This window comes from Ahaetulla prasina, chromosome 1, assembly GCF_028640845.1.
Source record: "Ahaetulla prasina isolate Xishuangbanna chromosome 1, ASM2864084v1, whole genome shotgun sequence".
NCBI lineage: Eukaryota > Metazoa > Chordata > Lepidosauria > Squamata > Colubridae > Ahaetulla > Ahaetulla prasina.
This window is the reverse complement of record NC_080539.1, coordinates 253,104,439-253,176,527: the sequence shown is the minus strand read 5'-3', so window position 1 is coordinate 253,176,527 and position 72,089 is coordinate 253,104,439. Positions and strand designations below refer to the sequence as shown.

The window sequence follows — 72,089 nt, the reverse complement described above, 5'->3', positions numbered from 1 at the left end:
TATTCATTATTATGACATGGCTATCAAAAACACGATGTAGAGAGTGATAAGTTTTCATATTCAGCATGTCACTGCTGCTACCAAGTAAGATTCCTCTAAAAGGACTGTCCTCGATCTAGAGTTTTCACTCGAGACACAAATGACCAGGCTCATATTATCCTGCTTTGGACGTATTATGGGAAGACCCGTTTCTCTAGAAAAATCTCAGATGCTAAGAAAGATGGAAGGAAAAAGAAGAAGCAAGTGACAAGCAACAAGATGGATGGACTCAGTTGCAGTGCTGATGAAGTGCCTGAAGAACCAGGTTAGATGTAGATCATCATGGAAATGATCTATCATTGTGATCACTGGGAGTCAACAGCAACTTGATCATCAATCAAGCAAAAGGGCCGTCCAGTAGTCAAATTAGAGGTACAATGTATCTCAGTCCCTGAATAAGATTTAGAAACAGCCAGGGGTTTCTGAAAGGTGTTTATCTCTTAGACCCTCCTCCCTGTTTAACCACGGAGGTCTGCGCTTTGACTTTGCAGATTGAATGTTTAGCTCATTCATTCCAGGTTGATGACATTGTCAGCTATTTTATATACTTTTGTAAAAAGGACACAATGGCAATAAGGTGGATTGTGGTACATAAGGGACTCTTTTTCCTATTCCTTTTTTTCAAGCATATCCTTTCCAGTGCCAACTGTTGCATGGAGAACACAAATGTGAAGACATCCTCTACCATCTATTCTCTGTCAATGAAGCAAATTGACATTCCTACTGAACCACTAAACATTTGAAAAGTGGTGAAATCTTTTTACCATCAAAAAATTAGAAAAGTCATCATCAAGTTAACATCAACAGGCCAACTTGGCATGGGAGCCTAGGGCTCACATTTGGTCTCAGCTGAGGTCTCAGATAAGACAGTTTTTCAGGCTGAATGACCAGGCTCAAATTATCCTACTTTGGACATATTATGTGAAGACCTTTTTCTCTGGAAAAAGGCTGAAACTGGGAAGAACTATTAAAAAACTATGACTAGACAAAGAATGAAAAGTATTGTGCAGATAACAAGATCTATGGTGTGAATAATGAGTGCCTCAAAATGGACTTTCTTTCATTGTCATGAAAAAGAAAGCATTCCAGATGTGGCCTGTTTAATAAATAAATACATAGCAATGATAGAAGAAAAAAAAGTCATATTTGCCTAGGTGTTTGTAAAGGCTTTTCTTTATTTGTTAACTCAGTTTTATCCCACTTATTTTCCCCCCATTTAATTAATATAATACAACTAGCAGTCACTATAAGATAAATCATAATTTAATCCCTTTATCCTTAATATTTTAAAGAACTATTAAAATTCATTTTACATAAAAAATAAACTTTTCATTCAACTAAATTTGGCTCTTCTCCTTCCCAGATCTGAGTTAGTAATCTAGCAAGGCAGTCTTACTGAAATACACTATTGAGCTACTTGTGGTAAGCATCAAAAGAGAATACAAAAGTGCAGTAGTACTCTGATAATAAATTTCAAAAGAGAGTGAAAAAAAGTCATCGCAAAATCTTACACTGCATGATTACAAGTTATTTCAAAGCTTCAGCGGCCTGTCTTTTTTTACTTTATCATAGAATAATGGTCATACTTTTGGGTGAGAAGCAAGGTTATCCAATTTCATTGCTGATGATGGACAAAAGAATGTTGAGAGTTTCTTTCCATCTAACATATTCTCACTTTGGAAAAGGGGGAAAATAACTTCAAGGATTTGCCTTTGAAGAAAGGTACAGTTAAGATAATTAAAATGCCCTTTGTGTCTCCTGGGGTGGAGCTTAATGACATGTAGAAAAGTAATCCTGAAGAACTGGATGAAGTTTCTAATATTTTCTCAAACTTTTATTAGCCATTTCAAAATCCAAGTACTTTTTTTTACAAAATGCAAGGAAGATAATAGAATAGAATAGAATAGAATAGAATAGAATAGAATAGAATAGAATAGAATAGAATAGAATAGAATTTTTATTGGCCAAATGTAATTGGACACACAACAAATTTGTCTTGGTGCATAAGCTCTCAGTGTACATAAAAGAAAAGATACCTTCATCAAGGTACAACACTTATAACACTTAATGATAGTCATAGGGTACAAATTTAACACTTAATGATACAACACTTAATGACAGTCATAGGCTACAAATAAACAATCAGGAAACAATCAATATCAGTATAATTCGTAAGGAGTCAAGCAACAAAGTTACAGTCATAAGTGGAAGGAGATGGGTTACATACCAGCAATAAGGAACAGTAATGTATCCCTATTTGTAATTTAATCTAAACTCCTTAATTTTGTTGCTAGCAAGGTGCTTAGCATGGGTAGGAAGTAAATTTGGTGAAAGAGTAAATTTGGGTTGAGTTATCATCTTCTAGATGGAAATTTGTAACAATCACAAATTCATTGTTTTAATTGTTCTTTACGGAAGGCAATTTCCTATACAGAATAGGCCATGTCCATCTCTCTTGGGATATTCCACACAGGAGAAAATATTTTCCTGTATACCCAACAGCTGAGTTGCTGATAGCAGAGTAGCCAAGTTACTCACCCAGATTCACAATAACTAAGGTAAACCCACAAATAACCAGTCTTAAACTTTTGAGCCTTTACAACTCAAAATCAGTACACTAAATTGTGTCTGGTAGGCAATTCATAACCAGTACATTACTTTCAGTTCAGGAAGCATATGTCCTCATATATTGCCCTTATCAGTTGCTTAGCTACTACATTTTGTAGCAAGTGCAGTTTCTGGACAGTTTTCAAGCATAGTCTCATGTACAACACAGTGCAATAATTAAGATAGATTAGTTAGAGCATCAATAACTGTTTGTGTAGCCATCGGGTTTAGGGAGGGCCAGAGATGCTGCTTGGAGTCAGAGCTGGAAGTTTGTTATCTCACAATCTGCAAGGATAAATAGAAAAAGCTAGCTTATCTAACTAGCCTTTCTTCCAGCTGCTAATTGAAAGAAATGGGTCGATCACAGGACAAATATCAACTGCCATTGCTTAGTATGGCTTGGTCAATTGAGAATTTCATATTATACTTTCTAGTGGATGGTATTTATTTATTTATTTATTTTGTCACACAGTATATATAAGCATAAGCATGTAATAACTATACAATATATAAGCATATATATACATATGAGTATATAATAACTATATTAATTTTTTTTTTTTACAAAATGCAAGGAAGATAATAGAATAGAATAGAATAGAATAGAATAGAATAGAATAGAATAGAATAGAATAGAATAGAATAGAATTTTTATTGGCCAAATGTAATTGGACACACAACAAATTTGTCTTGGTGCATAAGCTCTCAGTGTACATAAAAGAAAAGATACCTTCATCAAGGTACAACACTTATAACACTTAATGATAGTCATAGGGTACAAATTTAACACTTAATGATACAACACTTAATGACAGTCATAGGCTACAAATAAACAATCAGGAAACAATCAATATCAGTATAATTCGTAGGAGTCAAGCAACAAAGTTACAGTCATAAGTGGAAGGAGATGGGTTACATACCAGCAATAAGGAACAGTAATGTATCCCTATTTGTAATTTAATCTAAACTCCTTAATTTTGTTGCTAGCAAGGTGCTTAGCATGGGTAGGAAGTAAATTTGGTGAAAGAGTAAATTTGGGTTGAGTTATCATCTTCTAGATGGAAATTTGTAACAATCACAAATTCATTGTTTTAATTGTTCTTTACGGAAGGCAATTTCCTATACAGAATAGGCCATGTCCATCTCTCTTGGGATATTCCACACAGGAGAAAATATTTTCCTGTATACCCAACAGCTGAGTTGTTGATAGCAGAGTAGCCAAGTTACTCACCCAGATTCACAATAACTAAGGTAAACCCACAAATAACTAGTCTTAAACTTTTGAGCCTTTACAACTCAAAATCAGTACACTAAATTGTGTCTGGTAGGCAATTCATAACCAGTACATTACTTTCAGTTCAGGAAGCATATGTCCTCATATATTGCCCTTATCAGTTGCTTAGCTACTACATTTTGTAGCAAGTGCAGTTTCTGGACAGTTTTCAAGCATAGTCTCATGTACAACACAGTGCAATAATTAAGATAGATTAGTTAGAGCATCAATAACTGTTTGTGTAGCCATCGGGTTTAGGGAGGGCCAGAGATGCTGCTTGGAGTCAGAGCTGGAAGTTTGTTATCTCACAATCTGCAAGGATAAATAGAAAAAGCTAGCTTATCTAACTAGCCTTTCTTCCAGCTGCTAATTGAAAGAAATGGGTCGATCACAGGACAAATATCAACTGCCATTGCTTAGTATGGCTTGGTCAATTGAGAATTTCATATTATACTTTCTAGTGGATGGTATTTATTTATTTATTTATTTTGTCACACAGTATATATAAGCATAAGCATGTAATAACTATACAATATATAAGCATATATATACATATGAGTATATAATAACTATATTAATTTTTTTTTGTTTACATTTATATCCCGCCCTTCTCCGAAGACTCAGGGCGGCTTACAGTGTATAAGGCAATAGTCTCATTCTATTTGTATATTTTTACAAAGTCAACTTATTGCCCCCCCAACAATCTGGGTCCTCATTTTACCTACCTTATAAAGGATGGAAGGCTGAGTCAACCTTGGGCCGGGCTTGAACCTGCAGTAATTGCAGGCTACTGTGTTCTAATAACAGGCTGTAACAGCCTGAGCTATTCTGAGCTATATTGGATATAACGAAAGGAAACAATAGGACAGGAAGGGTAGGCACGCTTGTGCTCTTATACATGCCCCTTACAGACCTCTTAGAAATGGGGTGAGGTCAATAGTAGACAGTTTTTGCTTGAAGCTTTGGGGATTTGGGGAAGAGACCACAGAGTCAGTAGTTTATTCAAAGCATTAACAACTCTGTTACTGAAGTCATATTTTCTGCAATCAAGATTGGAGTGGTTAACATTAAGCTTAAATCTATTGTGTGCTCGTGTATTGTTGCAATTGAAGCTGAAGTAGTCTTCGACAGGAAGGACATTGTAATAGATGATTCTATGAGTTAAACTCAGGTCATGTCGAAGACGGTAGAGTTCTAAATTTTCTAAGCCCAGGATTTCAAGTCTGGTGGTATAAGGTATTTTGTTGTATTCAGAGGAGTGGAGAATTCTTCTTGTAAAATATTTCTGGACACGGTCAATTGTATTGATGAACCCATGTGGTATGGGTTCCAGACAGTTGAGCTGTATTCAAGAATTGGTCTAGCAAATGTTTTATATGTTCTGGTTAGTAGTGTAGTGTTTTTGGAGAAGAAGCTACGCAAGATTAGGTTTACAACTCTTAAACTAGTTACTTTTAAACTCTTAAACTACAACTCTTAATCTAGTGTAAACTAGATTAGCTGCCTCAGTCATACTATGCCACATGTAGCATCCCTAGCTTTTGGTAAACATTGTAAGATAAATATCATAGTAATCAAGGGCAGCCTAAATTCCAGCTATAGCTGGTAATATTTATTTGTTTGTTTGTTTGTTTGTCAAACGTGTACAAGGTAGCAAGTATAAGTATGAACATAAGCATGAAAAAAAGGAAGTAAATACAGATAAATGGGGACAGTAAGACAAGGATGGTAGGCACGTTGGTGTGCTTATGCACACCCTCTTTACGGACCTCTTAGGAATGGGGTGAGGTCCACAGTAGACAGTTTAAGGTTGAAGCTGTGAAGGTTTGAGGATGTAACAACAGAGTTGGGTAGAGCATTTCAGGCGACAAGTACTCTGTTGCTGAAGTCATATTTTTTGCAATTGAATTAGGAGCAGTTTACCTTGAATTTATATCATGTATTATTGAGGTTGAAACTGAAGAAGACATTGTAGAAGAAAATTTTGGTGGCTCAGTTCCAGACTGTCCAAGCCCAAAATTTCAAGCCTGGTAGCATAAGGGATTCTATTGTGAGTAGAGGAATACTCTTCTCATGAAAGATCTCTGAACCCGGGAGACGACTTCCGGTGTCCAGCGGCAACGGACGTCTGGAAGGCTTCTCCTGCCTCCAGCGCCCGAATCCGGCCGCCGCCGAGGCCCTCAGGGGCCAGGTGTTCGAAAGGACACCTGCCGCACGGACGGCTCGCCAGGGTCTCCCAGCCGACATACAGGACTGTGGGGACCGATGCTGGCGCGTCTAGGCTTGGCGGGGTTTGGAGGCCACAGGCCGCGGCCATTATTTTGGTCGTCGCCTGGGCGCTGTGCCCAGTGACACCGGGCATTGGATTTATAACTGCAGCAGCCTGGTGGTGAACAGGAACGGAGAAGAATTGAGGAGGAGAAGGGAAGGGAATATCGGTGGCGTGGTGGAGTGCTCCGGAGTGCGGGGGTTTTCTCCCCTGCGGTTGGAAGGAGCACGAGTTATTCTGGAGAGAGGAGAACTTAAAATAAGAAGATTACGGTTTTGTGGAGCTCTGGAGAAGAGGTGATGGAGAAATTTAGGAGGGAAGGTTTGAGGCCCCCCCTCCTTCTGGGGAACAGTGGTGGCGTCCAGCTTCCGCCTTCACTATGAGAATTTTGGTGGCATCACTTCCCTTCCGCTTCCTTGTTGACTAACTGTACTCTGGACTCCTTGCTCCTGTGGGGGCCCCCTTGTGGATCCGGAGGAAATTACAAGGATACTGTGCCTGCCTGAGGATTTTGTATTTTTTTTTTCCTTAATGGCAAAGGTCAGAGACCAACTGCTGGAGAGATGGAGAGAATTTTGGAAAAGTTATCTAATATGGACAAGAAATTGGATGAAATAAGAGCAGAAATTGTGACTATCCAAAAGGATTTAAAGGATACTCAGCAAGTTTCAGCAGAAAATAAGCAGAAAGTGGAAGGTTTGGAGGGTGAGATCACGGGCAGTGCAGAAAAGAGGAGACGACAGGCAATGCTGTGCTTGGACTACAGATGGATAAAATGTCTTATTTCCTTAGGTTTCAAAATTTGGAAGAAGTGGACCAAGAAGATTTGAGAGATGTTGTGACTAAATTGTTGGGAGAATTTCTTGGGAGAGGTGTTGATTTCATGAATTGGGATGTGGATCGAGTTTATAGAGTTAATTCAATATGCACGCATGCAGTTCCCAGAGAGGTTCATGTCAAATTTGTGAGAAGAGGCGAGAGATGAAATTCTTAGAAAACATAGGAGTGGGGCACTGATTTACAGGGGCAGGAGATAGCCATTCTGAGGCAGATTCCCAGACAGGTACGTGAAAAAGAAAGAAATATTACTTTTGTCAAGCAAATTGTACCAGAAGGAGTGGGCTTCAGATGGCTGATGCCAGAGGATTGATGATTTTCCGGGAGGGCATTACGAAAAAATCAGTACAATTGCGGAGGCTACGGCCTATGTGGAGGAACACAAAGCCCTCCTGGAATCAGATGACCCAGGAATTGAAGAAGGAGGTTATAGATCATGGGGCGGAGCGGCTGCCGCTGTTGCGGCCCTGGAGTTGGGTCAGGCTGAACCCAGAGTTCTGAGATCCAAAACTAGGAAGTGATAAAGATATTTGGGATTGTGTTGGTTTTCCTTATTCTCTTTTGTACGATATTCTGTTTATTCTTGACTCTTCTTTATTACGTTTTTAAAATTTGTAAACTTAGCTACTTCGTGTCACCTGCTTGCCATATGGCTGTTGTATGTGTTAAAAAATTTGAGTAAAATTCTTATTTTAGATAAGAAAACTGAAAATTTACCATACCTGATATGTATTTGTATAAACCTTTTTTGACTAATAAAAACTTTTTGAATAAAAAAAAAAAGAAAAAAAAAGAAAGATCTCTGAACCCGCTCAATCGTATTAATGTCTGATATACAGTGTGGACTCCAGGCTGATGAGGTGTATTCGAGAATTGGTCTGGCAAAGGTTTTGTATGCCCTAGTTAACAATTCAATGTTACCAGAGAAGAAGTTTTGCAAAATAAGGTTAACAACTCTTAAGGCCTTTTTGAAAATGCTGTTACAATGCATCTCTTCAAACTAGTATATTTTATTAAAAATCTAACTTGCATGAAATATCACTTGCTTTATTAGATGCATGGAATGACTAAGTTGATTTTATTATTTAATATCTATCTGAGATCATCCTTCAGGTGAACTGGGTGGGTTATGGACCCCCCTGTTATGGAGGTACCTTCATTATGAGTAAGTAGCATGCGTACACAGATAGACACACACATCCCTTATTTAGGACTAATGCACAATTTGGGGGACTTCCTGGACTCTCACCTCCTGCTTGAGGAACAAGTGACTGTTCTGACCAGAAATGCTTTTGCACAAATCCAGTTTGTATGCCAATTATGCCTGTTTGTAGATTGGGAGTACCTCTTGTTCACCTTGCAATGCACTATACATGGGGCTGCCCTGAAGATCACTACAAAATTACAACTGGTCCAGAATGCAGTGGTGTGAGTTGAGATAGACAAGCCTTGCTATAACCATGTCACAACTCTTCCATGTGAGCTATACTAGGGAACTAGTAAGCTTCCAAGTCCAATTAATGGACCTGGCTTTTACCTCTAAAGCTCTATGTGGCATATGACCTAGCTATTTGAAGGACCATCGGTCTCCTGTTTCATCTGTGTGCCCTGTCTAACCAGACAAAGTTGGCTTACCTGGTGTCCTGTCAATTAAACAATGCCATCAAATATGTAGAAGTAGCTCTTCCCTGATATAGTGCCAGCCCTTAGAAGCAGCATCTATCCAGACTTGTTCACCTAATGCAGGGGTCTGCAAACTTGGCTCTTTTAAGACTTGTGGACTTCAACTCCCAGAGTTGAAGTCCACAAGTCTTAAAAGAGCCAAGTCTGCAGACCCCTGATCTAATGCACCTTCAAGCGAGCTCTAAAATGTGGTGATTCACTCAGGCCTCAGATTAGAGTGTTTTGGCAGGATCTCTTTAGATTGGTGATGATATGAGAGAATTTTTTCCCCTCACAGATTGTTTTTTGCTGTTTTTAATTTTCTGAAGACACCAAGTGTCATTCTGGGAGTTGGCCTAGAAATTTGGGTAATTAAAAATAATAAAATTCTGCAAGACTTTTTTTGAATTCTGCTTATGATAAAAACATTATCACCAGCATGGTATATTTGGGCCAGCATGACACATGCACAGCCAAAGCCTAGTGTTTGTTTTGTTTTGCTTTTTCCCAATTGTGCTCATGCTATTTTGTGTAATGGAGGATCTCTGACCTAGAAACTTGCAAACCAGTATGCTTTTACTCTATATTCCCCTAACTAGGAGGTTATGCAGTATATTGCTCTACACAGGATAAATTACTGTATGTTGTAGCATAATTCCAGAGTACAGAACTGCAAAGCATTCTGTGAAGAACTGGTTTTGAAGATAATTCAGATGCTTTGAACATTTGTAGTACAATTGTCTATTGTAGAAGACAGAGAGAGTCCATTGGAGCATATAAAACCACTGATTCCCCATGTTTAGCAGTATTTTCAGACTGGTATCAGTATTTTTGTCATGTGAATTCACTACGACAGCTCTTTCCTGTTCACACCAGAAAATCAGATCTCTGTTTTATCACCAAAATATTCAATTCTATCTCATTTTATTTTTTATTTTATTTATTTTATTTTATTTATTTATTTGTCACAACAGTATATATAAGCATAAGCATGAAATAACTATACGATATATAAGCATAAATATAATCATAAGTATGTAATAACTATATGAAATTGGATACCATCAAAGGGAACATTAGGATAGGAATGATAGGCACGTTGGTGCTTTTATGCACGCCCCTTACAGACCTCTTAGGAATGGGGTGAGGTTAATAGTAGATAGTTTTTTGTTAAAGCTTTGGTGATTTTGGGAAGAGACTACAGAGTCTGGTAGTGTGTTCCAAGCATTAACAACTCTGTTACTGAAGTCATATTTTCTGCAATCAAGATTGGAGCGGTTCACATTAAGCTTAAATCTATGGTGTGCTCGATGTGCTCGTGTATTGTTGTGATTGAAGCTGAAGTAGTCTTCAACAGGAAGGAGGTTGTAACAGATGATTCTATGAGTTAAACTCATGTCATGTCGAATCCTCTGAATAAATATCCTCTGAATCCTCTGAATAAAAATCCTCTGAGGTTTTTATCTATATGAATTCAGTAGTTTGAAAAGCCTATAAATCCTGAATAGGAGCTATTAAAATGATAAGCATCTCTATATAATTTTCTTTCTGTGTTAATTTCCTTGCCACTTTCTCTCATTCACTAAGAATAAAATTGACTGTTCTTGGGTTTGTAGATACTCTATACAGGTGATTCCCCCTTTGTCTTCTCAACTTTGGAGACCACAATTTAAAGACAAACATGCTGAAGGGTGCCAATTAGAACAAAACTGGTCACATACTGCTTCCTAGTGGTCAACATAGGATATACATTGTATAAAAACAGAATCCCCACCTCAGAAAGGAAGATGGGGTAGAAATCTTGTGAAAATTTGTACTTTACTTTAGAATAACAGAGTTGGAAGGGACCTTGGAGGTCTTCTAGTCCAACCCCCTGTTTAGGCAGGATACCTTACACCACTTCAGACAAATAGTTATCCAATCTTTTCTTTAAAACTTCCAGTGTTGGAGCATTTACAACTTCTAGAGGCAAGTTGTTCCACTGATCAATTGTTCTATAGTAATGTAACATTTGTACTTTTCTGCTCTGATAACTTAAAGGAAAATGGACTATGATATCATAACAACTATACTGCCTGTACTTCAGAGGTGTCAAACCCGCGTTGTCACAGCATCGTCACATGATGTATCGGGACTTTTCCCCCCTTCGCTAAAATGGACGGGGGCGGAGCCAGCACATGACACATTGGCCCACTGGCCATGAGTTTGACACTCCTGCTGTCGTTCCTTTCCAGATGCCATCAGTTAATTTCCAGGCACCTGTTGTTATTTTTCAATCCCCGCCTCCCAAAAATACTTACAGACTTGATTATTTCACAGATAGTCTCATTTCATGTAAACCTGCCTGAATTTTTACAGATATGATCATCTGATATTGACAATTTTCACAGGAACATGTAGGAAGAAATTTGTTCCTCATTAAAAAGAGAAAGAAAAAAGGAAAAAAAAATTAAAGAATATAATACAACAATCAGGATCATTTTGAGATCAATTACAATCCTCTAAATTTGTACATCTGGGAGGAGCTTTAATTACCATGCTTTAGGGAAGTTATTGAGCATTTGATATAAATATTTCAGAAAACCCAGCCTTCAGTTTGGTGCTTGAGTTTTAAAATGCTAGTTCCTGTTTAAAGGTAAGCAATGCAGCTTTTATTAGTTTGATTCAGTTTGGCTATTTCTCACAAGCAAATCATTAGAATAAAATGACTATTCAGGTTCAAAGTTCATTAGTCATATGTGAGGACCTGCTAAATAACTTTTCTGCTACAATGTCTGAACTATTAAACCTATAGCGTGCCATATATGACTTGTTATTTAAGAAGCTTGCACAGATTATACTGACAAAGTCCTCTTCTGATTTAGTTGGGCATCATTTTTTCATGCTACAGAGCACTGCACACCAGAACAACTAGACACAAGAATAGTTTTTTCCCAAACACCATCACTCTGCTAAACAAATAATTCCCTCAACACTGTCAAACTATTTACTAAGTCTGCACTACTATTAATCTTCTCATCATTCCCATCACCCATCTCCTTCCACTTATGACCGTATGACTGTAACTTTGTTGCTTGTATCCTTACAATTCATATTGATATTGTTTCCTGATTGCTTATTTGTACCCTATGACTATCATTAAGTGTTGTAACTTAGAATTCTTGATGGACGTATCTTTTCTTTTATGTACACTGAGAGCATTTGCACCAAGACAAATTCCATGTGTGTCCAATCACACTTTGCCAATTAAAAAAAAATCTATTCTATTCTATTCTATTCTATTCTATTCTATTCTATTCTATTCTAGCTACAAACTGAATTGTTACATTTGATTCTGTTATTTTCAAATGAAGGACATCCTTGGCTTGATTTCTTTTCCACTTAAGGTAGGGAAGAGAACCCCCCAATGAATACTTCTAAACTCATACTTCCATGCTCATAAAAGGAAAGAAATAGCTTGGAAGAGAGCCCAGCTGCCATGTAAGGCTTCATTTTAGATTAAGAACTCTTTTTTTCTATTGATAATGATTGTAAATATGACGTCAGATCATTGTTGATTTTTGGCAACTGCATAGGTAGATTTTGTTAATTATGATACTGTATATCCCTAATTTCTTCCTTTAGGTCTTCCAAAGGTCCATCCACCTTACTGCTGATTGTCCTCTTTTTCTCTTTCCTTCCACTTTTCCTGGCATTACAGCCTTGTCTGGAGAGCTGGATCTTCACATCATGTGCCCAAAGTAGGATCATTTGAGCCTGAACAATTGTGCCTCGAGGTTTTTACCCTGGGATTCTGAGGCACTCCAGCCCTATTAGCCTTTCAGCAGGGTGAAAAGACCTGTCTCACCAACCAGGCACTGGACTACGTAGCCCAGGAAATGTAAGGGCAGAAGGAATCTATATGATGTGATGTTGTGCTTGTAATATGTGGTATCATGGGGTTGATTTTGTTTGATTTATTCTTTTTTATTTAATATTAACGTGAGCTGTTTAGGGTTATTTTATATAACATGTGCACCGTACGTTTCTAAATGAATAAATATTGGACTGCAAAAGTAACGGGGGATATTACATAATCAAAAATAAATAGTTGGAGATGAGCAAGCTGATTCTGTTTAGAACTCACAAATGGTGTAAATGTCTCAGATACGACGTCTTTCAGGAACTAGTTTAAATTTGATTGCTTTTGGAGATTACAAGAAAATGTATATGGTTTTTCAAGTGCCTCTCTCTTTTCTTAATTATGTTTATATTTTCTCAAATAAATGTAATTTTATTATGTTTCTTGGCTAACACATAGCATGTTAATCAAATTTTTATATTTAATTATTCCCCCATCACACATATACCAAAACACTCACTCACACAAGATATTATAAACATTATACCTGCAAGTGTTTCCATACATTAGTGAGTATGGAGCTTTCTTTGCCTTACTAACTTGATGTTAATACTTGCAGCAATAATAATAATATTTCCAGAGAAGCTTAGATTTTTTTCTCAAACAGGTTGAGTATGGATAGGAACAAAGCCAGAAACATAGACACCACTAACAAGTTAATACAGAGCTGTTTATTACTATATAATTTTAGATATTACAATAATGCTAATCATATGTGTCTGTGTGTGTTTGTATGTATGACAGAGAGAGAAGGAGAGAGGGGGGAAAGAGGGGGAAGTAGAGCGAGAGAATCAAATATATACCTAAGCATGTACACTAATAAAGAGTAACTCTAGAGGATTTATTTTATTTTATTTATTTATTTGTCAAACAGGTAAAAGTATAAACATAATTTGGATACATGAAAAAAGTAAAAAGGAATATTAGGACAGGGACGGTAGGCACGCAGGTGCACTTATGCACACTTAAAAGAATTTTAAAATTAAAAGAATTTGAACTAAACGTCAACGGAGTACAATCAACGGAGTACAATCAGACCTCTACTCCACTCCTTTCCTTAGTAATACAAAAATTTTAGCACCTAGTTTCTTCTTTACCCCTTCATGGATTTACCAAAACCTTAAGAATGCTAGAAACATCTCCTGTCTGCCTAACCACGACTATATCAAGGTTTATCCTTCTTTACTTGCTTGGTCCAGTTCCAATACCTGAACCTCCTGCTTTACCTCGTCTACAATCTCTGGCTGTATTCTCCTTTGTCTCTCTCTTTGCGGATTCCTCCTCTTCTGGTTCTTGGTGCCACAAGTTGCTTCCCAGTCTTTGCATCTTTTGACTGTTCATGACTCTCTCAGTCGCTGCTTCCTCTCTTCCATCTTCTGTACTGTTACCTCACATTTCAACAGCTTCTCCTAGAATCACACACACACACATATTTGTCTATCTGCTTTGGCTTATTTGATATATCTTTCTTTCGAAACGACATTCCAGTTTGCAAGCGATTCTGAGAAGTTTAAACTTTCCCCCCATTTCCTCTGTAACTGCCTGTGTGCCTAAACTTACCTCTGACAGTCAGACCACCAAAGAGAAACTCTGATCTTGAAAAGGTCACTCATAACATTTTTCTGTTTCAGGGCAGTTCATCTTTCTATGCCATAATGTAATTTGAGCATTTCTATCTATGGTTTTAGTGAAATGATCACCCCACAGGTTTGAGGAAACTGTTGTTGTTCTTCTGCAGAGTTAGGTGTGAAGGCAATTGATGAAGTCCACATGGTGCATAGTAAGCTTCATCGCATGTATTAAAGGAACTTTGTGGACATTGTTTTTGCAATCCAGATAATTTTTAATTATCTCCAATAACAAAAACACTGTATAATATATCACACATTCAGTTCTGTTAGTAAAGCCAGCTGTATGAACACTTATACTGGTATTTATAATGTCTGCAGGAATCACTGTGTGATCACCTTAACTTCTGAAACAAAAAGCATGTAGTTCAAACATAATCTCATTGTCAGTAAAAATATACTTCGACAAATCTATTTACTGGCAAATCAAAAATAAATTTAAAAAAAATATTTAGGGTTTATGTTACAGGCAAAAAAATCCTAAAATTAAAATAATTGTATTGTCCTCTTGACTGTTGTTGCCAGAGTCAAAATGAAAATGTTCTCTCAAAGATGTCCTCTTCAAAAAAATAAGATTCCTCTTTTTGCAAGCAGAATAAAGGCATAGCAAAGAGGTAAAAAGAGGAAAACTACAATCTTCTTTCCCCACCCTAATTCATCAATTAAACACTCTCTCATCGTAAATCCTATGTTCAGGAGCAAGAGGAAATTGAAGCTACTTGCTCAGAGTTCTGTAACTTGTACTTTTTTTAAGAAACATTTTTCTTGTTTTTGACCCACAGGCAAAAGGGAATGAAGCCAATGCCTGGAACAAATTACACTTTGGTGACCAACTTCATTCTTTTTGGACTCACAGAACACCTGGAAACGCGGCAATTGCTCTTTGCAACATTTTTAATCATCTATATTGCCACTCTGCTGGGGAATCTTGGGATGATTTTGTTAATTTGGATTGTTCCCCAGTTACATGTCCCCATGTACTTCTTTATTAGCAGCCTATCCTTTTTAGATGCCTGTTACTCCACCACCATCACACCTATAATGCTGGTAACCTTTTTAATGGAAAAGAAAATCATATCTTATGCTTCTTGTATCACACAGTATTGTTTCTTTGCAATATTTGCCACAACTGAGTTCTTCCTATTGGCTGCAATGGCGTATGATCGCTATGTGGCTATCTGCAACCCTTTGCTCTACACTTCGCTGATGACTAAGAGGCTTTGTATTGGATTGATAGCCGGCTCATATCTATGGGGAGTTGTGAACTCTATGATTCACACTTGTGGTTTGTTAAGGTTGTCCTTTTGTGGCTCCAGGAGCATCAATCACTTTTTTTGTGATATCACCCCGCTTTTGAAACTGGCTTGCAATGACGTCTCTATGAATGAGATGCTAATATTCATTTTTGGCAGTTTGTTTGAAATGAGCACCTTGCTGATCATTATTGCCTCTTATATATTCATTATTACTGCAGTTCTAAGGATTCGCTCCACAGAAGGGAGGCATAAAGCATTTTCTACCTGTGCATCCCATCTCACAGCAGTGGCCATATATCATGGAACTATCCTCTTCATGTACTTCCGGCCTACTTCTAGCTATTCCCTTGACACTGACAAAACAGCATCTGTGTTTTACACAGTAATAATACCTCTGTTGAATCCATTGATCTATAGTCTGAGGAATAAGGATGTAAAATATGCCGTGAAAAAAGTGTTTGGAAGAGAACTGGGCTCCCAGTAAATATCTCTTTTACTTTATCTTCAAAGTAAACAAACAAAAATGACTACATTTCAGGGGGGAAAAGAAGTCTTAACAAAGAATTTCTTAATGTAGATTATTAATAGAATCCTGGCAATTCTTCCATCTGCTAAATATACCTTAAAATAAAAATCACAACAAGTGATGTAAATTTGATAAAGTATCTTTTCTGGACCTAATTTGCAAGGCAAACAGCAGGATTGGCAAACCCTCTTCCCTCGTCCTTGATTTTGCTGAAGGTAACTTAAAGGAGAAAGGAAACCTCTTTATAGCCACTCAATAATTTTAAATCTCACTTAGTTTTCCTTCTGCCCTCCTTCCAATCATACACACACTCACATGAACAATGCACAATTTTATTCTCGCTTTTCAAAGTTTCCAATATTCCACCTGAATTCCTCCCACCCAGACAGAAACTTCTGTTAGCAGAGATCTCTGGTCCTTGGAAATGCATTTGGAAGATGTGGATCTAATGACAGTATGAAAAGGTTGTTTTCCTCTCTACATGCTTTTCCAAGGAAGAAAAGGTTCTCTCTGAAAAAAAGTGTTTGCACTGTAATGAAGAATATCCAATGCAATAGCCTTTTCATAATAGACAGCTTGTAACTCATTGAATAAAGTCATATATAAATAAACTGAGAAATTATTAAAACAAAATGTTCCTCAGTATTGCTGACCATCTTCTTCTCTTCACCATTGTACTTATCATGGTCTCTCATGTGCTGCAGTCTTCACACCATCTAGACCATGGGTGTCAAACTCAAGACCCACTGGCTGGATCCAAAATGGGCTGAGAGGAGGCTGCGTATGGCCCCCTAGTGCCCATTTTTGGCCTCCATGGCCTTCTGCAGCACTCTGCTGGCCAAAAATGGCCACACGGAGGCCTTGCGTGGCCCCTGCGTGCTCCATTTTGGCCAGCAGGGTGCTGCAGGAGATATCCGTCCCGTCTTTCCCCCTGTTCCTCCCCGCCAGCCCATGGAGGAGAACTACAGTGCTGATCCAGCCCTCAAAGAAATCCAGTTTGACACCCCTGATCTAGACTGTCTACTAAATTGGATTGGAGGATTTTTATTAAATTTGCAGTTTTGAGATTAGAGAAACTTGGTGGCCTATTTACCTTATTGTATTGAGTTACTTCTGATACCAAGTTTGGAAAAATTTTCTGGTTTATACTGAAAAGCAAAAATTTTAAGGAGAGACTCCACATTTCAATACAATCTGAGTTCTTGTGTTTTTTTTCTTTTAAACATCTGCAAATCTGTTTCGAAGAAGTAAAAAATTGGAGTGACTTAAAGCAGATAGAAATATTACCAAGAGCATTTGTATTGGATTGGCACCACTGTTCTCCACATCAGGGGTCCCCAACCTCTGGGCTATGGCTGAGTGTCAGACCACAGCCTGTTCGGATCAGGCTATGGAAGTGATGTGTGAGCATACATGAAACCGGATAGATCCAAGCCAAGCTTAATGCATTCTTACAAGGCTTTTAGAGGATTCCTTAGAATGTTATTGGATATTAGGATTTAGTAATCCAAATTCTGAGGAGAAAATGTGTAGACTCATATCACATTTGTTTGGCAACACCATAAATAAAATGTCTTTTCCTGTGCTCGCAGAGCAAAACAATGAATTTTATCTAAGTGGTGATATGTGATCCAAGCAGTGGTGAAATCTAAACTGGTTTACTGCCGGTTTACTGGCTGTGCATGTGTGATGTGCACATGCATGCCTAGTACGCACCACGCACCAAATGCAAGGTGCGCAGACGCGCAGTGCACACCAAAAGGAGGCATGGGGTAAGTAGAACAGCGTGCAGGGGAGTGATCAGCTGTGGTGAACAATCTTTTTTTTTACCTTTTAAAAGCATTTTTTAAAAGAAGCGGCAAGCAGGGAAGCGGGTGACCAGGCATTGGGTGGGCATGGGCGGGGGGGCAGGGAGTTTTGCTACCGGTTCTCCAAACTACCCACCACCATCGCTACGGGATCAACCGATTTGGTCCAAACTGGGAGCATTTCTCTCCTGGATCCAAGGGTTCTGGATCAAATTTCTGACTCTGAATCCATTTTGGTTCTTTAGGGTGAGTGATGATTGTGGATCACTCTATGAAGATGAATGTGTCTTGATGGTAGCATTAGCTAAATTTCATGTAAAAATACTGAGGGCATATGAGAATCCATAGCTTAGATTTGTGTTTTTGCACATTTGGTGATGTCAAACAATATTAGTTTTGTCATTGCAATATCAGATGGGTGTGACTGTCAATTTGATGATGGCTTCAGATGGAACCCACATGGGGATCTCTGAGGATCTGCATAAATCCAACTTTTATCTAGATTGCAAAAAATCCAAGTGAACTACAGTCTTATTTCACACACAAATTTCATACAAATTTATTCCTTTACATTACCCATCGTCTTTCACACACAAAAACACTAGCAATCCATATTATAGAAACCATATTATTGTACAGTATCAGGTTTTGGAACAGTGATGTTACTTTTCTTCATTGATCTGGCACAGAGAATCCCTCAGAATGGGGCAAAAATGAAAGTAATTAGATATTAGGAAATTATGTTGGTTTCTTTTTCTATTCAACAAAAAATAAGGATCAATTATGAATAATTTAAAAGTAGTATAACGTTAAAGCTCCCAGGATAGCCTGAAATTGTTTCCCTTAAGACTTTGAAGATGAAGTTACTTCAGGGATGCTATTGGTTCAGCTTATTTAAAGATATAGATGTCTTTCTATCCTAAATCATCAAGTCTGGGACCAACTCTTCTCTCCTATATAAACCTATACTAAAAAGTGATGCAGTCCCTCCAAGGTCAAGGTCAATTGGCTTCTTACATTCATTCAGGATAGTGTTAGTGATAAAAATTATTTCTGGATTGCCTTTACATTGCTTATAGTGCTGTAAAATACAAGAACATAGAGAAAAAGTAATTGAATATTTTCAGCATAATAGTCTTTGAAGATGAATCCGATGCCTAATAGCAGAAACTGAAAAATCCAGCAAAGCTACTGGGATTTTTCAATTAAAAATATTGTTTGTGTGGCAGCAAATAGCATCTAAAAGCTGAAATGAACATCATTTTGGCTGTTGCAAATGCCCAAGGCGACCTTTGCAAAGGTTGGTATTTATTTTCTTATTTTTAAGAGTTTAGGGGGTTTTTTTATGCAAAAGGAATAATTTTCAGAACCAAATTAGAAACGATTTTTAACTGTTCTGCATCTGGTATATCCTGCAAATGCTTTTTAAGCATTCCTCTTTCTGTCGTGAATCAAACTTAGAGACCAATTTGAAAAAGAGAGAGAGAGAGAGAGAGAGAAAGAGACTAGAATAAGTAGAAATAAAATATATTTATTCTGGAAATGGGGAAGAGGAACACTTAGAAAGAAAAGAGAATACTGTTCTTGACCCTACTACTTTGGAATACAAATGCTACACAGTCTAGATCAGGGGTCTCCAACCTTGGCAACTTTAAGCCTGGTGGACCTCAACTCCCAGAATTCCCCAGCCAGCTTTGGGAGTTGAAGTCCACCAGGCTTAAAGTTGCCAAGGTTGGAGACCCCTGATCTAGATCACTTTGTGCAATGGGTTATAATTACATTTAACAAATTCAGGTACAAGATTGTGATAGCTATAAGGCATCCATTAAATCTATCTTCTTCTGCAATCTCTGTTCTCCAAATTTGCATCCTCAGTCTATGGTTGGTTGTTTAGTCACCTTCAGTAATGAGCCTTTTCTAAAAGTTATTCTGCTCAATGTGATCCTTCTGAAAGTACTTAAAAATTAGTTTATTTTACTTTAGTTAACATTCAAGTACTTGACAGTCTATCTGAGAGGTGTAGGCCCTACATAAATGAGTCCATCTGCTCCATGAATAGTTTATGCAATTCTATTTCTGTACAGGAACTTCAGGAAAACTTAATGAGGACCAAAATCTCCGAGCATTTTTACTTGCTTCCTTAGTATTTTCATTTGAGTCCCAAAATCCTCTTTGACTCACACAGTAACAGAGTAGTGATTTAGGATTTACAATCTCATTGTACATACGTTGTGCACTGACAATAAAGATTTGAAATTAAATTGATTTCCAGGTGTAATTTATTTGGGGTTAGAGGGGAGATGTAATTCAGTTGGAACGACTGGAATGATTTATATCATTTAATTAATCTTCTTAATGTGTAACAATACGTTAATGTTAATCAGAAAAAAACACTTCAAACAATGCATCTGATAAACCTACACTGAAGGGCAAATCTTCAAAAGAACCTGAGGAAGCTGAAGCTGCCCAATACTCAAAGGATCCAGGTAATCATTAATCATTTGTACTATGTCTTAACTTATGTAGCTACAATGCTAAAAGCAACTGCAGTTAAAATCTTCAGATGATTTTCATTTCCCCCCCCCACAAAAACCATGCAGGGATGGGAACAATCCTTTAGAAAAATTGCCAATTCCATTAGGGAAACTGTCTAAACTGTTCTGCATCTGGTATATCCTGCAAATGCTTTTTAAGCATTCCTCTTTCTGTCGTGAATCAAACTTAGAGACCAATTTGAAAAAGAGAGAGAGAGAGAGAGAGAGAAAGAGACTAGAATAAGTAGAAATAAAATATATTTATTCTGGAAATGGGGAAGAGGAACACTTAGAAAGAAAAGAGAATACTGTTCTTGACCCTACTACTTTGGAATACAAATGCTACACAGTCTAGATCAGGGGTCTCCAACCTTGGCAACTTTAAGCCTGGTGGACCTCAACTCCCAGAATTCCCCAGCCAGCTTTGGGAGTTGAAGTCCACCAGGCTTAAAGTTGCCAAGGTTGGAGACCCCTGATCTAGATCACTTTGTGCAATGGGTTATAATTACATTTAACAAATTCAGGTACAAGATTGTGATAGCTATAAGGCATCCATTAAATCTATCTTCTTCTGCAATCTCTGTTCTCCAAATTTGCATCCTCAGTCTATGGTTGGTTGTTTAGTCACCTTCAGTAATGAGCCTTTTCTAAAAGTTATTCTGCTCAATGTGATCCTTCTGAAAGTACTTAAAAATTAGTTTATTTTACTTTAGTTAACATTCAAGTACTTGACAGTCTATCTGAGAGGTGTAGGCCCTACATAAATGAGTCCATCTGCTCCATGAATAGTTTATGCAATTCTATTTCTGTACAGGAACTTCAGGAAAACTTAATGAGGACCAAAATCTCCGAGCATTTTTACTTGCTTCCTTAGTATTTTCATTTGAGTCCCAAAATCCTCTTTGACTCACACAGTAACAGAGTAGTGATTTAGGATTTACAATCTCATTGTACATACGTTGTGCACTGACAATAAAGATTTGAAATTAAATTGATTTCCAGGTGTAATTTATTTGGGGTTAGAGGGGAGATGTAATTCAGTTGGAACGACTGGAATGATTTATATCATTTAATTAATCTTCTTAATGTGTAACAATACGTTAATGTTAATCAGAAAAAAACACTTCAAACAATGCATCTGATAAACCTACACTGAAGGGCAAATCTTCAAAAGAACCTGAGGAAGCTGAAGCTGCCCAATACTCAAAGGATCCAGGTAATCATTAATCATTTGTACTATGTCTTAACTTATGTAGCTACAATGCTAAAAGCAACTGCAGTTAAAATCTTCAGATGATTTTCATTTCCCCCCCCCACAAAAACCATGCAGGGATGGGAACAATCCTTTAGAAAAATTGCCAATTCCATTAGGGAAACTGTCTAAACTGTATCCTATGTTATTTGAACAAAGGCATAAGTTCGTCTCCTCTCCTTGCAGCTGTCCATGTTTCTTGAAAAACCTCTTCAAATGATTCAGAAGGGCCATCTCAAGATTCTGAGTTGTGTAGTTTTTCAAGGGAGCAGAGGGACAAGCATACAGCCAGTATAAGAAATAATGCAAAATTGTTCTACATAGTTGTTGGTTAATTTCTGTTTCCTACTAGAAATCGTGTAAGACACCATCAACAATATGTGGTTCATCTGAATATCTAGAAAGGCTATTTGAGGAGTGGGAGTTCCAGGAGGAGAAAGGGAAAAATACAACCTTTTGCATAAGCAATCTTCTCCAGCCACCAAGCATTTTTCACTCATATTCAACCTGTTTGTGTGAGAGATGTTTTTGTTTGAAAAATACCTCTCACACAAACAGGATCTTCCAAAAATTCTGTATCTCACTTAAAAAAAATAAAATTTTCTGCCAGGATGCCAATTCCAAGCTGGTTGCTTAAAGTTGAGTTAAGTGATGCCACCATGATCACTCAAGATTACGTTTTTGAGTACCAAGGGCTTTCTGCTTGCAGTAATGGCATATGATCAATATAATTGTTCTACAGCCTTTCTTTTTGCAGGTGCAGTTCCAGGTGGTCAAATCTAACTGATCATGAGCAATTACACCATGGTAACGGAATTCATTCTTCTTGGGCTAACAGACAAGCTGGCATTTGAAGTGCCCCTCTTCATGATATTTTTCCTGATCTATTTTCTGACCCTGGCTGGGAACATCGGGATGGTGGTATTGATCAGAATCAGTCCCCGGCTTCATACCCCAATGTACTTCTTCCTCAGCAATCTGTCTATCATTGATGTCTGCTACTCTTCCATCTTTGCACCAAGGCTCTTGATGAATCTAGCACAATTTAAGACTATTTCATATGCCGGATGCATCACCCAACATTGCTTTTTTGTAGTCTTTGTGAGTACCGAGGGCTTTCTGCTTGCAGTAATGGCATATGACCGCTATGTAGCCATTTGTATGCCATTGCTCTATACCACTATGATGACCAAAAGGGTCTATGTCCTGCTAGTAGTAGGTTCATACCTAGGGGGAATAGTGAATTCCCTCACCCACACTTCTGGCTTGCTTATGATATCGTTCTGTGCCCCAGGTGTAATTAACCACTTCTTTTGTGATACACCAGCTATGTTGAAAGTTTCATGCAGTGATACTCATATTAATGAACTTATATTGGTCACCTTCTCTGGAATAATTGCTCTTTCTACTCTCCTGATAATTATAATCTCTTACCTATGTATCTTGATTAGTATCATAAAGATGCATTCTTCTGGGAATAGATACAAAGCTTTTTCCACCTGTGCTTCCCACCTAACAGCAGTCACCATGTTCTACGGGCCAGTTAGTTTAAGCCATTTGCAACTCAGCTCTTTGTACATTCAGCAACAAGAGAAGATCTCGGCTGTGTTCTACACTCTGATCGTTCCAATGCTGAATCCAGTGATCTACAGTTTGAGGAACAAAGAGGTAAAAGATGCCTTGAAGAAAATGATTAATTGTCAAAAAGAATAAAGATTTTTGCTGCCCTGGGATGGTTTAGAATCATTTTGTAATCCTATGAGGGACTCTCATTGCAAAATCAGAAGGAAGCTGTTAGTTTATTCAATCTACAGATATGATTCTCCTAATTAAAAAAAAACCAAATTGAAAATCAATTGGGGTGGAAAATTCCAATCACAAATTTTTTGATTATGCTAGCAGATACACACTGTATAATTTCTGTACCACTTCCTGTAGTTTCCAGGAAGCCCATTACCACTACGGGAGGACACATTCCCAGAACTCAGGATGTTTCCACACAGCCCATTAACCAGGTTGTTACAACACAAAAGACTAGGACCACACCCACACAGGATTCTATGAAACAGCCGACCAATCTGCAAACACCCACTCCATCTATCAATCAAGATGCAACCACACAGCCAACCAACCTGCTCAGAGCAACACTCCCCACCTCCCCACAGTATTTATAGAGAGACGGCAGCTCTCACTCATCATCTTCAGGCTGGAGTTTTTGGCTTTGTTCTTATGTGAGCAAAGTAAAGTAAAAATAAAATAAGAGAGTGTATGTATATATATATATATATATATATATATATATATATATATATATATATATATATATATATATATATATATATATATATATATATATATATTTGTTTTCTGAGGTTTTCACGGTGTTTGTATATAGGTCTTTGGTTGTTCGGGTTTTCTCCGTGTAAGATTGGAAGTGTCTTGGCGACGTTTCGAAGTCTCATTCGTCATCTTCAGGCTTCAGCTTCATGCTTCTGGGAGCAATGTGTGATCGCAGCTGTTTCTTCCTTTTAACTGCTAGTGGGGTTTGAACTGATTGGGTGGGAGCTTGGCTGTGCTCTGATTGGATGGGGTTTTCTGTGCTCTGATTGGCTGGGGTGTGTCCTGTGTTGGTGGGGGCTTGGTGTGCTCAGTCTAGTCTGTGCTGCAGGGGGATTTGAGCTGGTGAGCTGCATAGCTGTTGTTTGGCTTTGTGGTCGTGCTACATCTTCATAGTGGGTGTCAGTCTGCTGCATGAATGGATTGGAGGGTTTGAAATGGCTAATGTTGCAGCTGCGGTCTGGCTTCTGGTCCTTGGTCGTGCTTCATGATCAGTGTGGGTTTGGGTCTGCTTTCTGGGTGGATGTGCGGTGGTGACATCCTGTGTGGACCTTGTGAGTGTGGGTCTGGTGTCATTCCTCGTGTTAGGGACTCGTTTGTCAATAAGGGCGGGTTTCCAAATGGCTGGTAGGCGGGAGGTGTCATCTCGTTTGTTCATGCTGTGTGGGCGTTTCTCTATCTCAATGGCTTCTCTGATTATTCTGTTGTTAAAGTGTTCAGTTTTGGCGATAGTTCTGGTCTTTTTAAAGTCAATATCATGTCCTGTGACTTTAAAGTGTTGGACCAGGGAAGAAGTTGGTTCCTCTTTTTTGAATGAGTTCTTGTGTTCTTCAATGCGTGCACTTATTCTTCTGTTGGTTTGTCCAATGTATGTGGTGGGGCAGGCGGTGCATGGGATTTCATATACTCCTTGATTTTCTAACTCAATTTTGTCTTTGGGGTTTCTTAAAAATAATATCCACCATCCTAAGAAACCCCAAAGACAAAATTGAGTTAGAAAATCAAGGAGTATATGAAATCCCATGCACCGCCTGCCCCACCACATACATTGGACAAACCAACAGAAGAAAAAGTGCACGCATTGAAGAACACAAGAACTCATTCAAAAAAGAGGAACCAACTTCTTCCCTGGTCCAACACTTTAAAGTCACAGGACATGATATTGACTTTAAAAAGACCAGAACTATCGCCAAAACTGAACACTTTAACAACAGAATAATCAGAGAAGCCATTGAGATAGAAAAACGCCCACACAGCATGAACAAACGAGATGACACCTCCCGCCTACCAGCCATTTGAAACCCGCCCTTATTGACAAACGAGTCCCTAACACGAGGAATGACACCAGACCCACACTCACAAGGTCCACACAGGATGTCACCACTGCACATCCACCCAGAAAGCAGACCCAAACCCACACTGATCATGAAGCACGACCAAGGACCAGAAGCCAGACCGCAGCTGCAACATTAACCATTTCAAACCCCTCCAATCCATTCATGCAGCAGACTGACACCCACTATGAAGATGTAGCACGACCACAAAGCCAAACAACAGCTATGCAGCTCACCAGCTCAAATCCCCCTGCAGCACAGACTAGACTGAGCACAACCAAGCCCCCACCAACACAGGACACACCCCCAGCCAATCAGAGCACAGAAAAACCCCCATCCAATCAGAGCACAGAAAAACCCCCATCCAATCAGAGCACAGCCAAGCTCCCACCCAATCAGTTCAAACCCCCACTAGCAGTTAAAAGGAAGAAACAGCTGCGATCACACATTGCTACCAGAAGCACGAAGCTGAAGCCTGAAGATGACGAATGAGACTTCGTCGCCAAGACACTTCCAATCTTACACGGAGAAAACCCAAACAACCAAAGACCTATATATATATATATATATATATATATATATATATATATATATATATATATACACACATACATACACACACACATATACATATACATATACATATACATATACATACATATGTCTTTGGTTATTCGGGTTTTCTCCCGTGTAAAATTAGAAGTGTCTTGGCGACGTTTCGACGAAGTCTCATTCATCATCTTCAGGCTTCAGCTTCGTGCTTCTGGGAGCAATGTGAGCAAGACAGCATTCTGCACAAACAGAAAAATATCCACCATCCTAAGAAACCCCAAAGACAAAATTGAGTTAGAAAATCAAGGAGTATATGAAATCCCATGCACCGTCTGCCCCACCACATACATTGGACAAACCAACAGAAGAATAAGTGCACGCATTGAAGAACACAAGAACTCATTCAAAAAAGAGGAACCAACTTCTTCCCTGGTCCAACACCTTAAAGTCACAGGACATGATATTGACTTTAAAAAGACCAGAACTATCGCCAAAACTGAACACTTTAACAACAGAATAATCAGAGAAGCCATTGAGATAGAAAAACGCCCACACAGCATGAACAAACGAGATGACACCTCCCGCCTACCAGCCATTTGGAAACCCGCCCTTATTGACAAACGAGTCCCTAACACGAGGAATGACACCAGACCCACACTCACAAGGTCCACACAGGATGTCACCACTGCACATCCACCCAGAAAGCAGACCCAAACCCACACTGATCATGAAGCACGACCAAGGACCAGAAGCCAGACCGCAGCTGCAACATTAGCCATTTCAAACCCCTCCAATCCATTCATGCAGCAGACTGACACCCACTATGAAGATGTAGCACGACCACAAAGCCAAACAACAGCTATGCAGCTCACCAGCTCAAATCCCCCTGCAGCACAGACTAGACTGAGCACAACCAAGCCCCCACCAACACAGGACACACCCCCAGCCAATCAGAGCACAGAAAAACCCCCATCCAATCAGAGCACAGCCAAGCTCCCACCCAATCAGTTCAAACCCCCACAAGCAGTTAAAAGGAAGAAACAGCTGCGATCACACATTGCTCCCAGAAGCACGAAGCTGAAGCCTGAAGATGACGAATGAGACTTATATATATATATATATATATATATATATATATATATATATATATATATATATATATATATATATATATATATATATATATATATATATATATATATATATATATTTGTTCTGGTTATATATGCTTTGTATTTTATATATATAACAAAACAAATATAATACAAAGCATATATAATCAGAACAACTAGACACAAGAACAGTTTTTTCCCCGAACATCATCACTCTGCTAAACAAATAATTCCCTCAACACTGTAAAACTATTTACAGTCTGCACTACTATTAATCTTCTCATCGTTCTTCCACTTATGACTGTATCACTGTAACTTTGTTGTTTGTATCCTTACAATTTATGTTGACATTGATTGTTTCCTGATTGCTTATTTGTACCCTATGACTATCATTAAGTGTTGTACCTTATGATTCTTGATGAACGCATCTTTTCTTTTACGTACACTGAGACAAATTCCTTGTGTGTCCAATCACACTTGGTCAATAAAAAATTCTATTCTATTTACATATAACAAAGAAGGAAGGAAGGTTGCCTCCTCCTGTGATTTCCACCCCCTTTTCTTTATCCACCACTTATAATTTATAATGATGTCTCCTATCTGTCAAAATAGGAAAAAATAAATGATTTTAAAATAATTAAAACTACACATTTGTTCCTATAAGTTATCTCCAGCCACTGATTCTTTCATTCCACATCCGTCCTCTGAAACAATGGAGATAAGAGAGCAGTCAAAATGAAACACCTGAATCTCATTTTTCACACAAGCAAAGTGAACACACAAATCTGTTTATGGTTATTTGTTTAATCAGTTTATACAACTCACCCATCTCACAGTTTGTGATATCACGCATGGGGATAAAAACAAACAAAAAACTTACAATAAGAAAAAGAAAAGAAGTCATAGCAGTCAAAGACAAACCAAAATCCAGTCACACTTGTAGTAGGAAGTAGCTGGTCCTTCTAAATGAATATAGAACTGCTACCTAACAGATCACGTATGTCTATGTTAGTGGTTTAAAATACTTGGGGAAATTACATAATTTCCTAAGCAGAAATACAAGTTTTGAATCACTGGAGATTCAAAGGAAATTAACATCAAATAATGTTGCTCGTCAGGTCTCACAAGTCATTACTTGCAGCACAGTCTTGAAGTCATTTTTATTCCATTGCAGCTTATGCCTACATAAATGTATATAATATTGTAGCATTTTGAGAATATTGAGAATTTTGAGAATCATGCAGGGTGATATATGTAAAGCCTTTGATTCAATGGTACACGACAAACTACTTATAAAACTAAAATCCTTTGGCATCTCCGGATTCCTCCATAATTGATAACAGTGTTCCTGTCAAAAAGGCAACAAGTGGTCAAAATAGGCAGCGCCCTATCAAATCCTGACCTGTTAATTGTGGTGTCCCCCAAGGCAGTGTTCTAGGACCAACACTCTTCATATTATACACAAATATGATCATATTATAAGTAACTCTGTTCTCTTCGCCGATGATGTTAAACTATTTAACACTACCAACAATGCTGCTACCCTTCAAAAAGACCTTGACTTTGTGTCGGAATGGTCAAAAATTTGGCAACTCCAAATCTCAACCAACAAATGCTCTGTCTTACACATTGGCAGAAAGAATCAGAACACAAAATACAAGCTAGGTGGACATGACCTTGTAGATGACCCTCTCTCTGTCAAAGATCTTGGAGTTCTCATATCAAATGATCTAAATGCCAAAGCCCATTGCAACTACATCGCCAAAAAGGTATTAAGAGTTGTAAACTTAATCTTGCATAGCTTCTTCTCTTGTAATATTACACTACTAACCAGAGCATACAAAACATTTGCTAGACCAATTCTTGATTACAGCTTATCTGTCTGGAACCCACACTGCATATTGGACATTAATACAATTGAGCATGTCCAGAAATATTTCACAAGAAGTGTCCTCCACCCCTTATGCCACCAGATTTGAAATTCTGGGTTTAGAAAATTTAGAATTACGCCACCTTCAGTATGACCTGAGCTTAGCTCATAAAATCATCTGTTACGATGTCCTTCCTGTCAATAACTACTTCAGCTTCAACTACAACAATACACGAGCACACAATAGATTCAAACTTAAAGTGAACCGCTCCAATCTCGATTGTAGAAAATATGACTTCAGTAACAGAGTTGTTAATACCTGGAATGCACTACCAGACTCTGTGGTCTCATCCCCAAATCCCCAAACTTTAACTTAAAACTGTCTACTGTTGACCTCACCCCATTCCTAAGAGGTCTGTAAGGAACATGCATAAGAGCATCAGTGTGCCTTCCGTTTCTGTCCTAATGTTCCCTTTAGTTGTATTCATTTTATGTTTTCAATTTATGCTTATATATATTATTTAATATGTATTTGACAAAATAAATAAATAAATAAATAAATATACATGCATTTTCCTGAAGGTCTGGACAGCAGGAATTCTATATCACCTGAGACTCAATAGTTTTGATGATTTATTGGTCCACGCAGTGCAGATCTTTAGCTGGTCATGAACCCTCTCCCAAAATGATAATGCTATGATTTCAGAAAGCCTAATTTATTAACTCCACTTTTGATGACTAACAAAACTAATGGAGTAACCCGAACCCCAATTTTGTCACTATTGATTATAGATAACCCTGGCTCATTCATAGTCCAACTTTCTGGGGCTTGTTTTGTTTTGCTGTTTTTTGAGAATTTTAAATAGAATGAACATAGCAAGCAAGCATCTATTTTGAGCAGTGTTGAAGCAAGTAAAATGGAAAGTTATTAAACTGTCTTTTAAAAACATTTTTGGTTGCTACTTTAAATACAGGTATTTAAATGAGTGTAGTAGCCATACAGAATTACAATCCTATACACTTGATATGTATATGCTGTATGTGCTTCATGTGACTTACAAGGATCTGCAGCTGATTTTTGTTCCCGATCAGACACTCAACCAGTTGTTTAGCTTGGATTTGATATTTTATCCACCTATCAAGTCTTTTCCAACAACCTGGGATAGGCAAATGTTGCTGTTTGATGGTATTAAAGGTATCATCACAGAATTATTATTATTTATTAAATTTGTATGCCATCAGACTCTCAAAAAGGGCCTCTGGTGGCTCAGCAGACTAAGTCTGTCTGTTATTAACACAGCTGCTTGCAATTACTGCAAGTTCAAGTCCCACCAGGCCCAAGGTTGACTCAGCCTTCCATCCTTTATAAGGTAGGTAAAATGAGGACCTAGATTGTTGGGGGCAATAAAGTTGACTTTGTATATAATATACAAATGGATGAAGACTATTGATTAACACAGTGTAAGCCGCCCTGAGTCTTCGGAGAAGGGTGGGATATAAATTCAAATAAAAAAAAAGATTCTAGGTATTGCACAAGAAAGAAATAAGAATAAAAAACATTGAAGTGAAAAGATGGCAAGTGCAATGAAGCAAGAAGTCTCACCCTCCCTTGCCAAAGGCTTACTTGTTCAGAATTTTTAGTGCTTGCTTTAATCCTCACATCCAGGAGCTGTGCAATACTTCGGAGACATTCTGCAAAAATGGCTTAGAGCACACACAGGCATAAAATGCAGCACTTTTCTGCAAGCTCTTAGAAGTTGTTGCTAGAGGGTTTTCCTACATTGCATGGCTGCTCTCTGCACCTGCCGTGTGGTCGCAGGAAAAGATGCAGCAGCTTTGAGGATTGCAGAAAAGGGGTTCTGCAATGCTCCAAAGCACTCATTTTCCACTCACAATGAAGCTAAACTGGAGCCTATTTTTGAGAAAGAGCTGTCTTGGCTTGATATAGATTGTTTATTTTAATTTTTCGTTGTATCACTGATATTTTATTTTATTTGTTATTTGCTTGTCCTATGTTTACTGTCAAAACCTTGGGATTGAATGCATCTTTTCAATAAACAAAACACTGGTTCTGGTTCCTTTAGTTTATAGCATCTATAATTCTGCTTCCTAAGAAGGCTTATTTGCTATTCTGGGAGGAGGTTAGACTCTTTTATTCATTTAACAAGGAGAAACCAAGGGAATACACCATAGTAGTTTGCCCCACAAAGAAAAAGTCTTCACGCTTCTAAAGATAAATTACTTTTTCCTAATGTGAATCACAAATGTTATCAGGGGAACATATTCCCAAAGAGTAAATCAGTACCTCTGTGAATCTTAATAAAACTGAATACAGATTTGTGGTAAATGAAGCCTTGAGGATAGCTTGGATGTATCTGCATCAGCCACTAATATGCTCCAGTAGCTGGATCCGCCACCTTTATCCTTGTTTCTGTGATCAAGTCAAAAATGTCATTAACAAATTGAGAAGAGTTCTTTAATAAAACCTGATAGAGAAACAGTGGAGAACCAGGGATCTTTTCAGGATGGAGGTTTGTGGCACTGATGGCAATCAGTACGAAGCATCATTCTGTCACCAGATTTATATTTTAAAAGCCTGAAAAGAAAGGACTTAGTATAAGTTGGGCTGAGCCTCATCAGGTTGTTTTTTTTTAGAATTCCACTAAACTTCAGAAAACAGATGGGGGAAAGATTGTGTCTATGGTAGTATTATTATTTTTTGCATATTTAACTGAAGCAAGAATGTTATACATGGATACTTGGGACTAGCAGCTACATGAAGAGGAAATATTAAGAATGTGGGTGAGATGGCATTAGCTATCATCTGAATGTTGCTCAGAGTGTTATATTATTTTACCTTACATTATTATTTGTCCATATTATAGGCAAGGAAAGCTATTTTACCTGATGTTCTTGCTGACATATAGTGGATTGCCTATTTCATGCATGCTTGCCTTTTGTATGAAGACTCTAAACTGAAGCAAAGATCAAATTTAGTTTCATTTGAGATGACTGGAGGATCATCTTATGACTTATAAATATTTTCCCCACCTTTTTCTTGACAATCTGGACAATTTTACATCTGGTATGAAAAATAGTAACGACAGCTCCATGAATGATTTTCTCTTGCTGGGCTTTTCCATCCTTGGAAAGAAACCAACTTTACTTTTTGTGATTTTCTCCCTCACCTATGGCACCATCCTGACCTTCAACATCACTATCATGTCAGTCATATTGCTCGACCGGACTCTACACTGTCCAATGTACTTTTTACTTTTTGCATTATCTGTCTCAGAAACCTGTACCACCTTTGTCACTGTCCCCAAACTTCTTTTCATTCTGTTGACTGGCAGACAGTCCATTTCCTTTGTTGGATGTGCCATGCAGATGTTTTGCTTTTTTAGTTTGGGAGGCAACAACTGCTTCCTGTTAGTCGCTATGTCTTATGATCGGTATGCAGCAATTTGCTACCCACTTCAGTACCAGGTACTGATGGAGAAAAAGGTTTGTGTCAAACTAGTAGCTGCATCCTGTCTAGCAGGATGCTATATATCTCTACTTATTTGCGTCCTTATATTCAGGTTGCCTTTTTGTGGGCCAAAAGAAATCCAACATTTTTTCTGTGACATTTCACCTGTGCTGAGCTTGACTTGTACTGATACTTACCTGACTCATCTGGTGGTGGTCCTTTTATGTGCTGTTGTTTTGCTGGGCACAGTCCTATTGATCTCTGTTTCATATGCCTATATTATTTCTGCTATCCTAAGGATCACCTCCAGTTTGGGAAGAAAAAAAATGTTCTCTACCTGTGCTTCCCATCTCACTGTGGTGATCACCCACTTCAGTTGTGCTTGTTTTGTGTATTTGAGGCCTAAGGCAGCTTCCTCACTGGGTCAAGACACATGGATCTCAACCGTTTTTGTCTTCATAACCCCTCTGCTGAACCCTTTGATTTACACCTTGAGAAATAAGGACGTTAAATTATCCATTCAAAAACTGCTAAGGAGTTCATTTTGTCCACAGAGACTCTAAACAGAAAAAGTGATTTTGATTTGATTTAATGGGGAGGGGATGCATCTTAAAGTCTGAGGAGGCTCAGAGGCAAGGCAATGGCATATATTGGAAAAGGTTTAATAGACAATAGCAAGAAAAGAGACAGGTGTTATCTATGTTTCAATGCAGTCTTTAGAGCAAAAGTTAGTGTTGAGCATCTGATTTATGTTTAACATTTTCTTTCTCTGCTGAGAGCCTAACAATTAACCCCATTCTTTTTCCCTCAAACAACTTCACAGAAGTATACATGCACTAGAACTGCTACTTAGCCTGGAAATTAGTCTTATAAAATTGCATATTGGAGGAAAGAAAAAAGATGATGAGGAAACTGAAGGCTAAAACATATGAAGAACGGTTGCAGGATTGCAGGTATGTCAACTTTAATGAAAAGAGATGATACGATAGCAGTGTTCCAATAGCTCAGAGGCTGCCACAAAGAAGTGAGGTCAAGTTATTCATCAAAGCACCTGAAGGCAGGACAAGAAGCAATGGACGGAAAGTAATCAAGGAGAGAACCAACCTAGAACTAAGGAGAAATTTCTTGGCAGTTAGAACAATTAATCAGTGGAATGACTTGCATCCAGAATTTGTAGGTACTCCGACACTGGATTTTAAAGAAGAGATTGAACAGCCATTTGTCTGAAATGGTATAAGGTCTCCTGCTTGAACAGGGGATTGTTCCTCCAAGATCCCTCCAAGATCCCTTCCAACTCTGTTATTCAATATCCTAATAAAAATTTTCTATTGGCCTTTATTTTCATTAGATGTTCATTGGATGTACGGTAATTTTGAATAATAAAATACTTTTGCTTGCCAGCTGAACTTTTCATACTTCGGTACTTTAGCAATAAACACTATTTCTGTCCACCATCAGATTTATGCTGAAAGATTCTCTTCATGTATGTATTTTTTAAAAAAATCAACAGGATGCTGCAAGGGAATGGCTGGACTATGAGCAAGGAGTTGTCACCTCCAACACCCAGAGGTAATCCATGGAGTAGGCAAAATGGTGCCCACCAGGACCATAAAAATAGCAAAGAGCACAGCAAGGTGAAACATCCTTGTCATCAGAAGCAGCATGAAAGGTTTAATGCAATAGTTAGAGAAAGAATCAGCAATGCTCCTGGCTCTCTTGAACTTCTGTGCAAGAACCTCTCAACACAGTGCTAATCCTCTTCTGTAAACATAAAGGAGAACGAAGTCCATGGTTTTTTTAAAAAAAAAATCTAGCAAAATGTATGTAGAAGAAGCAGAAACTTTACTTTTAAACTACAGCATCTAAAATGACAATTCTAAGCAGTCATTAAAGCTTCAGAAAATGCTGAGTTCATCATCATGTGACATGTCATATAAAAAGAGTTACCAACACATGTTTTTTCCATGGTTAGGGATACGTGTCACTGAAATTTCAGGATCCAATTTTAATTCCAATCAGTAAACATGAGAGGTAATGTTTAAAATGTTTGACTATGTACCTATTGTTCATCACATTACACTATTTTTTCTTCTTTATTTATTCATCTTCCCACTACGTCTCTGATTCAAAGTCTCTTTTTTAAAAAAACTGCCCTAATATGATGGAACGCAGTCTGAATTCCCAGGAAGGAAGGGCTGCATTCCAGAGAACCAAAAGGCAACGAAGTTTTAGATACTTTGGTTGGGACAAAGAGAGTTAAGACAGCTCCTCCCTAGAGATTCTCAGAGTATGTCCCTAATGAAGCCTTTAGCAGCCACAGCTTGACATGATTTCTGACTATGGGCAAGGAACAATAAAGGAATCTACTATAACTGTACTTACCTTTTTTTGTTATTAAGACCAGTCCAGTGGTGGGTTGCTACCGGTTCTCCCTGGATCGGGCGAACCAGTAGCGGCGGTAGGAGGCTCTGCCCACCCGCCCAGACGTCACTGTGCATGTGCAGGAGTGGTGCACACGCGCTAGAGCACACATGTGCCCACGAGCAAACTGGTAGCGGCCAAAACTGAAACCCACTACTGGGCCAGACATCTAACTATCTATCATGATCTATATGTTGTTTAGTAAACAACATAGTATACTGTTTAGTATATGCTGCAAATGTTTTTTGTTTGTGGTCATAAACAATTTAAATTCTCATTTGCTGATATGTTCCCTGTATATAACATGATCACTTCTGGACTGACAATGGCGTTTCCCAGAATTAATGGTGCCGGGGGACTTCAATCTTCCTTCTCTAGGAGTGGAATATGAGGTGGTTCACGAAGTCATGGCCCCCCTAAGGACCATGGGCCTATCCCAGGTCACCCAGAACCAGATACAGGGTAGCGGTCACACTGCAGAGCCTAAAATGTCAAAACCTAAATTATGTGATTTGAAAATGGGAGAGCACTTGGTATCTCCTTTTGTCATGCCCTGACCTACATGGGATTCTCTAGTATTCACCAAATGGTCCAGTGTAGGGAAGCTGGAACCATTAGATTGGTCTTCCTCTAACAATTGAAGAACTTGGTTGGGTTTCAGAAGGTGCTGGGGATTGTTGCTGTTAGTCTGTTGCAGGATTCATCTGAAGCCTTGGTTGCTGCTTGGAATAAGGGGGTGGCTGAGGCATTGGAAGTGACTGCATCCATGTCTCCTCTGGGGGATTCTTGTCCCCAGTGGTGGAATGCACTTACCTTCGCTACTGGTTCAGAAATGTGACTGCACGTGTCTCTTCTGTGCATTCGCAGAGCCTTCTCCACATGCGCAGAGGGTCAAAAACAGGATGTAATGACATCCTGGCGGGTGGGTGGAGCCTCCCACTGCTGGCCCTACCGGTTCGCGCGAGCCGGATAGATCCGGCCAGATTTCACCACTGCTTGTCCCTGTTGGAAACCCTGCCAAATGAGAGCAGAAGGTGTCTAGACATCACTGGCACTCAACCAAGGACAAACTCAATAGAAAATAGGCCAGAGTCTGTATCAAGGTCTATCTTGTGATGATAGGGCAGTGAAACAGCAGTACTTCTCCACCCTTATTGCATCCATAAATTGCCACCCCTCAGCCCTGTTTTTGGTGATACAAGCTCTCATGAGTAAAGGGGACCTGGGGAACCTTTTTCAGGGAGATGGGGAGGAATTTCTCAGCATCGATTAAACAAAATCATTCAGATCACTCTTAGCTGGACACCAGCCTCCTTGCAGGTCCAGAGGAAATGCCTGGGACTGATTATTGTCCAGTTACATAGGATTGTTTCTCATATTTTTGAATTGTTGATTATCGTATACCATCCAGAGTTGCTTCTTTTGAGATGGATGGCCATATAAATCTTATTAACAAATAAATTAAATCTATTACTGGTCCTTTTTTTTACAAGATTAAAATTTGTCTGATTCCTCTACCTCCACTTCATGCTGCTGGGTTATTGCAAACGGCCCCCTCGGGCAAAGGGGTGGCCCACCTGGCTCAAAAGAGATGGCCATATGAACTCATTTATCCATCACCACTATGATTCAGTGAACATAATGTAGGACATTATTTTCAAAGTAGAAAGCATTTCAGAAAGTATGCAAAGGCTACGGAAGCCAGAGATATTTCAAGATTAATTTCAAGATTAATTTTGAAAAGAGTGAAGATTGTTAAGATAGTAACAAGGTTGTAAAGTGAATCTGGCTTCCCTATTGGCTTTGCTTGTCACCAGGTTGCAAAAGGTGATCACATGACCCTGGGACACTAAAACTATCATAAATATGAGCCAGTTGCCAAGCATCCAAATTTTGATCATGTGATCATGGGGATGCTGCAACGGTTGTAAGTGTGAAAAACAATCATAAGTCACTTTTTAAATAACACTTTTAACCGCTAAATGAATGGTTATTAAACAAGGACTACCTGTACATCTAACATGCAACATTGGATTGTCAATTCTGCATGATTTAAAACCAGGTATTTTTACTACTTTGCCATTATTGTTTTAACTTCGTTGTTTCTGCCTTCAATCTGCAAGTTAATATTTCAAGATAAAAGTGATTGAGGGACCCCAATCATAGTCTGATTGGGGTTCTTTAATCTAAAATCCTTCAATGTGCAAGTTAATATTTCAAGATGAAAGAGATCAAACTACATAATAAGGTTTCTTAGTGAACTGCAGTGGAGGTTTGAACTAATTATGAATGTGAAATATGAATTCCCAGTACATTCTCAAGTTTATTTTGCCTAGAGGTCATACTGAACATATTAATGATATGTTGATTATTTCAACTGCGAGTTTCATGGACTTGGTTTTTAATTAATGGCAAACAAAATATAAAATGAGCAATTCTATCCAAAATATTTCATTTTTCATCTTTGGAAATGGAATTTTGATTTCTGATCTGGTAAGTTTAATTAAGCTTTTCTACTTAGATTAATATACTTTTAAATGCTTATATCTTCAGTAAAAGCCTATCTTTATCCTCATTTTCATCATCATCATCATCCTTTTGCAAACACAGGTAAACTCAACTGTTCTGATGTAAAAATATTTATCTGTAGTTTTACTTAGAATTCTCTTGTCATCCAAACTCCAAAAGCTTCTTCATGATGCTTTATGAGAATTAAATCTCCTGTAGTACATGAGATGCAAAAAGAATAATAAGCTAACAGAGTTGGAAGGGAACCTGGTGGTCTTCTAGTCCAACCACCAGCTCAAGCAGGAGACCCTATGCCATTTCAGACAAATGGTTGCTCAATCTCTTCTTAAAAAGTTCCAGTGTTGGAGCACCCACAATTTCTGGAAGGAAGTCATCCACTGCCAGGGAATTTCTAGATTAGTTCCCTCCTTGATTAGTTTCCATCCATTGCTTCTTGTCCAGCCTTCAGATGCTTTGGAGAATAGGTTGATCTCAACTTCTTTGTGGAAGCCCCTTAGATACTGGAACACTGCATCATATCACTTATTTTCATTAAACTAGACATATCTACAACCCTGCAATCATTCTTCATATGTTTTACCCATCAGTTCCTTCATCATCTTTGTTGCTCTTCTCTACAATTTTTCTAGATTCAAAGCAACTTTTTATATCGTGGTGAGCAAAGCTGGATGCAATATTCTAAGTGTGGTCTTACCAAGGCATTATAAAGCGGTACTAACACTTCACATGACCTTGATTAAATCCCTTTGTTAATGCAGCCTAGGAGGGCATTGGGGGTTTTTGGCAGCTGCAGCAACATACTGATGGTTTTTATTTAAGTGCTTGTCCACTTGGAGTCCTAGAACCTTCTCACAATTATTGCTATTGAGCGAGGTATCACCTATTCTATACCTGTACATTTATGAAGAGGCTGAAGAGTACTGGGCCTAAGACAGAGCCTTGGGATACCCCACTGCTTACTTCCCTCCATGTAAATGCAGTTCAATTTCAGAATTACACATTGAGAGTGGTTTGTCAACCAGTTACAAATCTTATTTTCTATCTTAGCAAAAGGTAGGTTGTGGTCTGCTTTGTCAAATGCCTTACTGAAGTCCAATTATACTATGTCCACAGCATTTTGTTTCACTATTTTAGTCACTTTGTCAAAGAATGCAGTAAGATTTATTTGGCATGATCTGTCTTTGAAAACCCATAAACCCATGTTGATTTCTGGTTATAACTTTGCTTGCTTCTAGATGTTCACAGATCTGTTGTTTGATTATCTTTTCAAGGTTCTTCTCAGGTATTGATGTCAAGCTGATTGGTTTATAGTATCCTAGATTCATTTTTTTTCTTCTTTTTGAAGATGGGAACCATGCCAGCTCTCTTCCAGTCCTCCGGTAAATCCATGGTGCTCCAGGACCTTTGAAAGGTATGTTTCAGTTATTCCAGAATCATGTCTGCCAGTTCCTTTGAAGCTCTGGGATATATTCCATTTGATCCTGGTGATTTGAACTCATCTGTGGTGGACAGCTGTTATCTAACTATTTTCTTGCCTATTTTAATTTGTATTCCTAGTCTGTCTTTTACAGTTCTGTTTTTGGAAGGTTGTGTTATTGTTTTTTTCTTTTGTGTGAAGTCAGAATGAATTAACCAGTCTGTTTTCTCCCTCTTACCTATCATTTCCTTGCCATTTTCTCCCATTAGTGGACTGATTTTTTTCCTTCTTGTTTTTTACGTTTTTAATATTTTTTAAATATTTTGATATTTGTTGCAAGTCTTAACTCATTCTGAGCCTTATTTTACCTGACTTCATCTTTGCAAAATTGGTATATATGTATACTGGTATTCTGTCTTAGTTCTGTGTCCCTCTTTCCATTTTTTATACTTGGCCTTTTTATCTTTCTGTTTACTAGGTAGTTCTTTGTGCAACCATGCTGGTTTCTTCTTGGATCTCTTGTTTTTCTTTTCAGTGATATTGTGCTGGACTTTTATAATTACATTTTTTTAGAGTTTCCCAAGATTCTTGAGATTTTTATTCATGGAACACTACCCAAGTTCTCTCTGAGTTTGCTGAATTCATTTCTTTTAAAGCCTAAGACACTCGTTTGATTTTGTTCTATTGCTTGTGTGTGCATTATATTGAATTCCAATATGATATGGTTGCCCTCACCCAACAATCCTGCTACTTCAACCCCCTCTATCATTTCATCTCTCTTGGTAAGAATTAAGCCCAGAATATCTGATCCTCTTTCCCCCCTTCTCTACCTTTTGGATGACAAAGTTGTGAGCCAGGCTCATCAGAAACTTGTTTGATCTCCCACTTGATGTCAGGGTAATTAAAGTCCCCCCCGTTATGACATTCCCATCATGAGTTTAATCCCACCAAGTTTCAGTAATGGCAACTATATAATACCTGCCCTCATGTACTAGTACTTCAAGTTCACCCTGTGTGTTCCTCAAACTTTGAACATTAGGCATCTGTGTCCTTTATGGCTGACCCCAGGTTTATTTCCTATGACTCCTTTTCTATGTCTGAATTTTCCTTCTTTTCTACCATTCTCTATCTCCTTGTTTGATTGATTGTCTTGGGGTTTATGCTTGGGATTAGGTCCTAAAGATCCTAAAAAATGGTTACCCTTCCCCCTCAATTTTAGTTTAAAACCCTTCAGATAAGCTAAGCCAGTCATTTTCCAAATACATTCTTTCCAGTTCTTGTCAGATGCGGCTCGTCCTATGTCAGAAGCCCTTCAGGTAGGTAACATAGACTGTGGTCAAAGAATCTGAAGTTCTCTTGATGCCACCATCCCTTAAACCAGTAGTTTAATTCCAAAATCTGTTGTTCTCTCATTGGAAGTTGACCTTTTGCTGGGAGTACAATTGAAACACTACCTGTGCTTCTAACTCTTTGACTTTCTTGCTGAGCATCTCATAATCTCTTGATATTGTTTTCAGGTTCGTTGTCATGTCACTCATCCCCATATGAAAGAGAAGAAAAAGACAGTAATCTGTGGGCTTGATTATTTTACTAAGATTCAGTCACATCTTTGATTTTTGCTCCTGGGTGGCAACATATGAAATTCATGAGTCAACAGATGATTCTTCTTTCTTCTACTTACTAGTACAGGCTGCAGTGCTTAATCCTATTATTTGTGGATTGAGGGAAAGTGTTACCTACAGTATCTCCTCAATCAATTAGTATTATTTATAATGTAGTAAACATATTAATGTTCAAAAATAAATACATATACCTGCTCAACTGTAATCATTACAATCATTACAATGTGGCTAGGAAGATATCATGCTGCCATTGGAATAATATATTGCAGGATATAGCCAGTGTCCTGCCAGTTTCAAAATCCAATTAATCTAAACAGCAGAGTTAGATATAAGTTTGGCATTCCACTTAAGAGTACTTCTTCTTGAAAGAAGAAATATTAGATAGAATTCCGCTGCAGGACAAAGCTATTGTGTATGCTAATCAGTCAGTTTGAAATCCTCTAAAACTACTTGTGAATGTACCGTAAAGGTTATGGGTCACAAACTGAAATTAATTTCAGATGTTATTTAGATAAATGTTAATGCCTAGTAACCAATAGACATCAATGATTGTTTCACATAACACTGCCAAAGTAGATTACATCTCATTCCACACAATTCAAATAATTGATCAGTTTGAACTCCTTTGGAGAGTAGTAGAATGTAATAGACTTCTAGCTTCTTGGAGCAAGAAGTCTACATTCTTTAACACAGTAAAATGCTTCCTGGAAAATACAAGGAGGGGGTAAACTTATTTTCCAAAGCAACAGAAGGCAAGGCAAGAAATAATGGATGGGAATTAATGAAGGAGAGAACAAACCTGGAATTCAGGATAAACTTCCTAACAGTGAGTACAATTAACCAGTGGAAGAGCTTGCCTACTGAAATGGTGGGTGCTTCATCACTGGAGGTTTCTAAGAAAAGACTGGACAGCTACTTGACTGAAATGGTCTAGGATCTCCTGCTTGAGCAGGGGGTTGGACTAGAAGACCTCCAAGGTCCTTTCCAACTCTAGCATCTTGTTATTCTTCCTATTTGCAACTCATGTACTACAGGAGATTTAATTCTCATCAAGCAACATGAAGAAGCATTTGGACTTTGGGTGTAAGCCAGCTCTATTCTGATTGATTGATCTTACATAACCTTGGGTTTTCTAAGACAATCCAAGAGTACTCATAGTGCTATAAGATTTTCCCTCTATTTTTATTCAATCAGAGGGAAATAAACAATGCAGACAAATCAAACCACTGTGCATGAGTTCATCCTTGTTGGATTCACAGACTACCCAAAGCTTCAGATTCCCCTCTTCATCTTCTTTCTGCTCATCTATGTCCTCACGCTGGTGGGAAACATTGGAATAATCATTGTAACAAAAATTGATACTAGGCTTCACACCCCCATGTACTTTTTTCTTAGAAATCTCTCCATTGTAGACATTGGTTATTCTACTGCCATTGCCCCCAAATTGTTGACAACATTGTCAACACTGAACTGCGCATGCCCAAGATGGCGCAGTGAAACATCTTCGTAGGAACGGGGGAGCAGCCTTTTTCAGGGGCCTGGGACCGGGAGATGGCTATTTTTTACCTTCCGGTCCCAGCCCCGGCCGGGGGAACATCAGGAGCGGCGAACGGGGTAAGGCTGGACGAGCTAGTGGCCTGGGGACGATCGGGCCGGCTGGCGTTCTCCAGGCTCCTGCTGGGGCGGCTGCTGCGGCGGCTGCGGCTGGGCCTCCGAACTTCCGGGTTTGCGGCGGCGGCGGCAGCAGCTTCCTCAGGGGACTGGGAGCTTTTTTGTCATCGCTTTCTGTTATTGGAGAGCCTTTGAGCTTCGGCGCTGGAGCCTTTTGACCACCAGCGCTTTTTGCCATCTGTGCTGGTGAGGCCTGGGATGAGTGGCAGGTATCAGCGTTCTCTTTGGGCCCTTGTGCTGGGGCGCTGGCCGCGGCGGTCGCGGTGTAACTTTCGGGTTGCGGCGGCGGCGGCAGCGGCCTCCTCATGGGACAGAGTTTTTTCCATCAACGCTGGAGAGGCAGAGGGTCGGACTTATGAGAGGCAGAGGGCCCGAAGAGTCATCTGGAGGGCCCAATCCCTTGAAAGGGAGTTGGAGCTGGAGGTGAGGTTGGCCCTCATTCGGACCCTCAGCAGCTTGGACTAGGATGGCCCATGGTGGCGGCGTCGGCGTCGGCTGGGAATCCTGGCTGTCGGCGACGCGATGGCCTTATCATCTGATGGGCTTGTCCTGGATCGTGTCCCTCACTAAGACTAAGACTAAGACCAAGATTAAGACTGTGATTAAGACCATATATCGTCTTTTAAACATCATTGGTTGGCTAGACTGGCTCAGAGGAGAGTGACTGATTCGATTGGGTGTCATCTGGACCTAGGACGAGTGGTGGCCGCTGGGTTTGGAGATGGAGTAGCGGCCCCATGGAGCCCTAGATGTCCGCGGTCCGTCCTGCCAGCCTGAGAGCCCGCTCTGCTGTGGTTGACATCTTGACCGGCTTTGATGGGCTGCTTACCGTACTTTTTGATATGCGAAGATTTTCAACTGCGGACCTTCTTGCCCTGCGAGATTCCCCTCTCTCGCAGGTTTGGCCCTCCACACTACCGAGGGCCCACCTTGAGGACGGGTTTTGGAACCCCGAGAGTTGGCATGCTAAATCCAGGAGACTTAGGGGATTTTTAACTAATTGTTTTAATAGATTTTTTAAGGGGAGTTTTAATGGGGATTTTAAGGGTGAGGGATTTTTAAGGGGTGGGAGGGGTAGGGCGGGTGTTGGGGAAACCCGGGTGGGAGTTTTAATGGAAATTTTAAGGGGAGGAAACCGCCGGGTTTGGGTGGGGGGTGGGAGGGTTAGGGTGGGTGATGGGGGTAGCCCGTCGGGAGGAAACCAGTTCCAGCGCATGCTCGTGGCGACTATCAAATGGGTTCGGAGGTTATGGGGGAGTGTGTTCCTTTGTGTGAGGGTGAGTCCATCTGCACGGTAAGTGGGAGGGGCAGATATGGCGGAAGGGGATCGCATCGGTTTAGGGGTCACGCGTTCGATGTATACAGGCGATCGCGTGCCCGATCCCCTGACTTCTCCTGCCTCGGATGGTCAAGACCCTCAGAGCCTGGGCCTTCGCCTGATGTTATGCAACGCACGGTCCGTGGCCAATAAGGCCCCCTAATACATGATCTGATTCAGGGGTGCCGCGGATATTATAGGCGCACGGAGACCTGGTTGGGCACTGAAGGCGTGCCCTGGTTGAGATGTGCCCACCGGGTTTCCGTGCATTCCATCAGCCGAGGGCCCAGGGTAGGGGTGGGGGTGGCGGTTGTTATTAAAGAGAGTCTAGAGCCGAGGAGACCACTGTACCTCAGATTGCCGGGTGTGAATCCTCTTGTGAGGTGGGGTCATAGATGTCAGATGGGCTTGCTGGTCGCACCTGGCTCCTTGCTGCGTGACAGCCGCCCTGCCCGAGCTCCTGGAGGTGCTTGCCGGGGTGGCAGTGGAGACCCCCAGACTTTTAGTCATGGGGGACTTTAACTTGCCATCTGCTGGCTCGTCATCGACAGTAGCTCGGGAGTTCATGGCCTCCATGACGGCCCTGGACCTGACTCAAGTAGTGGATGGCCCTACTCACATCGGGGGAGGCACACTGGACCTGATTTTTATCTCTGGTCAGTGGTTGAAGGATCTGGACTTGGGAGATATAGTCACAGAGCCTTTGTCATGGTCAGATCACTCTCTCCTTCGCCTGGACTTTCTGACCGCTACCCAACACCGCAGGGAGACGGAACCATTACGTTGGTACCGTCCCAGGCGCCTGATGGACCCAGAGAGGTTCCGGATGGAGCTTGGGCCATTCCCTGAGGGTCTGGCTCACGGCACGGCAGAGGAACTAGCCGCAGCCTGGGAACGGGCTGCGGCTGGGGCTTTAGACCGTGTCGTGCCTCTGCGGCCTCTGACCCGGCGCAGATCCCAACCGGCTCCTTGGTTCTCCGAGGAGCTGAGGGGGATGAAACGCCGGAGAAGACGCCTAGAGAGTTCTTGGAGGTCCAGCCGTTCAGAGGCTGATCGGACACTAGTTAGATCCTATACTAGGACCTACCTAGTGGCACTGAGGGAAGCGAGGCGTTGCTACGCCTCCTCCCTCATTGCGTCGGCAGATAACCGCCCAGCTGCCCTGTTTCGGGTGGCCCGCTCCCTCCTTCACCAGGGGGAGCGGGATGACCCGTTGCAGGGACGTGCTGAGGAGTTTAACGGTTATCTATACGATAAAATCGTTCAGCTTCGGGACGGTCTGGACCAAAATTGTGGCGATTCGGACGGGCGTCTGAGGCGGTCTTGGTGATATTGTTTGGGATGAGTTTGACCCTGTGGCTCCGAGGACATGGACAGGTTGCTGGGTAGATTGAATGCCACCACGTGTTTACTGGACCCGTGCCCTCCTGGCTGGTGCTGGCCACTCAGGAGGTGACACGAGGCTGGCTCAGGGGATTATGAGTGCTTCCTTGTTGGAGGAGTCTTTCCGGCCGCCTTGAAAGAGGCGGTGGTGAGGCCCTCCTCAAGAAGCCTTCCTGGACCCGGCTGTTTTAGGTAATTATCGTCCGGTCTCCAACCTTCGCCGGCGAAGGTTGTAGAAATATGGTGGCATATCAGTTTCCCCTGCACCTGGAGGAAACTGTCTATCTAGACCCGTTCCAGTCCGGCTTCCGGCCGGTTACAGCACTGAGACGGCTTTGGTCGCGTTGGTGGATGATCTCTGGAGGGCCAGGGATAGGGGTTGTTCCTCTGCCCTGGTCCTATTAGACCTCTCAGCGGCTTTCGATACCATCGACCATGGTATCCTGCTGCGCCGGTTGGAGGATTGGGAGTGAGAGGCACCGTTTATCGGTGGTTCTCCTCCTATCTCTCCGACCGTCGCAGACGGTGTTGGCGGGGGCAGAGGTCACCCGCGGTGCCTCACTTGTGGGTGCCGCAGGGTCGATTCTCTCGCCTTCTGTTCAACATCTACATGAAGCCGCTGGGTGAGATCATCAGTGGCTTCGTGTGAGGTACCAGCTGTACGCTGATGACACCCAGCTGTACTTTTCCACACGGGCCACCCCAATGAAGCTATCAAGTGCTGTCCCGGTGTCTGGAAGCCGTCACGGGTCTGGATGGGGAGAAACAGGCTCAAGCTCAATCCTCCAAGACAGAGTGGCTGTGGATGCGGCATCCCGGTACAGTCAGCTGAGTCCACGGCTGACTGTTGGGAGCGAGTCATTGGCCCCGATGGAGAGGGTGTGCAACTTGGGCGTTCTCCTGGATGACCGGCTGTCTTTTGAAGACCACCTGACGGCCGTCTCCAGGAGAGCTTTCCACCAGGTTCGCCTGGTGCGCCAGCTGCGCCCCTTTCTAGACCGGGATGCCTTATGCACAGTCACTCACGCCCTTGTGACGTCTCGTCTGGATTACTGCAATGCTCTCTACATGGGGCTCCCCTTGAGGGGCATCCGGGGGCTTCAGTTAGTCCAGAATGCAGCTGCGCGGGTGATAGAGGGAGCCCCTCGTGGCTCCCACGTGACACCTATCCTGCGCAGGCTGCACTGGCTACCTGTGGCCTTCCGGGTGCGCTTCAAGGTGTTGGTGAACGTCTTCAAAGCGCTCCATGGCATAGGGCCGGGCTATCTACGGGACCGCCTGCTGCTACCGAATACCTCTCACCGACCCGTGCGCTCTCACAGAGAGGGACTCCTCAGGGTGCCGTCGGCACGACAGTGTCGTCTGGCGGCGCCCAGGGAAGGGCCTTCTCTGTGGGGCTCCGCCCTCTGGAGCGAACTCCGCAGGACTCCGTCAACTTCCGGACCTCCGAACCTTTCGTCGCGAGCTTAAAACTCACCTATTCATCTGCGCTGGACTGGGTTAGTTTTTAAACTTATGGGTTTTTAATGGGTTTTTATTCTAAATTTTAACCGTGGCCAATTTAATAAGTTTTTTAATTGTATTTTAATCGTATTTACATTGTATTATTTTGTATTTTTTATCAGGCTGTGAACCGCCCTGAGTCCTTCGGGAGAAGGGCGGTATAAAAATTTAAATAATAAAATAATATTTAAATAATAACATTTATGATAGAACATTCAGTAATTTCCTTAACAGGATGCACCACACAATTCTTCTTTGTCGCCATCTTTGTAACCACTGAAGGTTGCCTTCTGGCTGTGATGGCATTTGATCGCTTCACAGCAATCTGCAACCCATTGCAGTATTTTGTTACTATGTCAATGAAGTTTTGCATCCTCTTAGTTATAGCTTCATATGCCTGTGGCTTTGTAAGTTCAACAGTGCAAACCATACTTATATTTAATTTGAATTTCTGTGGCTCAAATACAATTAATCATTTTTTTTGTGATGCTCCTCCAATGCTTCAATTGTCTTGTTCAGATATTCACCTTGCTCACTTTGTGCATTTCATTTTATCCACTGTAATTGCACTGACAACTTTTCTGGCTGTTTTGATTTCCTACATTGCCATTGTTATTGCCATCCTGAAGATCAGCTCTGCCCAGGGAAGATACAAAGCCTTCTCCACCTGTGCCTCCCATCTGGCCACTGTGACCATTTTCTTTGGAACTATCATTTTCATGTATATACGACCTGGGTCCAATTTCTCATTGGATAAAGACAAAATCATATCCGTCTTTTATACTCTTGTCATCTCCTCACTTAATCCACTTATCTATAGTCTGCGGAACAAGGAGATGAAGGATGCAGTTAGCAGAATGTTAGACAAGATAATGTTACTGAAGTAAAAATGGTTAAATATAACTTCCTTCATATTAAAAGAATAATCCATAATTGCATTTTCTCTGAGGGAAAAATACTATTGAAAGCTTGATAAAATTTTGAGTTAGCATTTGCTTGCATTTTGACCAGGAATCAAAATATTAAAGGAATTTAATATCAATTCCTTTATTGTATAAGAGTATTTCCCTTACATAAATGGAGGGGACAGCAAATCCTTCAAAGTGCTGGCAGAGTGGACCTCAAATCCATGCCCCCCTACTTGCAATATTCAGTGTCGGCTTCCCCATTGACTTTCATGGAAAACTGATTGCAAACAGCAGTCACATAATCATAGAGCACTTGGTAAGAGAGGTATATCTAAACTGATCGCTAAGCACCCAAAATATGCTCTTGTGACCAGGGGATCACATGCCATTTTACAAAAGTTGTAAGTCCCATACAAACTGTAAAGCCTGTTCCAAGGCCCCCAACAATTGTCAATTGTTAAATGACAAATTGTAAGTAGAGTAGAGTAGAGTACTGATTGTCAATAGTAGGTGTTAATTTGGAGAACTTTGACATATAAATATATATCATCTTTGTTGAATGGACAGTATTAGAAACTAAATATACTAAATCTCTGATATCTCTGGAAACAATTACATCAGTTAGAAAGTTATGGAATGGAATGGAAAAATTGGATGGAAGTGGTGATATTGACTTTGGACCAACTGATGGGGTTGAAGTTGAATGTTTAACATATTTTGTAGTAAAAGATACATAAATATCATCTATAGATGATCATCTATCATCTATAACCCAATGGCAATATTAACAATTATAACTTTTGTTAACAACATTCACCAGCAGCATTTTCAGCTTCTGAGACATCTGAGAAACTAGAAATGCTTAATTTCTTTAAAATTAAAAACCTTACTTTTAATTTATATAGCTATTTGTTATCAATAAATCAATTTGAATGAGCGCAATAAATAGAGATTCCTGTATGGCCTGCACAATGGAAGAGTGTCTTAACTTCTATAGCAAGAGTATCATCAATCTCAATTCATCACTTTTACAAAAAAAAATATTTGGAAAATATTGGATTCCATTATGTTTGTATATAAAAGGACTGTCAAAAACAGCATTATGTTAGCAATATAATAATAAGGATAATGTTTCTTTAACACATATGTTTCTCCAATTTTCTATACTTATAAAGATTTGGGAGTAAGTAGTGGATTATACAAATGTACTTATATGACAAAAGTTAACATTTTCAGATAATATTCTTTTGAACTACATACCTAGTACTTGAAATTTCACAACCAAATAATGTATATGGATTCTCTGTGCCCTTATCATGGCCAGAAGACTGATGTTGCTGAATTGGAAAGATAAACATATCACTCAAGGGGTCGAGGACCTGGTTGCACTTGCCAACTATAATGGGCAGATTGCCTGTAGATCTAGACTTTGTGTGGACAAAGTTAATACAATATTGGACCCATTTATACAAAATACATCAGGTATTATACATCACCCCAGAAAAGGAGAGGGCCAGAGATCAACTTTTGAAGTGGTAGAATTTATTCTTAAAACATGAGCTGGATGTGGGATATGCTAGGAGTGCCCAACATTGAATTTAATTTCAAGAGGATAGGCTGTTCAAATCTCTCGATCTTGGCAGATCCCTCTACGTGAATTGGAGAACCTCAGAGAACATCCAGCAGAATGAAAAAGGAAGGAATTATCTGAGAGTCTTGGAGCCCTTATGCCTCTCCCATAGTTGTGTCCAGAAGAAAAATGGGTCCCTAAGGGTGTGCATAGTTTACCACATGCTCAACTGGAGGACCATCCCAAACCAGTATACTACCCCACAGATCAAGGACACATTACATTGCCTACTGGAGGCTAAGTGGTTCAGTGTGCTGGATCTGAGGAGTGGGTAACATCAGTTCCCCATGTACCCAGACCAGAGATGGGTTTCAGCTGGTTCTGACCAGTTCTGGAGAACTGTTAGTAGAAATTTTGAGTAGTTCGGAGAACCAGTAGTAAAGATTCTGACTGGCTCTGCCCCCATCTATTCTCTGCCTCCCAATTTCCAGCTGATCGGGAAAAAATAGGGATTTTGCAGTATCCTTCACCTGGATTGGGGTGGGAATGGAGATTTTACAGTATCCTTCCCCTGCCATGCCCACCATGCCACACCCACCAAGCCATGCCACTCCCAACAAGCCACACCCACGGAACCGGTAGTAAAAAAAATTGAAACCTACCACTGACCCAGACAATCAAGAGAAGACGGTATTCATTGGCCCACTGGGGTTCTACGAGTATAATTAGATGCCCCAGGGTTTATTGGGGGCCCAAGCAATGTTCCAGTGATTTATGGAGCAGTCAGAGACATGAACTTGATTCAGGTGTTAAGGTATTTAGATGACATCATTGTCTTCAGGGAGATTTTAGAACAACATGAAGAGTGACTGGAGAAAGTCCTGATATAAATCCACAAGGAGGGGTAGAAGCTGTCCCAGAGAAGTGGTCAGTTTTGTCAACCTTCTGTCAACTATCTTGGACATATTGTCTCCAAAGAAGGGATATCAACTGACCCTATGAAGCTTGAGGTCATTACAGGGGTCACAAGATTCACCAGAGGACAGAAGGCAGAGGCGAATGAGCAGAGGCAAGTGAGCCATCCAGTCAGTGGTGGGTTGTCCCCGGTTCGGACCAGTTCTATAGAACCAGTAGTAAAACTGGTGGAGGCTTCGCCCACTGGCCCAAAGTTATCAGAACTCTTCTGCGCATGCACAGAAGAGCGCGCGCGGGCATGATATGAACCAGTAGTAAAGGTAAGTAGAACCCATCCCTGCCTCCAGTGACCAGTGGGGGTACCAGATGCAGCAGACGACATCTGAGTTGATTTAGCAAGTGACCAGAAGTGGTGCTAGACATGCCAAGGGACAGTGGAGGTGAGCTGAGCCAGGTGAGCAAAGACGCATGGACAAGCAACCAGAGCAGGCTGATGGCCAGAGCAAGGGACACAATGAGAGATATGGAGATGCCAGGCAGGGAAGAAGCTAATTGCCTGGAGAAAGGGATAGAGGGATCCAACTCTAGGGGCCCTTTCAGGGATAGCGCTACATTTGGAAAGAAGACAAACACCACCACCCCCATGTTGTTAATCCATGTTTGCATAGACTATGTCTAATATGAAACATTGGACGATCAGTTTTGCAGGATTTAAAAAAGGTTTCTTCACTACTTTGCCATTGTTGGTCTGGCTTCACAGCTTGCGCTTTCAGAGTATGGTTGAGTTCCTATAATCTTTAGATTCCCTCAATCTGCAAGTTAATGCTTCAGATAAAGATGACCAAACTACATAATGAGGTTTCTTAGTAAATTGCAATGGAAGTTTGAACTAATTATGTAGTGGAACTAATTACTTACTAATTACAATGAATTACTAACCAATTACTAACTAATTGCAATGAAAATTTGAACTAATTATGATATGCAGTGGAAATATGAATTCACAGTAGGTCTTCAAGTGCATTTTTTCCAATAGCTTTTAATAGCTTGGTTTTTAACCAATGGTAAACAAAGTAAAAAATGAATAATTCTATTCAAGTATTCCATCTTTTATGTTTGGAAATGGAATCTTTCTTTAAGTTCATTAATTAAGCACTTCGAGCTAGCCGAATAAGGTAAATGCTTATATCTTTCTCCTCCTCCTACTCTTTTATCATATTTTTTCAGACAGATGTAGGGGACTTAACTGGTCTCATATAAAAATACTTTCTACTTAGATTTCCTACTTGGACTAATATACTTTTAAATGTTTATAACTTCATCATCTCCTCAATGTCATCATCATCATATTTTTGCAGATATAGAAATACTCAACTGTTCGGATGCAAAATTATTGTTCTGTGTTTTACTTAGAATTTTCACATTACCCAAACTCCAAAAGATTCTTCATGGTTCTTTGTGAGAATTAAATCTCTTGTAGTACATGAAGAATGAAGCTCATGAAACAATAGTTGTTGTTTTCTTCTTCTTTTTAGCTTACTAGTAGAGGCTTTACTGGTTTACCCTATTAGTTGAGCATTGAAGCAAAGGATTGTTTACAGTAGCCCATTAATCAATATATGTTACTTGTGATATAATAAACATATTTACAGTATACCACAAATACACACCACAGCTCAACTCTGGTGACCACAACTTCAAATATGTATGTGAGAGTATCTTGTTGGAATGGAATAATATATTGCAGGAAGAAGACTGCAAGTTTTAAAGTCAAATTAATCTAAAAACAGATTTAAATATTAGTTTGGCATTCTTCTAAGAAATATTTTTTCTTGGAGGAAAAATATTAGTTGTGCTGCAGAACAGGGCTGTAGTGTAAACTGATCAGTCATTTTTGAAATGCTCTAAAACTAATTGTAGATGTAAAGGTTATAATTCACAGACTGGAATTAATTTCAGATGCAGGTGTGATGAATGTTGAGGCATTGTAGCCAATAGATGGCAATGCTTGTTCCATAGAACAGTTCCTGCAGAAGTGAATTATTTTTCTGATGTAATTCAGAAGTCTATAGGACAGAATTATAAATTGATATAGAGTGATTGATCATTCTGACTTCTTTGGAGAGTCCTAGAATTTAACAGAAAATACATTTTAGAAAGAAGTCTACATCCTTTCACAGAGAGAAATGTTTCCTGGAATATGCAAGAAGGTGAATGTAGGTATGGATCCATTGTTTGTTAATTGACACTAAACACCTACATACAGAAATAACAACAACAACAACAACAACAACAACAACAACAACAACAGAGTTGGAAGGGACTTTGGGGGTCTTCTAGTCATGCTGTCCAGTACAATGTTGTATTTTGAAAAGAGAACATTTATCAATAGCCCATAACACAACAGAGAGTACTCATGCTTCCCAAGCAAACTGTCTCTTTTTAGTCTGGGGATTTCATAATCTCCTCTGGATATTTTCAGGCATTTTCAGACAGAAAAAGTCATACTACCATAAGGTTTTTCCCTCTCTCTTTTTTATTCTATCAGAGGGAAATATACAATGCAGACAAATCAAACTACTATGACTGAGTTCATCCTTGTTGGATTCATGGACCACCCAGAGCTTCAGATTCCCCTCTTCATCTTCTTTCTGCACATCTATCTCATCATATTGGTGGGAAACATTGGGATAACCATGCTAACAAAAATTGATGATAGGCTTCACACCCCTATGTACTTTTTTCTTAGAAATCTCTCTATTATAGATAGTGGTTGTATTCTACAGCGATTGCCCCTAAATTGTTGACAACCTTGGTTATGGAACATTCCACCATTTCCTTCAGAGGATGCACTACACAATTCTTTTTTTCATCCTTATGCCCACTGAAGGTTGGCTTCTGGCTGTGATGGCATATGATTGCTTCATAGCAATCTGCTACCCATTGCTGTATTTTGTTGTTATGTCAAAGAAGCTTTGCTCCCTCTTGGTCATAGCTGCCTATGCTTGTGGCTTTGTAAATTCAACAGTACACACCACAGTTATTTTTGTTTAAATTTCTGCAACTCAAACAGAATTAATCATTTTTTCTATGATGATCCTCCAACGCTTCAATTATCCTGCTCAGATACCCACTTTGTTCATTTTGTGATTTTCAATGCATCCGCTGCTGTTTGACTGACAACCTTTCTGGCTGTTTTGATCTCCCACATTGCCACTGATCAGCTCTGCCCAGGGAAGATACAAAGGCTTCTCCACCTGTACCTCCCAAGTGTATAGAATAAAATATTAACCATACATAAAAATGTCCCAGGTTGTATACTGATAAACATATTTCAGTAAAAATAATTATTCCCCACCCACCCCGCTGAAACAGGTTCTCAGTATTTGAACTTCTATTTCTATATTTGCAAAATTATGTAACGTTAAAATATGTCACAAATAGAAAAAAATCACAAGCAGCTTTTAATCTCTCGTAAACCCCCTACCACTATATATGGCGCGCAATTGTCAGAACCTTTTTTTCTGGGAGTAGGGGGATTCGTAGGCAAAAAACACAGGGGTGGGGGGTTTATTTTTGAAAGAGAGAGAGAGGGAGGAAGAAAGGAAGGAAAGAAGGAAGGAAGGAAGGTAAGAAGGAAGGAAGGAAGGAAGGAGGGAAGGAAGGAAGGAAGGAGGAAGGAAGAAGGAAGGAAGGAAGGAAAACGCAGCTTCAGAGGATAATCCAGGGCTGGAAGGGACCTGGAGGTCATCTAGTCAAACCCTGCTCCAGCAGGACATTATTGGTGAGTGTCTGTCGTTTGATTCCCCCAGTCACATGGTTACATAGCCACGCCCACCCAGTCACATCACCCCACCAAGCCACACCCACAGAACCAGTAGGAAAGAAATTTAGATTTCACCACTGATCCAAATCCAAAGGGACAGGGAGGCTTGGGGTAGGGACTGGAGGAGGCTGCTTCGGAAGCGACTGGCTGGGACTGCCAAAAAATGCTTTAAGTTCTGTGAATCAAGACTCAGCTGTTATCGTGATTCAACAGAGGTCTTGTAGACCATGGAGTATCATTTGTGTGATTAAAGCCTTGTTGAGCCCACTCTTGAATTGTGCTCTTAAGGCTGACTCATTCCAATCCAGATCTGCTGCAAGGAGCTTGAAATCTTCAACATCTACTCCCATGGAGTTGTTGCCCTGGCACAGCTGGTGGATACATTATTCGGCAGTTTCTATCTGAATAGGGTCTCTAAAATGTTCTCTAAATCTAGTAAGGAAGTTTGGGAAATTGCCCAGTTTGAGGTCATTGCTTTCAATGACTGGAAGTACCCATTTGGCAGTGGAGTCGATTAAAAGACTGAGGATGAAGGAAATCCTCGATCTGTTTTTTGGAAACTCTCCAGGACAGGTGCCAATCAATACTTTGCACTGGGCTAGGAATGTTCCTATCTTATCAGACTTGCCAGTGAATCTCTGTGGTAGCAGCTGGGGGTCTTGGGGATGAGTGTGGTAGGAACTGGCAGTTGCACCTTAGTAGCTAGAGCAGATGGTTGTGGCTGCGGCAGAATCCTTTGTTGAGTCAGTTGTTGAAAACTGGCTGCAAAATTCTTCATTTCATCTTCTGTGCTGTCTTGGCATCTGCTGATAGAGTGTACATCTGGCTCATCTGCTACAGCTGCAGATCAGGGATTGGGAGCCATGACTTGGGTATTCTGGAGTCTGTGAAAATTTTGGTGAAGAGGAGTAGTCCAGATTATTGTCAAACGCCAGGGAAATCAGAAAATCCAGGCAGTTCAAATGAGTATAAAGATATTTATTGTAAACTTAAGCTCTCTACAAGAATCTGAACTACTAATGGTCAAAGCAAAGAAAATTGGTGACCTCTCCCTTGATTTCAGCCTGTTCATCTCCTGCAGCTAATAAGGAAGGAGATATGCCCAGTTAGACAAATAATGACTAGGAACATTTGGAAAACCTCCATGTTACCAGTCCATGTTTGGATAGACTAAGTCTAACAAGCAACACTGAACTGCCGATTCTGCATGATTTGAAAGATATCTTCACTACTTTGCCACTGTTAAGTTTGACTTCATTGTTCATACTTTCAGAGTATGATTGAGGGCCGTGATAGCTCAGGCTGGTAAGAAGCCTGTTATTAGAACACAGCAGCCTGCAATTACTGCAGGTTCAAGCCCGGCCCAAGGTTGACTCAGCCTTCCATCCTTTATAAGGTAGGTAAAATGAGGACCCAGATTGTTGGGGGGGCAATAAGTTGACTTTCTAAATATACAAATAGAATGAGACTATTGCCTTATACACTGTAAGCCGCCCTGAGTCTTCGGAGAAGGGCGGGATATAAATGTAAATTAAAAAAAAAAAATCTCTACATCCTTCATCTGCAGGTTAATGTTTCAAATAAAAGTGATCAGACAACATAATGAACTAATTATGTACCATACCTATACAATGGAAATGTGAATTCCCAGTAGGTCCTCAGGTATATTTTGCCAAGGGTCATATTGAGCATTTTAATGATACGTTAATTATGTCAACTGAGATTTTCATGGATCTGGTTTTTAACCAATGATTTAAAAAAGTATAAAATTAGCAATTATATCCCAATGTTTCATCTCTCATGTTTGGAAATGCAATGTTGACTTCTAATCTGGTAAGTTAATTAAGCACTTTTAATACCCAAATATACTTTTAAATGTTTATATCTTCCTCATCTTCACCCTCATCCTCATTCTCCATCAGATTTTTGAAGACAAATGTGGGAATATTCAAATGTCCTGATGTAAAAATAATGATCTGTGTATTATTTAGAACGTTCATGTTACCCAAACTCCAGAAGCTTCTTCGTAACGCTTTCTGAAAATTAAATCTGTTGTACACATAACATGCAGAAATAATGAATGAAGTTCATGAGTCAACAATAGGTTCCTTCCTTCTTCCAGCTTACTGTGAAGAGACTTAATATTTTTATATTGAGCCAAATGGTAACACAGACTATGTCATCAGTTTATTTTTTTATTACTTTATGATATATTGACATATTTATCTTGAAATGGACAACATATACAAACTCCTGCTTAGCTGTAGTGATCAGAACTTTACCTGTCGATACGAAGCTATCTTGTCGCTAGTGGAGTAGTATATTGTGTTCACTTAAAATTATTTCTACTTGGAAACAAAATATTAGATGGATCTCTGCTGCAGGAAAGGGCTTTACTGTAATTTGTTCAGCTACTTTCAAATGCCCTAAACGAATTGTAAATGTAATGATTATATCTCACCAACAGGAATTAATTTCAGAGGGCAGTTTGATAAATATTGATGCATAGTAGATGCTGATTATTGTTCCACAGAACACTTCCTGCCAGAATTGATTACACGTCTTGCTGAGGACTACAGGAAACAATTATGCCCAGTTTTGGTCACCATAATACAAAAAAAGATGTTGAGACTCTAGAAAGAATGCAAAGAAGATAAACAATGATGATTAGGGGACTGGAGACTAAAACATGCAATGAATGGATGCAGGAACTGGGTATGTCTAGACTCTAGGTCAGTGGTAGTCAACCTGGTCCCTACCACCCACTAGTGGGCATTCCAGATTTCATGGTGGGCGGTAGGGGTTTTGTCTGGTACTGAAGCACTTTTTTTTAAATTTAATTGACTTTAAAAAAAAATTTCATAGAATTATTTAAAAACATTTTCATTAGGTTTTCATAAAATTCCCCGTGACAATTTAAATTTCTGAAAATATTTGTACTGCCCACACATAAGTTTAGTTCACGTTACATAAGTGAAAATAAATGGCGCTATAGTGCGACCGCAAACAAAAGAGCCTCATCCCAGAATAGCTCGTGCATCTCCGCCCACACCACCCAGCTGTAACAGACAAGCAGAGCTGGTAGCCGGCACCCCCCCCAACCCAATCCATGATGCGCGAGAGGAATGCGCAGACGATGATACATGGCACATTACTGTGGAACTGGTGGGCGGTTAGAAAATTTTACTACTAACAAAGATACAAAAATGGGCGGTAGGTATAAAAACGTTGACTACCCCTGCTCTAGGTGAATGAAGAAAAGTACAGGGAATGACATGACAGCAATCTTCCAATATCTGAGAGGCAGCCACAGAAAAGAGGAGGTCAACCTATTGTCCAAAGTATCTAAGAGCAGGACAAGAAGTAATAGGTGGAAGACCATTAAAGAAGGATTTAACCTAGAACTAAGGAGAAACTTATTGACAGTGAGAACAATTAATGAGAGGCTGCCTCAAGAAGTTGTGTGTGCTCCATCACTGGAGCGTTTCAAGAAGAGTTTGGACAACCATTTGTCTGGAATGGTACAGGTCCTTCTGCTCAAGCAGTGGATTGGACTAGAAGACCTGCAAGGTCCTTCCAAATCTGTTATTCTGTATTCTGTAAATAAATCCCACAACTCATCACAGAGTGTTGAATCACTCTGACCTTCTTTGGAGAGTACTAGAATGCAATAGAAAATACATTTTAGCAAGAAGTCTACATTCTTTCACACAAATAAATCCTTGCTGAAATTTTCAAGATGATGGTAGGTATGAATCCATCCTTTGCTGATTGACATTTCAGGTCTGTGTAATGGCATGCATGCACTCCAATAGACCATTGTATTTTCAAAAGAGCATATTGATCAAGACCCCGTAATTAATACAACAGTGAGCACTCCTGCTTTCCAAGCAAACTGTTCCTTTTTAGTTTGGGGTTTTCTTAGTCCTTTCAATTGGGCATTGTCAGACAATCCAACAATAATCATACTGCTATAAGGTTTCCCCTCTTTTTTATTCTATCAGAGGGAACTAAAGAATGCAGACAAATCAAACCACTGTGACTGAGTTCATCCTTCTTGGATTCATGGACCACCCAGAGCTTCAGTTCCCCCTCTTCATCTTCTTTCTGCTCATCTATCTCATCACTCTGTTGGGAAACATTGGGATAATCATTCTAACCAGAATTGATGCTAGGCTTCACACCCCAATGTATTTTTTTCTTAGAAATCTCTCCATTGTAGATATTAGCCTTTCTACCACCATTGCTCCTAAATTGTTGACAACCTTGGTGATTGAACATTCAACCATATCCTTCACAGGATGCACCACACAATTCTTCTTTTTTGTCATCTTTGTGACCACTGAAGCTTGTATTCTGGCTGTGATGGCATATGATCGCTTCATAGCAATTTGCTACCCATTGCTGTATTTTGTTGTCATGTCAAAAAAGCTTTGCATCCTCTTAGTCATAGCTGCCTATACTTGTGGCTTTGTAAATTCAACAGTGCACACCATAGTTATTTTTAGCTTGAATTTCTGCAACTCAAATGCTATTAATCATTTCTTCTGTGACGTTCCTCCACTTCTTCCATTGTCCTGCTCAGATATACAGATTGCTCACTTTGTGAATTTCATTTTATCCACTGTATTCGGAGGGACAACTTTTCTGGCTGTTTTGATTTCCTACATTGCCATTGTTATTGCCATCTTGAAGATCAGCTCTGCCCAGGGAAGATACAAAGCCTTCTCCACCTGTGCCTCCCATCTGGCCACTGTGACCATTTTCTTTGGAACTATCATTTTCATGTATGTAGGACCTGGGTCCAATTTCTCATTGGATAAAGACAAAATTATATCCGTCTTTTATACACTCATCATCTCCTCACTTAATCCATTCATCTATAGTCTGCGGAACAGGGAAGTGAAGGATGCAATTAGCAGAATGCTAGACAAGATAACATTGCTGAAATAAAAATATTGCTTCCTTCATATTTAAAAAAGAAAGCCATATTTGCATTTCTCTGTGGAAAATTCTATTGACTGCTTGATAGTATTTTGAGCAGGCGAGAAAAGAGCTGAAATTGCATCTAAGGTACCAAAACAATATTATTATTATTATTTTTTAAAAAGACAATGTGTTTTTACATAGATGAATAATTGTTTTTATTAATTAAAACAAATAAAATTATGCATAAATTTTTCCCCTGTGTAAATGGATGTATTGTATGGACAGAAGAATGTGTCAAAGTGATTGTGATTGTAAGACAAAGTTTCAATGGAATCTGCATTTCCATGTAATTCAAATGTAAAATTCCTTGCTTAATTGGCAATGAGGTGGACGAAACTGATAGAATATCTATGTCAATTAATTGATAAAGTGTAACATGTACTTCAGTTTTGTTTAATTAGTCTCAGTTAAATTGTTTCAGTCAATTTTACTTCCTTCAAAATACCTTATAATGAAAATGAGAAATGGTTACCAAACAATATTAATTACAAAGCAGAAAGATATTTTTAAAGGTTCTTTGAATTAAAAAGTTGATGGAGGAATCAAAATCTGCCCATGATTGAGAACACAAAGATGGCCACTAGCAATGGATATTCATCAAAAAAACATCACTTGGAAATTCTTTTTCAAACTAAGGCCCACCTAAAGGCAGGCAGAAAGTGGCTGAACTCTGTAAACTCATGTGTGTTCAGAATTTGAACTCACAATCATCATATCTAGTCTTGGATCTATAGTGATTTGATGGAACTTCTAGCCATGAATTATATTTCAGAAACATACTTAAAAGCCGCGGTGTGGCTCAGGCTGTAAGAAGCCTGTTATTAAACACAGCTGCCTGCAGTTACTGCAGGTTCAAGCCCCATCAGGTCCAAGGTTGACTCAGCCTTCCATCCTTTATAAGGTAGGTAAAATGAGGACCCAGATTGTTGGGGGGGGGCAATAAGTTGACTTTGTAAATATACAAATGGGTGAAGACTATTGCCTTACACACTGTAAGCCGCCCTGAGTCTTCGGAGAAGGGCGGGATATAAATGTAAATTTAAAAAAAAACCACCATACTCAAAAACATTTATTTATTTACTTGTTTTTATTTATTTATTTTGTCAAGCATGTATTTCATGACAGATACAAGTGTAAACGTAATTATAAATACATGTAAAGGATATGAATAAAAGAAAACATTAGGACAGGGATGGTAGGCACGCCAGTGTGCTTATGCACGCCCCTTACAGACTCTTAGGAATGGGGTGAGGTCTACAGTAGACAGCCTAAGGTTAAAGTTTTGGGGATTTGGGGAAGAAACCACAGAGTCAGGTAGTGCATTCCAGGCGCTGACAACTCTGTTACTGAAGTCGTATTTTCTGCAGTCTAGTTTGGATCAGTTTACCATGAGTTTGTATCTATTGTGTGCTCTTGTATTGTTTTGGTTGAAGCTGAAGTATTCATTGGCTGGTAGGACATTGTAGCAGATGATTTTATGTACTATACTTAGGTCAGACCAAAGACGGCGAAGTTTTAAGTTGTCTAAGCCCAAAAGTCTGGTGGCATAAGGTATTTTGTTGCGAGCAGAGCAGTGGAGGACTCTTCTTGTGAAATATCTCTGGACTCGTTCAATTGCATTAATGTTTGATATGCAGTGTGGGTTCCAGACAGATGAGCTGTATTCAAGAATTGGTCTGGCAAAAGTTCTGTATGCCCTAGTTTGCCGTTCAGTATTACCTGAGAAGAAGCTTAGAAGAGAAGAAGCAAGATTAGGTTAACAACTTTTAATGCTTTTTTTAGCAATGCTGTTACGGTGAGCATACATACATACATACATACATACATACATACATACCTGGCCATCAGTTTTTGTTTGCTTCCTACATAATAGTGCAGCTAGTGTGCAAATAGTGGCTGGCATACAAAAAGATGAAGCAGGCACATAAGCAGAGTGGACAAAAGCCAAGAATCTTGTCTAAAAGATCCCTTCAGGAGATAGATAAGAAGGAACTAAGGCATTAAGGAGGAGCACAAAGGAGAACTGTAACCTGAATCAGACCAAAAAAAGGTTGGTCCTGAAAACATGGGAAACTACTTTCCAAATCTCGTCAAGATTTACCAGTTTTGAAAATCAATAAGGCAAGAATAGCTGCCAGTCTTGAAAATCAACACAGCAAGCAATAAAAGAGGAATATTTGGGAGAATACAGTAAACCTACCTAGGACCTACCTAGTGGCAATGAGGGAGGCGAGGCGCTCATACGCCTCCACCCTCATTGCGTCGGCAGATAACCGCCCGGCCACCCTTTTTCGGGTGACCCGCTCCCTCCTTCATCAGGAGGTGCGGGATGACCCGTTGCAGGGACGTGCCGAGGAGTTTAGTGGTTATCTATACGATAAAATCGCTCAGCTCCGGGATGGTCTGGACCGAAATTGGGATGATCCAAGCGAGGGAGAGGAGACACGTCTTGTTGAGTCCATTTGGGATGAGTTTGACCCTGTGGCTCCCGAGGACGTGGACAGGTTGTTGGGGAGGCTTCACGCCACTACATGTTTACTGGACCCGTGTCCTTCCTGGTTGGTACTGGCCACTCAGGAGGTGACACGAGGCTGGCTCCAGGGGATTATCAACGCTTTGTTGGAAGGGGTTTTCTCTGCCGCCTTGAAAGAGGCGGTGGTGAGACCCCTCCTCAAGAAGCCCTCCCTGGACCCAGCTATTTTGGGTAATTATCGTCCAGTCTCCAACCTTCGCTTTGTTGCGAAGGTTGTAGAGAGTGCTGTGGCGCGACAGCTACCCCAATACCTGGATGAAGCCGTCTATCTAGACCTGTTCCAGTCCGGCTTCCGACCCGGGTACAGCATGGAGACAGCTTTGGTCGCATTGGTGGATGATCTCTGGAGGGCCAGGGACAGGGGTTATTCCTCTGCCCTGGTCCTATTAGACCTCTCAGCGGCTTTTGATACCATCGACCATGGTATCCTGCTGCACCGGTTGGGGGGATTGGGAGTGGGAGGCACCGTGTATCGGTGGTTCTCCTCCTATCTCTCTGACCGGTCACAGACGGTGTTGACAGGGGGGCAGAGGTCGACCGCGAGGGACCTCACTTGTGGGGTGCCGCAGGGGTCGATTCTCTCGCCCCTTCTGTTCAACATCTATATGAAGCCGTTGGGTGAGATCATCAGTGGCTTTGGGGTGAGATACCAGCTGTACGCGGATGACACCCAGCTGTACTTTTCCAGCCCAGGCCACCCCAATGAAGCTGTTAAAGTGCTGTCCCGGTGCATGGAAGCCGTACGGGTCTGGATGGGGAGAAACAGGCTCAAGCTTAATCCCTCCAAGACGGAGTGGCTGTGGATGCCGGCACCCCGATTCAGTCAGCTGCAGCCGCGGCTGACTGTTGGAGGCGAGTTATTGGCCCCAAAGGATAGGGTGCGCAACTTAGGTGTCCTCCTGGATGAACGGCTGTCGTTTGAAGATCATTTGACGGCCGTCTCCAGGGGGGCCTTCCACCAGGTTCGCCTGGTTCGCAGTTGCGCCTTCCTTGATCGGGATGCCTTGTGCACGGTCACTCATGCGCGCCACCTCTCGCTTGGATTATTGTAATGCTCTCTACATGGGGCTCCTTGAAGTGCACTCGGAGGCTTCAGTTAGTCCAGAATGCAGCTGCGGGTGATAGAGGGAGCTCCGCGTAGCTCCCATATAACACCGCCTCCTGCGCAGACTGCACTGGCTACCTGTGGCCTTCGAGTGCACTTTAAGGTTTTGCTTACTACCTTTAAAGCGCTCCATGGCTTAGGGCCTGGGTACTTACGGGACCGCCTGCTGTTACCATATGCCTCCCACCGACCCGCACGCTCTCACAGAGAGGGACTTCTCAGGGTGCCGTCCGCCAAGCAATGTCGGCTGGCGGCCCCAGGAAGGTCCTTCTGTGGGGCTCCACACTCTGGAACGAACTTCCCCCGGGTTTACGCCAAATACCTGACCTTCGGACATTCCGTCGCAAACTGAAGACACATCTTTTTATTCGCGCGGGGCTGGCTTAAATTGAATTTTATTAAATTTTAAATTCTTATTAACTAATTTTAAATGGGGTTTTTAGTTAGTTCATTGTATACTTTTCAGGCCCATTTTAAAATAAGTTTTTTAATTGCATTTTAAATTGTATATTGTACTATCTGTTTTATTGTTGCCTGTACACCGCCCTGAGTCCTTCGGGAGAAGGGCGGTATAAAAATCAAATAAATAAATAAATAAATAAATAAAAGGGTCCTGAAGTCTGCCCACTCTTTGAGTCATCTTTGGATTCAGAGTTGGTCTGTCTCTCTAGCTGTCAGCCTAGCTGAGAAGGGTATGGGTAAGTATAGATAAGTGCATGTAGCCATGTAAGAAAGAGAAAGCGTACATTGTAACCAGTAAACTTCTGCTGTTGTTTTACGTTTATTGGGTCTCCATGTATTCCAAAAAAAAAAGAAACAGTTGTCCAATTGAAGGTGATTTGAGTATGACTGTTTTCCAGGGCTGCGAATGTGTGAGTGATTGATCATAAGCCAGACCTGATAGTGCATGCAATTATACATTCTCCAAAATGTGATCGTGCAACAGCATGAGTATAGCATCTTTCTACAACTTCTTAAAGTAACCACACATTTTCCACAAATACTTTGACTTTTACGACCTGACTTCTACAATGAGTTTCTTTTATTGATCTGATCTGATTTGGTTTGATTTCTATATCCATCCGTCTCAACAAATGACTCTGGGCAATGTAAATCATAAAACATATTATTCTGTAATTGTATTACATTATGTTACCTGATATTTTGGATCAGCCGCACCAGTGGGGTGGTTGATATGGCAATGTCACTACTAAAGCCCCACTGCTTTTGTATATAATTGGCAGCTATAAAACCAGCAAGCCTTGGATCACAATAACACATCTGCCATCTTACAGATTCTGATCCACAACCTCACAGACACAACTTAACATTTACAGGTGCCATCATAAAGAATAATGTTACCTATGTTCACCTATACAGAGAATTTTCTTTAAACTAGCCAATCATAGTATCATAATAGAACATAAAAGTTTTTGACATTTCAAGAACTCTTGATCAAAATGCATGCTACCAAAAGGAGAACAACAAACAAACACAATTTTAAAATTAGGTTACAGTTGTGGTGAAAGGACTGCAGCTTCAATCATTTCTATGTGAAGATTGCAGGCAGACTTATATTACATAATTCTGAATGTCTAATATTACAGAACACCGAAACATCTGACATGTTCCTTTCCTTCTTATGGCACAAAGTGACTTTATCTCTGATGTAAAACTGATATATTCCTGATATACTTTTATTATATCAGGAATATATAATAAAATATATAATTTTAATATCATCGATGATTTCTCCACCAAAACTAGCTCTTTGGTGGCAAAGTGCCACTAGATTGAACTGGAACAATTAGGAATGACCCTAAATGACTCTCGGATGACAGCTTACTTACCAATGAAGAAGAATCTTTTTTTAAAAAAATCCTATGTCTTTTTATTAACATCAAATAACTTAACAACTGCCAAACAATGAAAGCAGAATATAAATATTAAGTTAGGAAGGCCTTCAAATGAAGAAGAATCTTGATAATTGCAATTCATGATAAGAACAGTGAGAGAATTGGGTCTCCATCTTTTCCTACTAGCTGTGTTTTAATGTTACTTTTTAAAGTTATTTTCTTTTGTTTTTGCATTACATTTTAAATGTTAAACATCTGAACTATCCTTACCCCTCTGCTGGATTGTAAGTGTGAAGTTTTTACACTTACAATCACTTTCTGCTTTACCATATGAAAGTCAATATACACGAAGATGTTTTCTTAGGTAGTGAAAGTGATCTGATTTACACTGGACTCTTACAGTAAGGAATTTGTTTTGCCATCTTTTATAAGCTTTGCTATTTTACCGTATTTTATTTCTGAATATTTGTCTGGTCCTTTTTTTTTTAAAAGAGACAGGAATTTTCCCTTTTGTCTCATTTATTTATTCTCTACGCTGGGAAAATCCTTCCTGTAGTTAGCTGCTGGTGGAGCAAACTGTCCCTGAGAGGGACTGCCTATATCTTTGGATTAGACTAAAAATGGAAATAACAAAGGTTTTCTGGGAAGCCTTTGAAGAAAGAATCCTTCTTAATCTATAAACTCTTTTTGAAAATTTAGATAGGTTCATTGAAACAACAACCATAAATAAATCACCCTGAGGATACAAGCAACAGCAGAAGTAGATTTGCAGTCAGATGTGTTGGAAATGAATCCATTGCTGACAGAGTTGGAGGAGAAAGAACTTAGTTGAAAAATTATAGATTTGTTGGGTAAGACAGAAGAGACTATGAATCCAAGAGATTCAGAGATAACAGAATGGATCTGTGATGAATTGGACTCTCTTAAGAAAACTCATGGACTATTTGAAAAACAAATGCTGTGGAGATATCTACAACACTGATTAATGACTTTGGGGAATGAAATGCAATTATATGGAAAGACCCTAGTAATAGTTCTAAGGAAAAGTTTGATTACTAAGAATCAATCAAGGATATTTGATCCTAGATAGACCAGAGACAATGACTGTAGTGGATAAGGCTGAAATTGAAGCCATTGCAGACTTTCTGCAAAATAAATCCAATAATAGATTGTTAATAAAGATAGAGGGGTTGAAACTAGTTTTTGTTGTTACCTGGTTTGTTTGTTTTTTACAATCGATGTTTGATCAAAATGTAGAAGCTTAGATATTGTAGATCTGTTTTGCAAGAAGGGACACCTACTATGTTGAAATATATTTATCAGTATTGAACTAGGGTGGACAATATATGTGTATTTTTTCCTCTTTTTTGTCTTGTTTGGTTTTGTTCTCTCTTTGCTTTTTTGGATTTTGTATTTTAAGTTTTGAATAAAATAAAAAATATTCTAAAATCTATCAATAAATTGGTATTTTAATATCTCTCTATTGAATGATATAGAATTTGTGCAAGAAATGTAGGTGGAAACTTCATAATATTTTTATTTGAATTCAGACACATCAATTGCCTGGATTTTTGAATGGGAATCATGTAAGCAATATATTCCAAGTAAAATTATTGATTATGCATCATGCAAAATAAGATTAAAAATAAAAAAGAAAATAATTTGAAAGCTGAATTGAATCTTTCTTGGGCAGAGATGGTTAGATGCCTATCTACAGTTTTTCACAAAGAAATACAGAAAAATAAATAAATATGAATTTACAACAACAGCAGAAAAATTATGTTAACATGTTTATGATAGAGCTATTGGGAGAATTGTGAGATCTTGACTAATCATTTAAAGCAAAAGGAAAATTGGCCGATGATTCCAATTATAACAAATGAAAGAAATGAAATCTATAAAATTTCACTAGATATAAACTCAATTTTTTCAATTTTATTCAGAATTATATAGTAAATCAGAGAATTACTGAATGAATGATATAAAGGCTTTTAAAATAAAATTAATATACCACATTTAGATTAAATACAAACCAACTTTTATTTGTTCCACTATCCTGACATAGAAATTAAACAAATAACTTTTTAAATGGCAAGTAGTAAAACCAGGATTAAACAAGTTCCTTATCAAGTAGTATAAAATATATATAGATCTTTTGATGCCCAGAATCTGTCAAGTGTATGAAGATTTATTTGTAAAGGCAATTTTATCAGTGGCATTTAATCACACATAATAGATTTATATGAAAAGCAGATAAAAGCATATCTAGTATAGTAATTATCATTCAATTTAATTGATTAATGTTGATACTAAGATTTAAACAGCAGCATTAGTAATTATACAGTATGACAGCAAGTCATATCATTTGTTATTAAAGAAAAATCAAGCAGGATTTTTAAAGCTAGACAACCAGCAGGTAATATCAAATTAGTTTAAGATCTAATAGATCTGAATAAAAGGATCTTGTAATCTTATCATGAGGTGCTGAAAAAACCTTTGACAAAATTCACAAACATTACTTGTTTGCTGCACTAAATATATTTGGATATCCTTTGGAATTTATAGAATGGATTACAATATTTATGGTGTGTTTTCTCCTACATTCCCACTATTTGGAAGAATTAGACAAGGATGTGCATTTTCGCCCTTGCTTTTTAATATCTATGTGGAAACCCTGGTTTGTGTTATTACCGTAGGGGACCTACAGAACCGTAGGGGATCTACAGAATAGTTTGTAATTCAGTTGAATACAAATTGGTTTTATTTGTAGATGACATTCCTCTTTTCATTTCTTAAACTAACAATCTCAATATTGTTGCAAATAATAGACGCCTTTAGTAAAATAGTGGGGTAGTCTATTAACTGGTCCAAACTGGAATTGATGCCTGAAGATGAAATTTGATTACATTTAAGAAATATTAATTCTGTATTTGTACCAAATCCATTTAGTATTGATGTGTGTATATTTCCATGGATATAACTCAGTAATATGTAACATAAATAAATATATACAGAGAGCTTTCTTCAGATATTGATAGTTGGGAATCATTAAAACTAACCTTTTAAAAGTTATCCATTAAACTTATCTCTCAACATTAATATTATTCCCAGATTAATTTATATTCTGAGAGGAATTCCAGTTTATATAGCTGGAAAATATTTTCAGAAAATAAATTCTTTGTTTAAAAAATTTCCATGGGGTTCTTTGATTCCAAAAATATCTTTACACAAAATGCAATTTTCAACTAATGAGGGAGGATTCAGTTTTCCAAATTTGGAGCTATATCATCATGGTTACCTTATATCCATGATTGGGCCCAGATTCTTGATTGTTGAGCAAAGTAGTCATTAAACAAGATGCCGTGTGACAACTTCACTCAATAACCACAATCCCGCCTCTCCTGCTGCAATTTTTAATCAGTGCATCTTGGAGAGGGTCCAGGTTTCCCATTACAGCCAGGACTCCCAGGCCTTCTCTCCACCCAACAGGAAGAACAATCTCAAGAACAATGATGTCCACTAGTGTTTTCACCAAATTTTAGTTTGATTCCTCCAGCATGCCATGGGATTTCTCTTCCTGAGGGAAAATCCCTTGGTGTGCTGAAGGAATGGGCCTTAAATCTGGTGAAAAGCTAGTGAACACCATCATTCTGGAAGGCTCGGAATGCTGGCATTTGCTAGTGTTTTCACATAATTTGAAGTTCATTGCTTCAGCATATAGCAGAATTTTTCTTCCCGGAATGGAGGGGAGAACAATGTCCCCTCCACTTGAAATCCTCTCTATCAGCTTCCCCATTGACTTTCTGGGGACACTGGCAGAGAAGATTGCAAATGATCATCAGTTTGTCAAGCACACAAAATGTGGTCATTTGATGGGGGGGAATCACAACATTTACAACAGCTAGAAGTGCTTTATGAGTCATAGAACCAGTGGTGGGTTTCAAAAATTTTTACTATTGGTTCTGTGGGTGTGGTTTGGTGGGCATGACATGGCTTGGTGGGCGTGGCAATGGAAGGTTACTGCAAAATCCCATTTCCTCCCGATCAGCTGGGACTTGGGAGGCAGAGAATAGATGGGGTTGGGGCCAGTCAGAATTTTTACTACCAGTTCTCTGAACTACTCCGAACTACTCAAAATTTCCACTACTGGCTCTCCAGAACTGGTCAGAACCTGCTGAAACCCACCTCTACATAGAACACCTGTTCCAAGACCATCATGGAATATGGTTGTTCAATGATCAATCATAAATTGAGGACTACATTTATGGTGAAGCATTACATATTGGAAGCCAATATCTATTGTTAATTTTCTGACTTGGACAACCTTAATATATATATATATATGTAGCCTCTTTGGTTCAATAGACAGTATTAGGAAATAAACATACTAAATCTCTGAATAGCTCTGGAAACAATTATGTCAGTTAGAAAGTTATGGAATGGGATATCTAACAAAAAAAACCCTTTTCCCAGACCAAATTGATTTTATGGGGAAAGCCAAATTAAAAGACGCAAGAAAATCGTGATTTGGAAAAATTGGAGGAAAATAGACGTATGGCTTTAGATCAATTGATACATGATGACTTTCTAACATATTCTATGTTAAAGTGATCAAACCCCATGATGAAGTTTCTTTGTGATTTGCAATGTGAATTAATTAGGCACAGCAACTATACAGTGTAAATATGAATTATTTATTTATTCAAATTTATTTATTTATTAATTTATTAATAAATTTATTAATTTATTAATTTATTAATTCCCAACAAGTCCTCAGCTATAAATTGCCAAGAATCGCATTGAACATTTTAATGATATGTTAATTACTGCAACTCAGAGCTTCATGGGCTTGGTGGTAAACAAAATATAAAATGAGCAGTTCTATCCCAATGTTTCATCTTTCATCTTTGGAAATGAAATCTTGATTCTAAGCTAGTAATTTCTTCAATTAAGCAAATATACTGCTAAATGCTTACATTTTCCTCATCACCATCATATTTTTGCAGAATACTCAAATATTGTAATGTTAAAATAACTGGTCTTTTTCTTAGAATGCTCTTGTTACACAGACTCCAAAAGCTTCCCCATGATGCTTTGTGAGGTGCAGAAATGCAGAATGAAGTTCATGCGTCAACAGTATTTCCTTCTTTCTTCCAGCTTATTAATAGAAATTATAGTGGGATATCTTAATATTTGTACATCAAGCAAAAAAGAGTTACACACAGTATCTTTTCAGTCAATTTATATTATTTATGATATAACAAAGATGTGAATGTTCAAAGGGACAACATATAGACACACCTAGTCAAATAAAGTGACTGCAACTTCACATATGAACACAAAGATATATTGTAGCCAGTGGAGTAATATACTGCAGAATATTGCCAGTATCTTGCCAGTTTTAAAATCCAGTTAATCTGAACTGCAAATTCAAATATATGTTTAGCATTCTACTTAAGTGTATTTCTACTTGGAAAAAGAAATAGTATATAGATCACTCCTGCAGGACGGGGCTGTAGCATATGGTAATCACTTTGAAATGCTAATGTAAAGATTATGGATCATAAATTGGAATTTATTTCAGATCCAAGTTCAAAAAATATTGATGCATAGCAGCCAACAGATACCACTAATTGTTCCACAGAACGCTTCCTGCCAAGGTGGATTACATTTCTGGCTGAGGACTGTGGGTGAGAATTATACATTCATACAGTTCAACTGATTAATCACTCTGAGCTTTTTCGCGATTGTAATGTAACGTAATTGTAATTCTTTCTAGATTGTAATGGAGAGCACATTTTAGCAGGAACTCTACATTCTTTTGCAGAGAGACCTGCTCCCTGAAATATGCAAAGAGATGATGGTAGGTATGAATCTATCCTTTGCTAAACGACATTGCAGTCCTACATAATGGTGTGCAGTCTCCAATACAACATTGTATTTTGAAAAGGGCATACTTATCAAGACCCTGTAAGCACTCATGCATCCCAAGCAAACTCTTCCTTTATAATTTTGGGTTTTCTTTCCCTTGGGCATTCTAAACAATCCAACAGTCATACTGCCATAAGTTTTGCCTTTTTTATTCTATCAGAGGGAACTAAAGAATGCAGACAAATCAAACCACTGTGACTGAGTTCATCCTTGTTGGATTCATGGGCCACCCAGAGCTTCAGATCCCCCTCTTCATCTTCTTTCTGCTCATCTATCTCATCACTCTGTTGGGAAACATTGGGATGATCATTCTAACCAGAATTGATGCTAGGCTTCACACCCCAATGTACTTCTTTCTTAGAAATCTCTCTGTTATAGATCTTGGCTTTTCTACCACCATTGCCCCTAAATTGTTGACAACATTTATGATAGAACATTCGACTATTTCCTTCATAGGATGCACCACACAATTCTTCTTTTTTGTCATCTTTGTGACCACTGAAGGTTGCCTTCTGGCTGTGATGGCATTTGATCACTTCGTAGCAATCTGCAACCCATTGCTGTATTTTGTTGTCAAGTCAAAGAAGCTTTGCATCCTCTTAGTCATAGCTGCCTATACTTGTGGCTTTGTAAGTTCAACAGTGCACACTATAGTTATTTTTAACTTGAATTTCTGCAGCTCAAATACAATTAATCATTTCTTCTGTGATGTTCCTTCAATGCTTCAGTTGTCCTGTTCAGATACACACATTACTCGCATTGTGCATTTTGTTATATCCACTGCAATTGCATTGACAACTTTTCTGACTGTTTTGATTTCCTACATTGCCATTATTACTGCCATCCTGAAGATCAGCTCTGCTCAGGGAAGATACAAAGCCTTCTCCACCTGTGCCCCCCACCTCACCACTGTAACCATTTTCTTTGGAACCATCATCTTCATGTATATACGACCTGGCTCCAATTTCTCATTGGGTAAAGACAAAATCATATCCATCTTTTATACTCTTGTCATCTCTTCACTTAATCCATTCATCTACCGTCTGCGGAACAAGGAAGTAAAGGATGCTGTTAGCAGAATGCTAGACAAGATAATATTGTTGAAATAAAAGTGGTATAGATGTGACTTCCTTCATGTCAAAAAAGAAAATCATTGTTGCATTTCCCTTAGAAACATCCTATTGAATACTTGATAATATTTTGAGCAGGTGAAAAAAGATTTGAAATTTCATGTAGGTTATCCAAATGCTAAATAAATTTAAGGAATAAATGAAAGGACAATGGATTTTTACATTGACCTATAAGAAGAATAATTGTTTTTATTAATCAAAACAAAATTATGTTTGAATGTTTCTTCCTCTGTAAATGGTTGTACAGTATAGACAGAAACATTAAATTTCAGAAGAGTGTGCCAAAGTCGATGATTGATCATAAAACAAAGTTTAGATCGAATCTGCAGTTCCATGTAATTCAGATGTAATTTTTTTTATTATTTTATTGGATGTAACTGATATCTAGGGGCAGATATGGCGGAAGCAAGGGGCCGTATCGCTTTCTGGGAGCTCGTGCTCGCTGTTTAAAAGCGATCATGTGCTCCGGCCCCCCAGTCTTTTCCCGTTCCCCGGTAGGTCAGGATCCTCAGAGCCTGGGCCTCCGGTTGATGTTATGTAATGCCCGGTCCGTGGTTAATAAAGCCCCCCTGATTTGTGACCTTATTCAGGGGGAATCCACGGACTTTATGGGCATTACGGAGACCTGGTTGGGTGCAGAAGGGGGTGTGCCCCTAGTTGAACTGTGCCCTCCAGGTTTCCGAGCATTCCATCAACCGAGGGCCCAGGTTAGGGGTGGCGGGCCGGCTGCGAATCCCTTCTTGTGAAGTGGGGCCATAAGAATCAGATGGGTCTGTTGATCGCGTACCTGGCTCCTTGCTACATGACTACAGCCCTGCCTGAGCTGCTGGAGGTGGTAGCCGGGGTGGCGGTGGAGATCCCCAGACTCTTGGCCATGGGTGACTTCAACTTGCCATCGGCCGGCTTGTCGTCGACAGTGGTTCAGGAGTTCCAGGCTTCCATGACGGCCTTGGATCTGGTTCAAATAACTGATGGCCCCACCCACACGGGGGGATCCGCGCTGGATCTGATTTATATCTCTGGACAGTGGTTTAATGATCTGGTAGTAAGAGATTTAGTGACGTTACCGGTGTCATGGTCAGATCATTTTCTCCTCCGCCTAGACTTTCAGACCGCTACTCACCACCGCAGGGAGACGGAACCAATCCGTTGGTTCCGTCCCAGGCGCCTGATGGACCCTGAGAGGTTCCAGACGG

The 72,089-nt window shown here is 39.6% G+C and overlaps 6 protein-coding genes and 1 pseudogene across 8 annotated transcripts; all 7 read left to right on the top strand.

Moving 5' to 3' along the window:
- The first annotated feature begins 13,606 nt into the window (after window positions 1–13,606).
- Window positions 13,607–15,956, top strand: LOC131204701 (olfactory receptor 1052-like). 3 transcript variants are annotated; one of them, XM_058196233.1, is made up of 2 exons: window positions 13,607–13,634; window positions 15,046–15,956. In XM_058196233.1, exon 2 carries the CDS (start codon window positions 15,150–15,152, stop codon window positions 15,954–15,956), a length of 807 nt encoding a protein of 268 aa, XP_058052216.1. In that variant the 5' UTR covers window positions 13,607–13,634; window positions 15,046–15,149. The 3 variants fall into 3 exon arrangements, with proteins under 3 accessions (XP_058052216.1, XP_058052206.1, XP_058052198.1); XM_058196223.1 differs by lacking the exon at window positions 13,607–13,634 and adding an exon at window positions 14,267–14,280 and having other exon boundaries at window positions 15,029–15,956; XM_058196215.1 differs by lacking the exon at window positions 13,607–13,634 and having other exon boundaries at window positions 15,009–15,956.
- A 6,425-nt stretch (window positions 15,957–22,381) lies between these two features.
- Window positions 22,382–23,305, top strand: LOC131189337 (olfactory receptor 1052-like). The gene has a single exon (XM_058165485.1). The coding sequence runs from the start codon at window positions 22,382–22,384 to the stop codon at window positions 23,303–23,305; it is 924 nt and encodes a 307-aa protein (XP_058021468.1).
- Window positions 23,306–31,884: 8,579 nt separating this feature from the next.
- On the top strand, window positions 31,885–32,829 carry LOC131204928 (olfactory receptor 10K1-like). The gene has a single exon (XM_058196632.1). The coding sequence runs from the start codon at window positions 31,885–31,887 to the stop codon at window positions 32,827–32,829; it is 945 nt and encodes a 314-aa protein (XP_058052615.1).
- An 8,633-nt stretch (window positions 32,830–41,462) lies between these two features.
- LOC131204691 (olfactory receptor 5AP2-like) lies at window positions 41,463–47,017 on the top strand. The gene is made up of 2 exons (XM_058196205.1): window positions 41,463–41,710; window positions 46,330–47,017. The coding sequence occupies exons 1-2, from the start codon at window positions 41,463–41,465 to the stop codon at window positions 47,015–47,017; spliced, it is 936 nt and encodes a 311-aa protein (XP_058052188.1).
- Window positions 47,018–52,105: 5,088 nt separating this feature from the next.
- On the top strand, window positions 52,106–52,699 carry LOC131204854 (olfactory receptor 5B12-like; annotated as a pseudogene).
- A 4,667-nt stretch (window positions 52,700–57,366) lies between these two features.
- Window positions 57,367–58,302, top strand: LOC131204685 (olfactory receptor 5AP2-like). The gene has a single exon (XM_058196194.1). It carries the CDS (start codon window positions 57,367–57,369, stop codon window positions 58,300–58,302), a length of 936 nt encoding a protein of 311 aa, XP_058052177.1.
- An 11,634-nt stretch (window positions 58,303–69,936) lies between these two features.
- On the top strand, window positions 69,937–70,872 carry LOC131204676 (olfactory receptor 5AP2-like). Its single transcript, XM_058196181.1, has one exon. It carries the CDS (start codon window positions 69,937–69,939, stop codon window positions 70,870–70,872), a length of 936 nt encoding a protein of 311 aa, XP_058052164.1.
- Window positions 70,873–72,089: the final 1,217 nt, after the last annotated feature.

What these genes read in the sequence shown, in the direction of transcription:
- LOC131204701 (XM_058196215.1), top strand. Translation starts at nt 15,009, where the DNA reads ATGAAGCCAATGCCTGGAACAAATTACACTTTGGTGACCAACTTCATT.
- LOC131189337 (XM_058165485.1), top strand. Translation starts at nt 22,382, where the DNA reads ATGAGCAATTACACCATGGTAACGGAATTCATTCTTCTTGGGCTAACA.
- LOC131204928 (XM_058196632.1), top strand. Translation starts at nt 31,885, where the DNA reads ATGAAAAATAGTAACGACAGCTCCATGAATGATTTTCTCTTGCTGGGC.
- LOC131204691 (XM_058196205.1), top strand. Translation starts at nt 41,463, where the DNA reads ATGCAGACAAATCAAACCACTGTGCATGAGTTCATCCTTGTTGGATTC. An exon ending in GCCCCCAAATTGTTGACAAC is followed by an intron (nt 41,711 to 46,329) that starts ATTGTCAACACT and finishes TTAAATAATAAC; the next exon opens with ATTTATGATAGAACATTCAG.
- LOC131204685 (XM_058196194.1), top strand. Translation starts at nt 57,367, where the DNA reads ATGCAGACAAATCAAACCACTGTGACTGAGTTCATCCTTCTTGGATTC.
- LOC131204676 (XM_058196181.1), top strand. Translation starts at nt 69,937, where the DNA reads ATGCAGACAAATCAAACCACTGTGACTGAGTTCATCCTTGTTGGATTC.